The 72,089-nt window shown below is 34.3% G+C and overlaps 6 protein-coding genes, 1 long non-coding RNA gene and 1 pseudogene across 8 annotated transcripts; 5 read left to right on the plus strand and 3 right to left on the minus strand.

The window, feature by feature from the left end:
• Positions 1-1,395: 1,395 nt before the first annotated feature.
• Positions 1,396-4,407, minus strand: LOC144558976 (CBL-interacting protein kinase 5-like). Its single transcript, XM_078307863.1, has 2 exons — positions 2,295-4,407; positions 1,396-2,111 (listed from the first exon to the last, which is right to left on the minus strand). Exon 1 carries the CDS (start codon positions 4,188-4,190, stop codon positions 2,793-2,795), a length of 1,398 nt encoding a protein of 465 aa, XP_078163989.1. The 5' UTR covers positions 4,191-4,407; the 3' UTR covers positions 1,396-2,111; positions 2,295-2,792.
• A 5,355-nt stretch (positions 4,408-9,762) lies between these two features.
• On the minus strand, positions 9,763-16,131 carry LOC144558974 (protein MALE DISCOVERER 2-like). The gene is made up of 13 exons (XM_078307862.1): positions 15,723-16,131; positions 15,105-15,237; positions 14,728-14,799; positions 14,495-14,638; positions 14,030-14,116; positions 13,807-13,886; positions 13,290-13,520; positions 12,815-13,066; positions 12,266-12,459; positions 11,853-11,985; positions 11,281-11,435; positions 10,274-10,462; positions 9,763-10,148 (listed from the first exon to the last, which is right to left on the minus strand). The coding sequence occupies exons 1-13, from the start codon at positions 15,820-15,822 to the stop codon at positions 9,888-9,890; spliced, it is 2,031 nt and encodes a 676-aa protein (XP_078163988.1). The 5' UTR covers positions 15,823-16,131; the 3' UTR covers positions 9,763-9,887.
• Positions 13,303-14,191, plus strand: LOC144558979 (uncharacterized). The gene is made up of 3 exons (XR_013513072.1): positions 13,303-13,433; positions 13,895-13,984; positions 14,055-14,191. It is a non-coding gene; the product is annotated as an uncharacterized LOC144558979 (long non-coding RNA).
• Positions 16,132-19,392: 3,261 nt separating the features above from the next.
• On the plus strand, positions 19,393-22,724 carry LOC144559157 (multiprotein-bridging factor 1b). The gene is made up of 4 exons (XM_078308135.1): positions 19,393-19,697; positions 21,337-21,420; positions 21,963-22,045; positions 22,341-22,724. Exons 1-4 carry the CDS (start codon positions 19,556-19,558, stop codon positions 22,458-22,460), a joined length of 429 nt encoding a protein of 142 aa, XP_078164261.1. The 5' UTR covers positions 19,393-19,555; the 3' UTR covers positions 22,461-22,724.
• Positions 22,725-24,810: 2,086 nt separating this feature from the next.
• Positions 24,811-25,926, minus strand: LOC144559956 (F-box protein At2g26160-like). The gene has a single exon (XM_078309122.1). It carries the CDS (start codon positions 25,924-25,926, stop codon positions 24,811-24,813), a length of 1,116 nt encoding a protein of 371 aa, XP_078165248.1.
• A 4,358-nt stretch (positions 25,927-30,284) lies between these two features.
• LOC144559339 (EP1-like glycoprotein 2) lies at positions 30,285-32,659 on the plus strand. Its single transcript, XM_078308354.1, has 2 exons — positions 30,285-30,662; positions 31,638-32,659. The coding sequence occupies exons 1-2, from the start codon at positions 30,292-30,294 to the stop codon at positions 32,557-32,559; spliced, it is 1,293 nt and encodes a 430-aa protein (XP_078164480.1). The 5' UTR covers positions 30,285-30,291; the 3' UTR covers positions 32,560-32,659.
• Positions 32,660-42,781: 10,122 nt separating this feature from the next.
• On the plus strand, positions 42,782-46,646 carry LOC144559498 (uncharacterized). Its single transcript, XM_078308526.1, has 6 exons — positions 42,782-43,271; positions 44,158-44,234; positions 44,384-44,441; positions 44,751-44,943; positions 45,173-45,443; positions 46,062-46,646. The coding sequence occupies exons 1-6, from the start codon at positions 42,944-42,946 to the stop codon at positions 46,365-46,367; spliced, it is 1,233 nt and encodes a 410-aa protein (XP_078164652.1). The 5' UTR covers positions 42,782-42,943; the 3' UTR covers positions 46,368-46,646.
• A 13,820-nt stretch (positions 46,647-60,466) lies between these two features.
• LOC144559441 (peptide-N4-(N-acetyl-beta-glucosaminyl)asparagine amidase A pseudogene) lies at positions 60,467-62,884 on the plus strand (annotated as a pseudogene). The gene has a single exon (XR_013513140.1). The product of XR_013513140.1 is annotated as a peptide-N4-(N-acetyl-beta-glucosaminyl)asparagine amidase A pseudogene (transcript).
• The last annotated feature ends 9,205 nt before the right edge of the window (positions 62,885-72,089 follow it).

The raw sequence follows: 72,089 nt of genomic DNA on the forward strand, positions 1-72,089 counted from the left end.
CACTGGATTGGTATTGAACGACACCATTAAAATTATTGAGCATGAACTTCTTAATACAGAGTAACTTTAATCTATTTTTTGTTGTTGGCCCCATATAAGTTTAAATAAGTTATATTTAGTCCGTAATTTTGTCTCATTTTATATAATATTTATTATTGAGTGAGTCTATGATACTATGCATATCACGAGTTGGTCCGTAATACAGATAAATATTTTTATTTTCAAAATTCTAACGGTTAATCTGAACTGTTCAACATGATCTCCATATGAATATGTACTTGCAAATCAAATTTTATATTTTTTATAATTTTTTTTACTAACTTTTAAGATATGTAGAAAATCACTTAAAGAATTTTCAGATCAAGTGATTTTCTACCTATCTTAAAAAATAGTAATTTTTTTTTAAAAAAATATATAAAATTTGATTTTCAAATACATATTCATATAAAAATTATATTGAACGGTTCAAATTGACCAATAAAATTTTGAAAACGAAAATATTGATCTGTATTATGGATCATATCGTAATATGCATAGCATAGACTCATTCTTTACTATTACTGCTAATATAAGAGATATTTGGATAAATCGTGAAGGGTTCTAATAAAAGTCCCATAAAATCATTATGGGCTTAGAAGTAATTCAACATATAGCAGAGTTTTATGAGTAGAATTAGGGTATTCTTAAGTTTATCAAACCTCTTAGTGAACTCAAGTCTAAAATCAGTTAAATCGACTTTAAATGATAAATTTGAACCATTGAAACACGCCTACCTTACGAGTGATGCTTCTACATGTGAAAATTTTAAACATTCAAATTAATTTAGTATAAAGTCAAGCGGTCAAAAAATACTCAAAAAATAAATAAATTAAAATTAATTTATTAACCTTTCAATTTTGATCAATTGATTTTATATTTGATGAACTTAAGAATAGCCTAGTTGTACTCGAGTTTTATATTTTCACTTCTTTCCTTCTTTTTGGATTGAACATATAGGTCATAGAAGTAATTATGTTTGATATAAATCCAACCATGTAGAAAGAAGGCCCAGTAGCTATATTCTGAATTTTTAATCGTCTATTCCACACGGCCCACATAGAGGCCTAATCTACCTTAGCCCAAACAAAAAGTTATCTAAGGAGGTTACTAAAATAACCTATTCTGGGCCGTATATGAACAAACCCCTCTGACTCGTCTCTCTCACTTTCATTTTCCGAAAATTACGATCATACGATGGTATCTGACGAAGTTGGAACGAAGCTTGCTCGCATTCTTTACTTCGTTGGCGCTGGAGGTAATTTTGATCAATCCCTTTCTCTTCTTCTTCTCTTCTTTATGCTTCAATTCATTAATTCGAGGATTAACCAGCGGCCTAATTGAATATTTTGTCGCAACAGTTATATGTACTAAGGCGATAAATATGTGGAGGGAATACGAGCACAAGCAAGCAATTGAGGAAGCAGCTGAGAAGCTCAAGGGAAGACCTCAGACAACTACTGGTACTGTTAATGAAGCCCCTGTGAAATCTTGATTTTGTGGTTAGGTTTTTCTGTGAATGTCTAATGAAATACCTTTTTGTTTCTGAAATAAGGAGGAAACATCTGGATTTTGAAACTAAATAGATGGGGGTATCATATAATTTGTTTGGATATGTACTTGAGGAGATTGAATATTTTAAATGAATCCTTTAGTTTTGTATCTCAATTGTTTTCATTTTCTTATTTTGGTTTGTTGAGGAAAATGGTTAATAGATTATTTTAATCAACTGAATTGTGAGAAATGTTGTTGCTCTATTATAATAGTATAAAATTGCAAATCTTAATTTAAATGGGATTTTATGAGACAATTGAGCTTATTTATAAAAAATTTGAAACCTATCCAACCAATTCAGCACGTTTCAGAATTTTCCAACTGATTATTGGTTCCATTACAAACAGAACCATGCCAGCCATAACATTTGTTGCACAAAAGATGTTTCCTGTTTATTTTTTTTCTGTTGACAGTTTAAGTTTCTGTCCGGTACAAGTGTCTTATTAATCTTGGCATCATTATAGTTAATTGAAACGCATGCCTTTTGCCTTATGCTGTACTGAACCATCTAAAATGCATATCTTTCTTGCAGTTTACTTAGTATATTTCTTTTTTATTTTTCTTCAAACTGGTTATAATATCTTGATGGCATAAGTATATGATTTCCGCAGCTTTTCCTTTTAAAGATTGATTACTCAAAGTTTGTATAATGTTTTGTGGTGTGGGGAGGGGGGGCTTACATTTTTGTGCAAGTCCCATCCAACCTTTCCAAGCTAATCACATTGTAACCCTAAGTACGATGAAGGTTTGGTTATTTATCCTCTTATTTGAGATTGGGAAATTCCTTTATTCATGCTTTTGAATAATTGAGTGAAGGCATTATCCTCTTATTTTAGTCAAGTCTGATCCGAATCATTGAAAATTTGTTATCCTCATGTTATTTTAGATTTTAGTCAGGAGTTTTTTTTCATTTGTAATTATCCTTCATTTGTATGATCTTTAACTTGATTCTAACAGAAATAGTTATCTATTCTATACAAAGGGACATTCAGCAAAATTCAAAAACCAATGGTGTTTCTTCAAAAAAAAAAAAAACTCTTAAAAAACCAAAGGTGGACAGGATAGGCAACACCAGGTGATGATACATCAGCCAACTCTATCGAACTTAGGAACAAAAGAGGGGGAAAAAAAAAAGGAAATTAAAATTACCACAACAACAGCATACATAGCTGAACATAAACCTAAAAGAATCGTTATACTTTTCATGACCTTGCTGGCTCTGCTGTTTCATGCAATGGAGGGAGGGCGTCTCCAGATTGCCATGCCCAGCAAACATCCTTGAGAGATGGCTTCAAATCTTTGTTGCAAAACTTCTGGTACTCCAATGTGTCCCCAGCAGATTTCTTCACCTCTACCATGCAAAATGATGGTGTGACTTCAAATATCTCAGCATCTATTGCAAGTTGTCCTTTTCTCCCTTGCCTACATCCCTGCAGTTTTACCATCCCATCTTGTTTCTTCACATTAAACCGCTCTATTTGTGCAATCTCCTCTAATTTAGACACAATTGCTGATGCTGGCTTCTGGGTCATGAATCTGGACTCTGTGCACTGCTGTCTTATATCTCCCTTATCAAATAACCCTGATAGGTCAAACCCGGGAGAGAAGGAGATCAAATCGAATGCATTTAGGGTTGCGGGTTTCATTGTGTTTGTTGATACTTCCTTGTCTTTATCCTTTTGATCGCTAACAGCAGCAGACAATTCCTTGAAAGCAGCTTGCACATCCTTGAGGTTGCTAGTACTGGCAGATTGTGCTAGGGTTTCAGCTGGCTTGTACCCCTTTCTGAACCATATGTAATCCATTAACTTCTCAATTGTTATCCGTGTGGAAGGGTTGGGATCAAGGACTCTACTGAGGAGCCGGCGAACATCAGTGGAGAACCAATGGGGGCATTTGAACTCGCCTTTGCATATTTTGCGGTACATTTCCATTAGATTGGGGTCATGGAATGGCAAGGAACCGGCAATCAACACGAACAAAATCACTCCACATGACCAAATATCGGCCTTGGTCCCATCGTAACCCCGCTTGTTGATAATTTCTGGCGCAACATAAGCTGGTGTGCCACATGTTGTGTGAAGCAACCCGTCTTGCCTATGTGAGTCCTTCAAAGCACTTAGACCGAAGTCTGACACCTTGAGGTTCCCATTTTCATCCAGTAGGAGATTCTCTGGTTTCAGGTCACGGTGGTACACCCCACGGCTGTGGCAGAAATCAACGGCTCCTACCAGCTGTTGGAAATACCTTCTGGCCAAATCCTCCTTCAATCTACCTTTTGACACCTTGTTGAAGAGCTCACCGCCTTTAACATACTCCATGACGAAATATATCTTGGTCTTGCTTGCCATGACTTCGTAGAGTTGCACAACGTTTGGATGGCGAACTAGACGCATCACCGATATCTCGCGCTTGATTTGATTAATCATGCCAACACGTAAAACTTTTTCTTTGTCGATGATTTTTATGGCAACACTCTGGCCAGATGATAGGTTTTTCGCATGGTACACCTTGGCGAAGGTGCCTTGGCCTAGAAGCTTCCCCAATTCATACCGGTTCATAAGGATGATCCCTTTCTTCTCCATGTTTTTTTCTGGCATTTCTTCCTAACAGCTGTGTTCCTTTAAAGGTTGAAGAACAAAATGATCAGATTATGGGCTTAATATGGCATCTCTCTTTGTTTCTCCTCGTGACCAACAACACCATGGTGGTTCCAAAAGAGAAACAGGGAAGAGAGGCAAAGAGAGCTTTAGGAAATCTATAGAATTTGGGGCTTCTTTGATGGAATCCTATGAGGAGACGTGGAAAAGAGGGAGAGGGAGGTTGTAAGGAGAAGTGCAGCTGGAGAAGTAACAATTGGCTAAATATAGGTATTGAAGTAAGAATCTAAACCGTTTATTTTTTACTTTTTACCTTGCTTGAATTGCAATCCGGGTGCTAGCGTCTTCAGGTATAGCCGTATAGGTGGTTTGGACTTGTCGTTTTACTATTTTTAGTATTAATTTTATTGTGCGGACTGCGGTGGGATGGTGATTTTCTTATACGGGATATTCTCATATTCTTGCATTTTTTGAAGCGCGTATGGATGAGACACTATCAGTTTGGAATTTTCATCTTTAATTGCTACTAAAATTAAACCCTTTTTTATTGACAACTTGATCCATTTTATTGGTTTTTATGCCCCTTATATTAAAAGTGCCTCAGTCAAAAATCTCAATTATACCATTTTATTTGTTCTTATTTCCCGGTTAACAACTTGAGTAATATGGGCGAATTATAACCATTCTAACAAATGCCAATCTAATTCCTTCCATTTAAATCGGATGCTCTCTAACAACCAGCTGAAGAATACTAAAAAAAACGAGCAAATTTTTTATTCTGCACCTCAATAATTTAGCAGTCCAAATGCAAAAAAAAATCATTTTAAATAATGATTTTGCTTCAATAAATTTTCTTTACTTTTAATAAATAAAAGTTAATCAACTACTTGAATTGTCTTCTCTCTTTATACATCTCTCCTCCGTGGAACTCTATTAGTCACTCACTCTTTCTCCTTTGAATTTTTTTCTAGTCACATCTTAATTTCTTTATTTTTTTTCACTTCTCCATACCAAACCTGCAAACGAGGAATCAGCATTTAAAAGGCTAGACTAAATGCAAATGTCCAGAAACACCAGCAAAAAAAAAATATATATATATATATAAAAAGAGAGTGAAAATTTATTGACGACAATTTAACTTGACAACAATATTTTTAACTTGATTTAAAAAATATTGTCAAAATTATCAAATTAAATAATTATTAATAAATCTCCAGCCTATATGTATTCCTAAAAAATAAAATACTATAGAACTTAACAATATTCTCTAATTTTGAAGCAATTCAATGACACAACCTGATATGTCCTATCTCCGGAGAGATTAAGTCGCAGTGTGTCTAAGCACGTCCTAACCGAAAGAGATTAGTCTGTGTGAGTTAGTTGTGTATTTATTACGTGTCCAAGTGAAACTGAATACTGATCCGGTAGGTACGTTACTCTATCCTCTATGTACCGTGCATTGCTGGATTTGTGGTCTCCGAGCTCAGTGAATTTTAGAGTATTTATAGGTTGATAGGTCGGTTTGGATCTCGTACGGAAACCCGACTGGACTTAATCTCACAGACCAGCAAACCGGTTCGAGTCTCATACGGACGACTCGAACGGGCTGACGAGTCGATATAATTATCTTTCCTTATCTCTCCTTGGAATTATGATTCAGTAGGAGTTAAGTGGATCTGGTCTCAAGTAAAACCATCTAGCATTGCCATTTGTCATTGTTCTTTGTGGGACAACATGAAGCTCTCCCTTCCGTTCAAGAGACCGAATCCTCCGGGGCAGGAAATTCCTGCCTCCAGAGTCACTGCGGGTGGATCCTCATTTAAAAACAGTAACAGTAGTTAAACCCTTTAACAGTAACCGATCACATCCCGCAGTGACTCTGGGGGCAGAAATTTCCTGCACCCCGGAGGGCAGGAAATCCAGTTCCTCCGTTCAATCATTCTCCCTCGTGAAATAAAAGCTAGAATTAGTTAAATAATAATAACTGTGAATGACGCGGATAGATCAATAATTGAACTGATACTGATACCTTTCTTGTCTCTCTCTCTCTGTTTTTTTTTTTTTTTTTTCGAGTTGTGACTTGGAGAGAAACCGATGAGGCAATACAGAGTTTCCTGATGCCTTGACGGACACAATCTTAATTGTGACAAGTCACTGACATGGTGACCCCACATGACGTGAAATGTTATCTAAAGATTTTATAAAAATTAAACAGCATGCCTTAGTTCGATATAATATGAAAACAATGTCTGAAATATAATCGCATACATTTAATGTGTTGGCTAAACTCATGTTTGGAATTAAGATTGTGTGCGTTGGCTTTTGCTTACTGAATTTTATTTAACCAAATGAGAGGTGTACATTTGTTTGGAATAGGGTTGCCAACGAATCAAACTAAATCAAACTTACTCTACTTTGAATTTGAATTTGAATAAGATTCGAATCGAACTAATTTGATTTGTTTTAGAATGAATTCCAATTAAACGAGTTAATTGTGAATTTTTTTTTCTAATCAAAGTCAATCGAACTATGAGCTTTTTTTGACAGCCCCACCACCCTTAATTATTTTTTTGTAAATTGATAGCTTAAACTAAGCATTGCATTGGATTATTTGTACCTATTTGAAATGAAACCTTGATTTTGCACTAAACCACTGGCGTTGCTCTAATTTGAACTGTACATGTTAATTTGAGATTTGAAACTAAATAGTTTGTGAACCAATTTCGAACGAACTAAACCCAGGTTGAGTTTGAATAAAATTCGAATCGAACTGGTTTAATTTGTTTCAGAACGAACTTCAATCGAATGAGTTAATTGTGAATTTTTTTTTTCGAATCGAAGCCAATCGAATCATGAACTACAAGCTTTTTTTTGACAGCCTAGTGTACACAAAAAATCTAGACGAACAACTCGACCCAATGCGCAGTAAAATTAAGATCCTCTGAAATAACTTAAAAAAGTTAAAGTTAAATTTAAATTTGGACGTCTATTACGAATTAACAAATAAAGTTGTCTCGTAAATTTGAACAGGGATTTTTGTGGGACAGCATGAAGCTCTCCCTTCCGTTCAATCATTCTCTCATAAAATAAAAGCTAAAATTAGTTAAATAATAACTGTGAATGACTCGGATAGATCAATAATTGTACTGGAGTAAAGCTAGGGTGTGATATGCTTACCAAGAGAGTTTGATGAGCACAACTCTAAAAGTATATCAGATCGATTTCAAACACCAAATTCAAACCGTTGAATTTCATGTACGTCATGAGTGATGTATGTACACACAAAATTTTGAAAGGTTCAAGTTTATTTGCTAAAAATGTCAAGCGGTCAAAGAAATGAACATTTTATAAGCTAATTTATAAGTTATTTTATATATTCAATTTTTCTCATTTCTTTGACCGCTTGATCTTGTAGTAAATAAAATTAAAACTTTTAAAATTTTGCATGTACATGCATCACTCATGAAGTACATGGATTTCAACGGTTTAGATTCGGTGTTTGAAGCTGATCCGATATACTTTTGAAGTTATGATCACATCCTATTACTCATTGTACTGATACTGATACTGATACCTTTCTTTTTTTTCGAGTTGTGACTTGAGATACTGATACTGATACTGATACCTTTCTTTTTTTTCGAGTTGTGACTTGAGAGAAACTGATGAGGCAATACAGCCGATTTTAAGTTTCCTGATGCCTTGACGGACACAATCTTAATTGTGATAAGTCACTGACATGGTGACCATGACGCGAAACCTAAATGACAAGTGTACAAGCATCAAAAGAGGAAGAAAAAACATTAACTAAAAAAACACATCATTATGGTAAAAAAATAAATTAAAAGAAAAGAAAAAAAAAATCTAGACGAACAACTCGACCCAATGCGCAGAAAAATTAAGATCCTCTGAAGTAAGTCAAACAGTTAAATTAAATTTGGATCGTCTATTACGAATTAACATATAAAGTTTCTCAGTTTAATCTGATTTTAGATAAATTCAAAATTAAATTATTTTAAAAATCCGACAGAATCACCTGCAACACCGAGAAATATTATTGTGACAAAGAAAATCGCCACAGACGATCTGCCTCACAAATCGCACTACCACGGTACCACCAAGCGAGTAGCGGACTCGCCATATTGAGAGCAGTGCATATTAGATTTACCCATTTCAGCCTGGCCCGGCCTGTTCCGGCCCAATTTTGTCCAACCAGCTCTTGGCGCCATTTGTAATAATCCAATATTACTCTGCGTAGGTGTGTATCAATGATCTTATTAGTTTGCGGAGGTGGTAATATGATTCTAGACTTGAAGTTGAAGATGATGTGGTGAGTCCCTACATTTCTTGAAATTCGATCACTTTTTCGTGTTTGTTTTAATTTTTGTAAATTAAGGGCTTTGGAAATATAGAACATGTGTTCAAATCCAATCGTTTAAAGTATCTCGGTTACTCCTGGTTACTGCATATAACATGTTCGATGAAAAGCCTGATTGAAATTTTTGTAAATTAAGGTCTTTGGAAATATAGAACATGTGTTCAAATCCAATCGTTTAAAGTATCTTGGTTACTCCTGTTTAGTGCATACAACATGTTTGATGAAAAGCCTGAGTGAAATTTTAAATTAAGGGCTTTGGAAATATAGAACATGCGTTCAAATCCAATCGTTTAAAGTATCTCGGTTCCTCCTGTTTAGTGCATACAACAAGTTCGATGAAAAGCCTGAGTGAACTTTTTGGAAATTAAGGGCTTTGGAAATATAGAACATGTGTTCAAATCCAATCGTTTAAAGTATCTCGGTTACTCCTGGTTAGTGCATACAACATATTCGATGAAAAGCCTGAGTGATTTTTTTTGTAAATTAAGGGCTTTGGAAATATAGAACATGCGTTCAAATCCAATCGTTCTGAATCATTTAAAGTATCTCGGTTATTCCTGGTTAGTGCATACAACATGTTTGATGAAAAGCCTGAGTGAAATTTTTGTCAGGCTTATCAGCTCAAAAAGCACCGAGCACGCCAGGAGCAGAATAGGAGTTAAATAAATAACTATTATGTGGGAGATACTTACGATCTGAAATAAATAACTAATTTCTGGTGCAACGTAGGCAACAGTCATATGGTTTATAAGCACGCTCAACACTCTCAACAGACTTTTAACAATAGGCCGAAAGCCAAACGATTAAAAGGTTCATTATAAGTATTTTTCTTATTCTTTTCTAAGGAAAGAATGTTGAAAAATTTGTGCAGATTTAACGAAATTTGATTTTTTTTTTTTTTGGTTATATTTTCCTTTCCCAAAAAAAGAGGACACAGTCTTGCAGGGTCTTATATGCATATCACAGTTCTCCTGAAGTTTCTTTCAAAACTGAGGCTACTATGACAGTATAACCCTAAAGCATTTCTTCTTTTGGATCTGTTGGTTCTTTATAAAAGAATGAAAAATAAGTAATATTAAAGAACATCCCAAAAGAATAATCTATTAAAACTATCTGAAGAAGAAGCAGAGTCAGGGATACATACAAATGCCACACATATATACAGTCAATTCTCTTCAGACGAGGGAAGCATTACACTCATCCAACAACCAAATCTCTCTATAGCATATAAAGGACCAACAAACACAAATATTATTTTGTACCATACAAGCATTTTTAAGTTAATTTAACACTACAGAGGTCTTTTTTACAATTTTATAGTACTAGCCGGCCTCAACAGACAGTATTTCTAGCTCAGCCCACCAAAGAGGGGAGAGGCGAGGGTATGCTGCCTCAGGTGAGATGTCGATCACCTCTCTTAACATCTTTGTAATCTGCCGCATTGATGGCCGCTGCGTTGGATCTGGGTGCACGCACTCTTGAATTACTTGGCATATAACCACCAGTTGTTCTTCCTCGTATTTCTTAAGCGTTGGATCTAGTAATTTTTTTATCTCTCTCTTGTCATCTAGATAGTGATTTGCCTGTGTACAACATATGGCAGGAAAGTAATAGTCATGATTCTAAACCAACTATGCATCTTCTAACCAATTGCACTGTACACACATAATGTGGAGAAACTAACAAAAGGAAACATCACTTCACATACCCAACTTAGGATGGAAGCTCCCTCATCATCACGCTCAGGTTGTCTCCCACTAATAATTTCCAAAAGAACAAGGCCAAAAGTGTAAATATTCATTGCGCAATCAGCTACAGTTGATACCATGAAGTCCATTGCTTCCTTTGACATATTCCTCTTTCTCATGACTTCTGTCCATACACTCATATCTGTGAGCTGTGAGTTACCAAAGTGATAAAATTAGATCATAAGCATTCAACCAAACAGAAAAAAAAAACCGCACAATAAACCTTCTTAGTCTCTGGATTTAGTACTTTATGCCTCACTTATTTAAAAAAGAAAGAAAACAGACCATCTCATTGGTTTTGACTTCGAGTAAGTTTGGATAGAATTGGTAGATGGACCATTGTTGGTAAAAAGCTACCAATTTTGTATACCATTTTTCAGATTTTGGACAGTTTTATCTGATAGGTGCACTGTAACTACGGATGCTCAGGGTGCAACTTAAATTAGCAGTTGGCTACTATAGTGAATAACTTGCGGATAAAAGCATAGTGTGCTCCATCTAGTCAGTTTTTTTTTTTCTCTCTTTTTTTGTCCCGTCATGTGACAGTTGGTCTTCCCTCAGGTTCAGTGACTTTAGAGGACTTGCACCAATGGGAAGACTTTTTAAAAAGAGCTGTATTAATGAGTTGGAGGCAATACGAGTCTCTGATATCTGTAGTTGTTTGGATAAATAAAAGGGAAAATATGCTATGTTTTGAGGGTGTGTGCTGAACCTTTGATGCTCATGGAATGAGAGCCTCTGGTATCAAGGTAGTAATGTTTAGTTATCCTTCTTGTAACTATTGAATGTTAACATGTATTCTTAATTAATGAAGCTGGTTGCTCAGTTATGAGGAGAACTATGACATGTTTATAGTTACTGTGGAAAGTAGTTATAAGGTAGCCGATTTATGTGATTCTGTATTCAAGAACACCACATCTTCTAGGCTATTTTCCACAGTAATTATGAGATGATAATTATGATGTACCTTGGCAGCATAATCATCTGTTAGGAAAACAGTGTTGCTCCGAAGACAAGGGAGGGTGACTGGTGGGTCACTCTGATGCATGTGTTGAAGACAATATGACATTCCCATTATTATCCTCATTCTTGCACCCCACTCCAGCGTTTCAAATTCTTTAACTGTATCAGTAATTCAAGCTTCAATATATTATTAATTTGCTTATTTTGTAGATATTAATCATACTTATTAAATTATACCTTTTCCTTGTGCACCCTGCAAAACCTTTTGGATAATGGAATTGACCCAATAAAACATGAGAAATATCTTATGCATGGTATACCTCCATATAAAACATGAAAAACTATACAAGCATGCCACTTTGTCCCTCATCAAAGTAGAGAGGAAAAAATGTTGCAAGGCAGATATATTTCTAATAAGTTCCAAAGAAACTGGGGAAAGGGAGGGTTATGTACGTGATATTTTTCTATGTTCTGAAAGAAGACAAGTGACATTTGTGGTTTTGCATGGGTACAATTAGAATAATTCCATATATGATATTAGTATTCTGCAGGAATATCAAAACAAATTCGCCTTACTATGAAGATGGTCATGTAAAGTGCCGTTGGGAGCATACTCCAACACCATCATCCTCATGAAGGGCTCATCTTCCTCGCAGTACCCGAGAAGATTCACAAAGTTTTTATGGCTTACTCTTCTAAGCATATCTATCTATACAAATAGAAAAGACATATTAGAAATATTTTAGTAGATGTTAAATTCATATGGTTTTACATTGGTAGCTGGTTTATGTGATTCTTTTCTGGATCTAAGTTAAACATAGTATATATTCTTGAGTTGTGTCAGTTGTTCCATTAGATGACGGTGGCACTGCTGCAATAGTTCATTACATATGGTTTGAACTGAGCATGAAAGATTACTTATTGAGTATGCCCCTTTTAACTGTCACAATGAGTGTAAAATTATAAAAATTAATTGAATATAGAAGCACCTTTCTGCAGAAACAAGTTTCTGCACGAATAGACCAATCCTTGAGGTTTGTGATATTGGTGGAGATAACTGCAATCTCGGTCCCATTTGAAAGAGTTCCTTTGAAAACAGTGTAACAAGGTTCCTGATCATTTATTATGTTGCTGAAGTCCTCACATGCAAGCTCCAGCTCTGCTTTGTCCAATTTTTGCACCCCTGTATGGTTTTTAATTTTAATTACCAAAATTATAGTTTGTTCATCGTTTACAACATCTTATTGTCATGAAAATGTAATTTCAAAGAACAATTGTTTCTGGATTAGTCCAAGATAGGTAATGCCGGTGCTTTCTCAAAGAAGCTATATTACCAGGCTGTTGGAGTCACTAGAATGCTACATTAATAACGGGTAACAGTGGCATAATACCCCTATAGTGCTGTACCATTCCCATACCAGTATAGTGTCCCCAGACAGAAATCTCCTAATTGTGGCATTTTCTGACTGAAATTAATTTTACTCCTGAAGCTATGGAGTATTTTGCCTCAGTTGTTTCAAAGCCAACGAAAATCTTACCTTGTATCACCAATGCCCTTTGAAGTTGTGCACTGAGTCCAGTTTTCCAAGGACTAATAGCTGTCTGAGCTTGCTTGCGGAATAGAACTGCACTTATAAGGAGGCATGCAACGATCAAAATGGAAGCCAAAATTATTACATACTTTGACCAAGACACAGAAGTTCCAGTCGTGCTTGCTTCCTGGTCTGTTGAGTTTGCTGACGACATGCTCAATTGTTGCTGCTCAGAGACACTGTCATCTGGAACCACACCTATAAGATAAAATAAAAATGGAACTTTCAATTGCTTTTTTTGAAACTTTTAGTTTTACAAGGCCATCAGTCTATTTTTTTGTACAGCACTTTTGATAGTTGTTTTCTTGTAACTGCTTATTGGTCCGTTTTCTTTCCTTTTCTTCTTTGACTTCCTTTCTTTATAATGCGATGTGCGTGCATCATTCTTTTCATTTCTCAGCATGGATGGTTAAAAATGCACCTGATGAGTTACTGGTGACTGAAGTGAGGTAGGGAAGAGCTTGTGCAGCTACAGATGCGGAAAATGCTCCACTTGCAGCAGAAAGGATTTGATAATCATACGACGGAGCAATATCAGAGAGGTCTGAGTTTCCCAAAAGGGCTGGTAAGTTGTAGAGTTCTTGGATAAGCATTCTCCGTGACTGCTTTTGAGGCCTCTCTGTATTTTGTACTATGCACAGATCATTTCCCTCTAGTAGAAGAAAATGTCAATAAAAAAAAAGTTAGTTGATAGAAGATCACAAGATCAAGGATCCAATCACTACTGGGTTTAAGAGTACAGTACTATTCAGATATTATACTGTTACAGTGCAAATTATGGTACCGTGCCAGTATTACAGATTTTTTTTTTAGCCAATTATAGGACCAATTACATTAGAGTCTGGTTCAGGTTCAGGGGTGAATTTAGTGTGATTTGGGCCATACTGAATTGTAATGGTACCATTCTCCAAGACTGAAAAGGTGTAGAAAACCATTACTGTCTGAAATTGCAATCCTCCCGTAGCATGATGCCTCCTTTTCTCTCAAGTTATTCACAGCAGTTCGTTTACCTTTTGAACTAGACAGGATTAAAGAAAAAACAAAAACAAACTGTGGTTAAGCAAGCTTAAAGGGATCATTTTGCGAGGCACCATAACATAAATCTGATTTTAGAAGGTTTGTTTCTTAACAATTCTCATTTTACAAATGAACATTATGTACCTGTAATTGATTTTCCTATTCACAGCAAGGCTACTTCCATATTTCTCATCAAGGAGAACATCTTTTATATTGTTGCCAGAAAGTACACTGGAAATAGCATGAAAAAATGTTGGATCAATTTACTGGTCACTTAACTAATCATTATTGGTGAGACAAGAAAAAGGGGGAAATATCATACTGTGTTGTCAGAATACTTGGATCTAGTCAGCTAGTGGATAAACTAGTACATATCAGATAGGTAATTCAGAAATTCAGGTTGCTATGTCATATTTGAGTTCATTTCAGATTTTACGGTTCAGAAGCTTTTATTTGAAGCTGGACCAGAATTAATCAGTTTACAGTGTTTGTATGATTGTATCAGGCATTCAGGCATAATAACATACCTTTTTTCTGGTACCAATTATACTTAATAATTATTATTATTAAGCATTGAATGAAATTGTGATATTAGATTACACATCTTACGTTTTCTTGAGGGATGGAAGATGCAAAACTTCTGATGGAATCTCTCCACTTAATCTATTTAGGCTTACATCAAAAACTTCAAGCAATTTTAAATCACCAATCTCTTTTGGAATTGATCCATAGAAATGATTTCTCGAAAGAATGCTATAGTTAAAAGAAAAAAACAAAGATCATGATATTAGAATGAATTTGCACACATTCATAGGCAGGAGAAATTAATAATTGATGCTTACAGAGATCTCAGTTTAATAAGTCTTCCAAGTTCAGGTGCAAGAGTACCAACCAATTCAAAGCCTGTTAAGTTCCTACAAATTTCAAGCAAGTTAAGGTCTCAGAATATGTTTATTAATACATTTGTTTATTGCCAAAAAAAAAATGTTCTTTGGTTTGCATGTTTTTCTGAGAAAATCTTCATCTTTTCTTCCAATTTACTGTAGAACTTGGGAGTCTGGCTATCAACAATTGTGCTTTGTTTTTCTCCTTCCTCATTTGTTTGATCTATGAAACATAACTTTAGTTGAAGAATAATTTAAACAGTTTGCATGATCATGAAGCAAAGAATTATAACAGTTTAGTAATCTAATTAATGTGAGGACAAATATTGGCTTACAGAGTCTCTACATTAGATCCAATACAGTGAACCCCCTTCCAGCTGCACGGGTCACTGAGGTGCGGGTCCCAGTTATCCAAGGCTCGAAAGGGATCGACCTCCACACTTACTCGGAACGCATATAATGCCCTTCCTAAGTTTTAAACCATATAATTAAACACATTCATTTTTGTTTAAATCAGTAATTAAGCTATACATTAGCATCTGTTCAATGATAATCTTAATATTTCATCAACTTACAAGAAACAGCTTCATTTCTATCGCAACAGAGAAAATTTTGTTGCAATTATAAAAAAATAACTTGATTGTGTGCAAGAAAAAAGAGTTTTAACGTAATTTTCAAATAAAAAGAAAATCAAGTTTTTGTGATATATATAGATATAGAAACAATTTGTAATTTATATATAAAAAAGGCGCTTCTTCCGAATTCAAAGGCCAACAAACTAATTTTTTTTAATTGGAATGGTGGTTTTTATTGATAAAAAATCAATAAAAACCTCTTTTTGCAAAACGAAGATGCCCAAACGAATCCAAATTTCATGAAAATTAACCTGATTGTTCATTAGATAGGAGCGAAAACTTAATAAAAAAAAAAAAATAGGAATTTGGAAAACCAACCTTCTAGATTAATACATGAGCATTGATCGATGAGGAGGCAGAGAAATAAAAGAATGAATATAATGAGCCGGTGAGCCGACGACCACCAGCCCGTGTCCATTTTGCCGGCCTCGACAAGCGGCCGAGAAAATGAACTTTATCCAGCTGGCCTCTCTCTCCCTCCCTCCAAGTCCAAACAGCCAAAAACAAACCAAACAAAATCCAAAATGTACTACGTTAAAACCACCTTATCTTCGGCCCCAACTTAGGAGAGAGAAAAACATGATCATCTCTCCAATTTTCCTGAGAAAAATGGAAACGCGGAAAAGGAAGGATGAGCTGGCCCCATAACCATGTGTCAATTCAAATCTGCTAAGATTGGTATATGGGATAATGGGGCTCCCTTCCCCGTTGTAAGCTGAAAACAAACAGAGATAGGGAAAACTGTTTCTCAATATATACACCTCCCAAATGCTAGCTGCTTCTTTCCTTTCTGTGTGTCAAATAAATTTCAACATTAGGTGCTGTTTTTCTATTCTTCATCCATGCTGCTTCTTGTGTTGCTAGCTAGTACCTAACGATATTGATCACTTGTTGCAGACATAGTGACAAACGAATGGTTTGGGTTCGTTTCGGTGGGTTAAAAATTTGTGATTCGGATATAATTTGAATATAATTTAAAAATGATTCGGTATAATAAAGAATAAGAAAAACCCAAAAAATAAATTCTAAAAAAAAAAGATTTTAAAAAAATTTGCGTTTTGTTTTTTCACTTTTTCCTGCGAATAATTTGTGACTCGCATTTTATTCGCGAATCAAGTGTATTATACTTTTTTGGCATTTTATTCGGAATTCGGTTCGAAAACGTCAAAAAAACAAATAAAACATAAATTATTTACAAATTATTTGCGTATATTGTTACTATGTTATAGACTTTATGCAATATAATGATCAATCCAAAAGTATATATATTATTTGGGCTTTGATTGATATTTTGACCACTTAATCCTAATTCCCTTAATTTATCTTTGATGAGGTGATTTTCTAGTAAAATATTAATTTGTTGCAATTTCCTCCTGTTCTATGTATTGTTCAGTTTGATGTTTACTAATACCTTGGGATATATTTTAAACTCCTTTAGTTTGAATGTAATTTGTTCAAGCTTTTAAATAATTTTGACCATATTTCTGATCTTGAAATCACTAAATTTCACAAAAAAAATCTCTATATATATATTATGTCCTTTATAAGCAAATAATTTTAGCATGCTAAATCAAACATAAATTTCACCTATAATTCATTTACACTGCGTTGATGAGTATTTTGTTCAAGTTTTTAATCAAATTAGGTCACATTTATGAACCTAAATCACAATAACTAGTTGATAATATTCATTACATGTGCATTAAATTTATTTGTTATAAATTAAACAAATACATCAAATATTAGGCGCAAATTTCAGCTTATAACTTATTTACAGTACAATTGTGTGTGTTTGATTATGTTTTTAATAAATTTTGATCCCAATTTTAATTTTAAAATCACTAAAACTAACATATTAATCTTTAACTTATGCCAAAGAGTCAATTAATTTATTTGTGCTAAATCAAATATTATGCACAAATTTTAGCTATAATTCATATACAGCACGTTTGTATGTTTGTTCATTTTTTATTCTATTTTGACCACATTTATGATCTCATATCTCCAACACTAACAAATAATTTCTATCTCATGTCATTCATGTGTATATTTATTTGTTATAAATCAAACCGGTACATCAAAATTTTGCATAAATTTTAAGTATAATTTATTAATTACCATGTATTTGTATATGGAGGAGGGTTCAAATGCCTCCATTTTTTGTGCCTCCATCATGCCTCCATTTTTTAAAACTTTAATAACTTAAGATTTAAAACTTAAAAGTCAAAATAAAACCGTTAGATGTGATCTATGTTATTTTCTCTATGTGCTCATAAAAAATTATCACATTTCAATTTTGTTTTTATGTGAATCAATAAGTTCAAAAATCAACGTCTAGAAATCATCCAAATTAGTGCATTTTTTACAAGCTCTTGATGACAATCAAAATAAAATTGAAATGTCATAATTTTTTACATGTGCATAGATAAAATAATGTAGATCATACCCAACGGTTTTATTTTGATTTTTAAGTTTTAAATTTTGAATTATTAAAGTTTAAAAAAATGGAGGCATGGTGGAGGCACAAAAAATGGAGGCATTTGAACCCTCCTGTTGTATATGTTTGCTCACGTTTTTAATCGATTTTAGCGACAATTATTATTTTATAATCATCAAAACTGACATGTAATTATATAATCTCTATCTTACGTCCTGAGTAAATAAATTTGTTTGTAATAAATTAAATAAATACATTAAATGTTATGTATGAAATTATGCTGAATGTAATTTACAGTTATTGTGAGTGTCTGTTCAAATTATTAAACAATTTGAATTATATTAGCGATCCCAAAATTATCAAAATTTATTACGGATAGCTTACTATATGTCTTTATTTGCTCTAAATCAAATGCTAATGCAATAAATATTTTCCCTTCAAATGCTAATGAAAAGAAAAAAATTTAATATTTTCTTATACCAATAATTTTATGATAACGTAACCCTCCTTTTTGACAAATATTTATTGTTATATTATAATGGGAGATTCTTTTTTCGTTCCTTCTCATTTCATTTTGGTTGTCAGATTAATATTATCTTTTACTTGGTGAAGAAGTAACTGCCGCCTTCAATATCAATATAAACATTGACTTCATCTAATGAGAAAAAATAACTTAGTAAAAGAAGAAAAATAAAGAGGGAATTTTATATATGACCCTCGAAATTCATAATTCTATTTATCTCTCTTAATAAAAACTCACATCTTTACTCAATTTATTATTTTTCTATTAAAACTCATTTTAAAGTTGTAAATTATTCATTTTATTCTTTATTAGAAAAAAAAATGTAGCATGTTTGAGAGAAATTTTAGTAATCTAATAAGCCGGTTATGAGAGCAAGTGATTCATTTTCTAACTTGTGACATATACACAAGCGTATACCTGAATATCAGTGTGTATGCATCACAAATAGATAAATGGACCATTTGTTCTTAGAAACTGACCAATTAAAATATTGAACATTTTTCTTACATACACTACGTACTTTTATTTATTTATAAAGGATAACATGTGAATTTTGTAAATTTATAATGGGTTATAATAAAAAAAATAATAAATTGAGTAAATTCGTAAGTTATAAAAATTTAGAGGGGTTAATATGATATTATGAAACTTAGAGGGGGATACGTAATTTTGATGTTTTTGAGGGTATACATCAAATTCCCCCAAAAGTTAAAGTAGATAAGATGAAATATTCCGACAGTGGGCCCCCATACTTTGATTCTTTGATATCAGTCCAGAATCCAGAGCCCGCATCGTCTGCATTAACTCAAAAGAGCATATTTTGGGTTAATACATCTTGACCGTTCGATTGTAAATAGAGCCCATCCGGTCCGCGCCTAAAACGTATATGACTTTAATATTAGTGCGGATCTAATCTGCACGAATCTTAATGTTTATTGGAAGGTTCAGATATATTAACTCAAAAGATTCCTTTTTTAGTTAAAGCAGAGGATACGAGCTCAAGTCCAAGCCTTTTATCCTTCTCCGAGAAACATCAATCCGGACAGACGATTTCTCTTCCATCTCATCCCAAACCCAAACCCTAATCCTATATCTTTTGTTTTGTTTTTTTTTTCCTTTGTTATCGATCTCCATCTCTGTCCCTCTCTTTAGCAATCTCGCGATCCGATCTTAGAAAGTAGGATTGAAACGATGTCAGGTGTCGGGCCTATCACGCAGGATTGGGAACCGGTGGTGATCAAGAAGAAAGCGCCGAACGCCGCCGCCAGAAAAGACGAGAAAACTGTCAACGCCGCTCGCCGTGCCGGCGCCGAGATCGAGGCCGTCAAGAAATGTATGAATCCCTTTCTCCTTCTGTTTTTTGCCCTCTAATTATTTATTTAAACGTTGTTTTGTCCTGACAAATGTTCGAAATATCGCGTGCTTCTTGCAATTGAGAAGTAATTTGTATCTCCAGATAAACCTAGGGAAAGTTATTGTTTTTCCTTTCTATTTTATTAATATTTGAAAAATTCTGCAAAATATTTTAAAAGAACATCTATGCTGCACGGATCTGGATATGAATATGGTATTTGATAAGGGTAGGGTGATTTGGCAATTTCTAAATATCTGGGATACCATACCTTCTATATTTCTATTTCATTTCTCTATTCTTAAATATAAAATATTGATATATACATCTTTTTCCTGGAAGTAAGATAACACAACCATAAAAGTTAAATATGAGATTTATTATTTTAAAAAAATATGAATACACGATAAGATGATAGCAGAATTGCAAAGGCTTTTAGACCAAATTTTTAAAGTATTTAGGGATGTAATGTAAAAGGATCCATAGACTACTATTTCCTGAGTATGGTCTAAGTAGGATAATAGTCCCACAAGACTGCTTGTTGTAGAGTAGAGTGTGGAAACTCTATACACTACAGAAGACCCAAGTCACATGACATGACCTTCCTGCAATAAAGGGGTGGAGCCCTTTTTTAAGTAGATTGGATTTCCTGTGAAGGGATTTAGTGCTGATATGTTCATCCTGCCAAAATCGGTCGTGCATCTGGCAAGATTGTAATGTAAAAAGTTGGGTGTGCTGTGGCATGCCTGATATGAATTGTATGCATATCCTGCACGTATATTGGATATGTGTCAGATACAGTACCTGATTTAACATAACTGGGTAATATAGAAGCAGTGTTGTAAATAACGGTATGCGCTCGTCGGACAGACAAGGTATCGCCAAGCAATTAATCGGGAATAATCGGTCATAATCGGAATTAATCGGCCGTTTAATCGGAAAAAATCGTCGGTTTGGTTGCCACCAATGACTAATCGGCCAATTAATCGGTCTAAACAGCCGTTTTTTACAACACTGTATAGAAGTATACAACTGAAAAGGGGGTGGGAACTCTATTAGCTCGTCTTTCATAAGAATGGAATGTTGTACTTATAATGTATCTTTTAATAAATATGCTTCAGCCTCTAACAGCCGTAACTTAAAAACTTTCTATATAAAGTTGTAGATACTCAACCTTGTTATAAAGAAAAGGATATGATTTTGCTTGCAGTAGGCTTTTTTTGCTTGGCTTGCCCACCTCCCACATCATGCCACATGTGAACCGTATTCTGGCAATAACAAAATTAAGTATGAACCCTGTACATATTTCCATCCAGTGTAAGTACTGCACTAACTATTACTGTTCTTTGGGTGGTGGTTGAGCCTGGGTGACAATGTCCGGTCAATTGGTAGCAGGTGTATCTTAAGAAAATTTGTCCAAGTCCCTAGATCTGATTTGTTCATATTTTTAAAAACATGCAGCTATTATTTTATTTTTTCATTTTCATGAGCTTATTTTAATTGTTTAACATTTTGATGCAGGTGTATAAACAAGTTTATGTTTCCACTTATAGCCAAATGCTTTTTTTATGGTAGGATAAGAAAGATTCTTGAGTTAACCAATTTTATTTGTTGCTTGTAGACAATGCTGGATCGAATAAAGCAGCATCTAGCAGTACCTCACTTAACACAAAGAAACTTGATGACGAAACTGAGAATCTTGCCCGTGAGTATAACTTTTCTATTGTTATCCCTTTTGATTTTTAATATTATTTTTATTTGCTTCCATACAGAATCCATCATGAGAACTAAATATTTTTAAATAGGCACAATATAACTAATTATTTAGTTGTCTTTATGCACCGATATTTTGTCAACAGTTTAGCAGTCCATTACGTGCTCCCATGTTTCCCTCACTTAGAAGCAAATGGATGTAATCTCCTCTTTATAAGTTCAATTTCACTCCTGATGGCCTCTTATTGTCCGCAGATTATTTTAAACAATTGCAGTCAATACTTTTTTGCTTGCTACTTTCATGCCAAGAACTATTATTGTTAACAATTCTGGAGTAAGTAGTAACTAGATGTAGTCATATAGAACATATTCAACATAGGTTTCGTGAAGTTATTGGACTGCATCTGCATCGTAGGTTAAGTTGTAGCATGTAATACTGAAATTGAGCCATCATATAGTAATTTTGATCAATTGTTTGTGTAAAATGCTCTTAAAACCTTATTGTTGTATTTTTGTTAAAAAAATTTTGGTCAGATGAAAGAGTTCCTTCTGAGCTTAAGAAGGCTATAATGCAAGCTCGGTTGGATAAGAAGCTAACACAGGCCCAACTCGCGCAGGTATCATCTTTTGATGAATAGTTCAAATGAAATTAGTTTTTGTATTTAAATAATTCATAACCAATTCCATAGATCTGAGAAACCAAACAGGAAACAAACTCCACACACACAACTGCATATGTAAATCCCTTTTTCCTAGTTTGAATGGATCCAATATCAAAATTAAAGCATTTACTTCTCATGAAAATTTGCAAGAACTGCAATGTATCTTGATTTGTTACTGATTTTTCCTTCTTTGATTAGTATATTTACTTATTTAGTGTTTCTGACTCCATATTTTACTTTTGTGTCACAGTTGATAAATGAGAAACCACAAGTGATACAAGAGTACGAATCTGGTAAGGCCATACCCAACCAGCAGATCATTGGCAAGCTTGAAAGGGCTCTTGGTGCGAAGCTTCGTGGCAAGAAGTGAGAAGCAATATGATAAATATTTATCTGTGCGCATGTTTGGAACTGTGATGGTATTAATTGAACTAGAAAGTTGGCTTGAACTCTTGTTCAAAACGTCTCTTCGGATGCTGAACTTGATGTATCAATGTAACTTGGGGGAGTCTCTCTAAGATTTGCACCTCTTTGTTTGGTTGAGTAATGTCCGATTGTTGAAGTGTCCTTGCCAGTGTATTACATCATCCCTCAGCTACTATAATAATAAAATAACTCTGATCGTTTGATGTGTGTTTACATGTGTTAATTGTTATACCCCTTAATAATTTAATATATGTGTGGTCTTGATGTCTGATTTTTGTGCGAGTTGCACAATCATGGAGAACCCAAGTTTTATTTGGTAAAATTCAGATTTTGATTCTTATAATTTCTTGGATAGCCGAATTGATTTTTTTAACTATCATTTGTCTCCAGTCAGTTATTAGACTATCCAAAAATTAATGTTATTTTCTCAACTTTCATTTGCCTTGAATTTTCAAAAAAGAAAAACAGAACTCAAATTTTTCCACTTCTATGAGAGCTTGGTTGTTCTTGTTCCTTCTTGACAAGTTTGTTTATTTTTAAATAATAGCTCGGTTAAGCAAACTTTATTAAACTAGTTCTATATATATTTTTTTTGACGGAGCAAAGATAAACACGTCTTCTTTACTAAAAGAAATGAAAAAAAAAAAAATTAAGGAATCCATGCATTGAGAAATAAAATTTCTGAAATTTTGTCTCATAAAATTCTATTTATAAACCAATTATTCACATAAAATTTCAAAATGCTTTCGGGTAGCTAGAGATATGAGATATCACATCTATGCTTTTCTTCAAACAGGAAGGCTTGCAATTACTACTGACATGAGCATCTTTCAGTTGGTACAAGAACAAAACAAATTGAGTGAGTCTATGGTACTATGCATATTACGATTTGGTCTATAATACGGATTAATATTTTCAAAATTCTAACGGTCGATCCGAACCGTTCAACATATTCCCCATATGAATATGTACTTGCAGACCAAATTTTATATTTTTTAGAATTTTTTTACTATTTTTTAAGATACGTAGAAAATCACTGTTTTTGGATGGTCCAGAATTTGCAGATCAAGTGATTTTCTAACTATTTTAAAAAGTAGTAAAAAAAATTCTAAAAAATATAAAATTTGGTTTGCAATATTCATATGAGGAACATGTTAAACGGTTCGAATCGAGTGTTAGAATTTTGAAAATAAAAATATTGATCCGTATTACGGACCAACCCATGATATGCATAGTACCGTAGCCTCACTCAAACAAATTTCAATTTCTACTGGTATGAATCACTTTATGCCTTCTTTACTGAGGTCGGAGTGAGAGAGAGCTCATGGAACCTAGGGTTTTTTCGAAATTAGGTGCAATTGCGAAACAGATTGAAATCCTTGGTTAGAACTAGGCTTGCAAAAGGAGGCACGAAGGAGAGAGCAGCTGCGCAGAGGAGTGACAGCGGCATAAAGGAGAGAGCTAGACTGGGTTGAGATGAGAAAGCGGACATCACTAGAGAAGATATTAATCGAAAAGGATATACCAGAGAAAGTTTCCATCTCCATCCGTACGCACACTCATTAGAGCGATCAAACCCCCACGAATCTTACAGAAGATCTGACGGCATCAGATTTAAGCTCACCAAAGGGTTTGGTAAAACCTAGAAACACCCTAGTTTTACTCAGAAAGGAGTCTCATTTTATACAGTATTCAGAACTGGCAAACATATTCAGTTGCAATATTAAGGAACAAATTATTTGAGAATTATATACGTATTGCATCTAAATTACATACTTAAAACCATGTCAAATATTTTAAACATCAAGATAATGGGGACAAAAATAATAGGCAACTAATATTTATCCTCTTTGGAATCCACAAATCACAACACATGTATATCCACTAAACAATTACAAATCAAACAAAATGATGATTCTTGTTTACATCTTCATTTTTTTTGCATCGAATCAGCCAGTCTGAATCCAAAATATTCGAAGTTTTGGTTTAAAAATACAAACTGGAGGTTACCAATGAGAATTGTTTCCAAATAAACTGGTGTCTGGATGTGTATGTAGTAGTGAAGCAATGATCTGAAATCCTAAAATTTGGCTACTGGCCACCCTCAATCTAGTGACAGGATCATTTTTGTATCATCACATAATAATCAATTAAGAGAAAGCTATAAGAAAAGGCTAAATCATTGTCTTATGTAACATGTACATACATGTTACATATTATATCCGCAGAAATGAGCATACAGTAATAAGGAGTGCCATAATGTTTCAACTAACCAATAATTTAAATGCCGTGTATCATGGACGAGCTACAAGACTACGCATAAACCACATACCACCCGTCACGGAAGGAAAAGGCAGCACTTCTGCGGTACCAGCCTCAATATCGTACCTAGAGAGAACATAGCTGCTACCATAACTAGCTCCAGTGTCTACTTCTTTTAAGAAATAGATGGAATTTCCTTTAAACCCCTCAAAACAACTTGCACTAATAGAGAAACCATTGAATACATTCAAGAACAAAATTTGGTCACCAATATTACTAATCTTAACCCAAGAAGGCTGCTCTTTACCAGTTCCAAAATCCAGTCTATATATATCAAAGCGGCACTGATGAACTGGTAAATACTTGTCGTCATGTTCAAGCACCCGCAAGACCAGGCCATCCGACACGACAATATATACCAGGGCTCCAGGAGGAGAAAAGGGTCCTTCGCCAGGTGGTGGCGGGACCACATCTGGCAAGGTTTTGGCAGCAACATTATAAGCCGCCAAAACTTTGGATACTGATAAAAGGGTTAGGTACATTCCCTCATGGTAACAACTCCTCTGAGAACCATTGTTTATTTTGGTCCATTTCATTTCTCCAGGTCGCCAGAAGGCCGATAACTTCAACCTATTCGGAGTCCCCGGATTTCCAAATATGCCAACTGCGTAGCCATCAGTTCGAACTGGGTCCGGACTAGCCCAGATTAATTCAGGCCTTTTAATCTGTAGAGATGGTAGAGAAATCTTACAATTGGTCACAGGATTGAGAAGAGAGAGGTCGGGGTTCGCCAAATGACGCGTGAACAGAAAGCCATTTGAGGATCCCAATATGGTCTGGTCATGGCATATAGAAGCATCTACAGTGTGGATTTTTTCAGAGGAGAGAGAGTAGAAATGCAGAGTTGTGGTTCCTGGATCGGGTGGTGTAAGAAAACAAGGGATTTGTGGGGGAAGGTGAGAGACTGAAGCGGAGGCGCACCATGTCTTGCACACGCCACGGAAATGGATCAGATCGGAGATTTTGTAGAATTTGTTGGAGATGAGATTAAGAAGCTCTGGAGGAAGACCGCTCCAATCCATGGGATGGGATGCGTCGTCCATCTGAGGCGGCGCCGACCGGAAAAGGGAGGAGGCGATGGAGAACATTGAGCGGCCCGTATGTATAATTTCTCAATTACGGGCCTACGGCCTGTTTTAGGGAGTAGGTCAGAATATATGTCAGCGGCCCGTATATCTTTTTTGTATGTATGATTGCTCAATTACGGGCCTACGGCCTGTTTTAGGGAGTAGGTCAGTGAACATTGCAGAGGCTCGTATGTCTTTTTCGTATGTATGATTGCTCAATTACGGGCCTACAGCCTGTTTTAGGGAGTAGGTCAGTGAACATTGCAGAGGCCCGTATGTCTTTTTCGTATGTATGATTGCTCAATTATGGGCCTACGGCCTGTTTTAGGGACAGATTGAGATGCATGTTATTTATGAATCTAGTGAAGTTTTATCGTTGACTGTACGAGGGACCGAACAGAACCATTATTTATAATTCGGTTAAAAAAAAAACGAACCGAACCATTAAACCAAAAAAATAGTAAACGAAGTTCTTTTATTTAACTTTCTGGTTCATTTTGTATTCGACGAAGCAAGTATGATTCAGAAAAAAAAATACTTTATTAAATAATATACAGTTAGAATAATATTCATTAATTTATTAAGATAAGGACAAGAACTTCTTATACCCGTTATCTTTAGAATAATTCATTTATATAATTTTATGTATTATTTTACTCAATAATTTATAGAATTAATTGCATTTTAAGCAAAAAAAACAAACTAGCTTTAACAGAGGCATATATATAGCTAAATGGTGCATCAGAATATTATATAATGTGTACCTTGAAGTATAGTGACATAGTACGCGAGATATTCACGTTTTATTTGCGTATTAAACGTTTTTTTGATGTTTCTGAACTGAATTCCGAATAAAATGCAAAAAAAAAAACGTATTATTCGTGAATAAAACGTGAGTCACGTATTATTCGCGAAAAAAACACGAAAAAAAACGCCAATTTTTTTTAAATTTCTTTTTCTGGGTTTTTTTGGGATTTTTTATTTTTAGATTCCTTATTGTACAGAATTATTTCTAAATTATAACCGAATCATAAATTTTTATACTGACCGAACCGAATCCGAACTTTTAATGTTGTCACTATGCCTTGGAGCAACTCCCTCCAACTTCTGTTTCATTGTAATTGGAGCATTTCTTTGCAACATTGGGTTTCTTGGCAGTCAACTATAATAAACCATAGTTTAAAAAAAAATAATAATAAATACACAATTGTATAGGTTAGATATCTACAACTAAATGTCACCAATTTGAACTAGAATTCGAATCCTCTCAAGTAACTCAATTTTTAAGTTTGGATCTGGACCATCCAATTTGTATTTGGCACAAATATAAAGGGTCAAGTGCATTCAACCTCAAACCAGATTAGTGTTTACCAAACAGGTCGGGTCCCATTGGTCCGAACCCGTCCGGGCCTCAGTTTCCACGGTCCTCGAGTCTAGCAGGTCCCATTTGGGGGAGTTAGATCAAACCAGTGCTAGATCCTTGGTCCAAAATTAGCTCGGATCGATCCGAATCTGGTGCGGATCGGGTCCGGGTCTCTTTTTTATTTATTTTTAAAAAAACAGTGGACTGTTTCTAGCCAAAACAGGTATGTTTTTGTTTAGTCCGATCCGGTCCAGGTTTGGTCCGGTTCAGGCTTAGGCAGGTATTGGGTTGGTTCGGGTCGAGGCTAGTCGAGCCGGGGATTTGGGCGGGTAGGATTTTCGGGGGTCTAGTTCAAAAAAAGTCCCAAACCCTTGTTAGACCCGACTCTAGGGTTAGTCCTGGCCGGTCCAGGAATCTAGCTAGGGTCGGGCCGGTTCGGCACGATTCAACCGGGTCAGGTCTAACCCAGTCGGGTTTTTTCAATTCACTAGACCAAATTGTCCAGATTTTAATCGGACAACGAGGATGCAAACTCAAAAATTAGGTTACTTTAGGTGTCCATAGACTGTTTACTAGGCTGTAAATAATTAAAAAAATACCCAAAAGAGAATTCAGAGTAGGTCTGATGCCCATCAAACCTAATTTGGTTCGATAGGCTCAATCAACATGCATCTGATTAACATAAATGTGTTTCGTTTTAAAATTTGTGTTTGCTTGCTTCAACTTTTGTATGTACATATCTGATCGGACGGTATTGAAACTCATTGAATTCAAAAGTAGATCCGATGCCCATCGAACCTACTCCGTTTTTCCAAAAAATTGCTGAAATTTCGGGTCGATGACCTCGGCACAAACCTTCGGGGGAGCAACTATGCTATTAGACTATTAACTACAGTTGTGATGGCAAAAGATCGGATCAAGCCATGCTGGCTACGTCACCATTCCTTGTTTTGGTGGTGAGCCTTATTTGAATGGAAAGAAACAGCAGCCTAATCGATCTACAATTTATTTAATAATGGAAGACAATGTGCCTAGAGGTGAGTAAATCGCTCATAACTCGCTCATTAAAAGCTCATCTAAACTCGCTCATTTATCCGCTCATTTAAACTCGCTCATTAACAACTCGCTCATTTACTTAATGAGCGAGCATGAGCATGACCCAACTCGCTCATAACTCGCTCATTAAGCATTTGCCACATCTAATCCTTGCCACATTTAATCTTATGTAATTTTGTGTAACATCAACCTTGCCTCATTAAGATTGATAGATAGTAAGTATAGTTTCATATTTGATCCTGTGTAATATAGTGAGCACAATGTAACATTTAATCGTGTGTAATATACTAATATTCATAGTTTCATATTCATTTTTTTTTGTAAATCGGCAGAACCAAAACCTCTGCCTAAATCCCAAAACAAGTAATAGTCATAACAACTCTCTCATTTAAATGAATTATGACAATTTGTTGGATTTTGTTATGATGACTTTTAACAAATTTTGTTATGCGTGGGCACACTATATAATTTTGATATGAGTCATAACTCGTGAGCCGCTCATAACTCGCTCATTAAAAGCTCGCTCATTTATCCGCTCATTTAAACTCGCTCATTAACAACTCGCTCATTTACTTAATGAGCGAGCATGAGCATACCCTAACTCGCTCATTAATCACCCCTAAATGTGCCAATACTAAGTGGACAATGGTCCCATGCATCCATTGAATGGTACCAGACAATTGATCTCTGAACCTTAAAGTCGTCTCAACTCTATCTCAAGCAATCCTATTTTTACTTCTTTTGTACATGTAGTAATTACTGAATTCAAACAAAATATTTCTGTTTGAATCATGGCCGTCTGATCGGAATTTTAGCCAATCCAGTCCAAAGTGACAAGCACGGGGCCACTTTAATAGTCATGCGAATTCTGATTGGACAGTCCAAATTCAAACAAAAATATTTTGTTAACTCTTTGAACAAATATGCACTAAACAATTTACAAAACATACAAAAGGATGATCCTCATCCTCTTCATTTTTTACATGGAATCAGCCAATCTGTATCCAAATATTCAAAGCTTTGGTTTAAAAAAATACAAACTGGAGGTTACCAATGAGAATTGTAATTGTGAATTTAATTAGCTGGATGTGCAGAGTCAGATCCACATGGTCTCAAGAGTAGCCGCTCCTCTAAATTTTAAGTTTTAGTGATCGGTTCCGATCAACTTTGTCCTCTTCTAAAATATTTTTTACTTCCTTCTAAATGTTTAATTTTTAATTCGGATAAATTTAGTGTTAAAATTAAAATAATTATTTTTTAATTATAATTGATAATTATAATTATAAGTTAAGGATCAGAAATTCATTAGAAAGTATAAGTTAAATTAATCTGGGATGTAATATGGGCAGCGGGGGCTTAGGCACTATGGAGAGAGCGAAATAGAAGGTATTTTCAAATAGGAGAAAAGAGGTATTGCGTTTAATCACCGATACATCATTGGAAATCGAAAGCTAGTTTTGGTAGAAAATCCGACTGGGAGGATTCCATTAAATTTGTAAAAAAAAAATCTTATCAGTATATTTGTTGCAGACACTTTGCCAACAACCAACAAAAAAAAAAGATAAATTAAATATTTTTTTTTATCGGGTATCTAATTAATTAATATGTTTAAATCCGATTAGTTATTTAAACTTAATTCAATATTTTTTTTGCCACCCCCGATGAAAATTCTAAATCCGGCCCATAGATGTACATGTAGCATTGTTCTAGAGAATCAATGGATCTGTACTGTGAAGCAATGATCTGAAAATCTTGACATTCGGCAACTGGCCACACTCAACTGTGAATTTGTCTGTTTCAGACTTAAAAAACACATGGGCTATGAATAAATAAATAAATAACTCTAAATGGATAACGATTGATTGACCAATGCTCTATGCATGAATCACTTACCAGTTACCAATTAAAATATATAAATTGTAGCTTGTATTCCAACAAATTAAACAACACTTGTAATTCCTCTCTCAATGTCTCAATCGCTTCTCCCATTCTCTCTTCTCACATTCTCCCTTCTCCTGCTCTCCTTAGCCACCTCAGCCCTAGCCAAAGTTGACACCTTCACCTATGTAAATCAAGGTGAGTTTGGCCCGTACATCACCGAGTACGATGCCGACTATCGGGTTCTTCCAATTGCCACTTCGCCATTCCAAATGGCATTTTACAACACCACGCCGGGTGCATTCTACCTTGCGCTTCGTATGGGCACCATGCGATCAGAGTCGGTCTTTCGCTGGGTCTGGGAGGCCAACCGCGGCCACCCGGTCGGTGAAAATGCCACCTTCTCCCTCTTACCAGATGGAAATCTTGTTCTTGCTGATGCTGACAAGCGCATTGTCTGGTATATATATACATCAGAAATAGCAATTTTTTTTTTTACATATTTACTTTTCCTTGTTCCATTAAAGTAGACACTAATCACGAAGGTTGTACATTCCATAACAATTTTAATTTATTGACGACCTTATTCGTTTAGCATCGAATGCATAATATTCTTTTACGAATTTTACACAATTCCTTTGCATATTGGGCATTAATTGGTGCATTGACCAGTACATGATCAAAGATGCCCGAATTAGTGTGCACTCAACTACTCAAGTTAAGCGTCTTTTCTAAGCTAAAATGTCATTCCCACTAGTAATGTGCTGGATTTTAGGTAGTTTTTTTTTTTTTTTTTTTGTAGAATAATGTTAAATATATAGTTCTTTGAACTTATCCGGTTCTTATTTTGTTGCGTACTCTATTTCAGAGCATTTATTTTCAAGCGGGTGGGTTGGGCCACGTGCCACTTGCGCATAACCCACTAGTGATGAGCTACAAAAATGGTGGGGAGAACAGTCCAAATTAATATCCCAATTCAAAAACCTCCTTGTGGGAGAAACTAATTAATTAGCTAGAGCACTTGAAGAAAATAAAATGGAATGCAAAGACAAGTTATCCTACACATTATTCACTTTCAACTGGTCCATACCATTTTTTTTTATCAACTTCTATTTACCTTCTGTAATTAATGTTGGGTAATTCTCTCAATTTGTTTCACTTCCTCTCCTTTCATTTCTTTAAACCTCTTTGATATGGAGCACATCCTATATGCTATAAAAAAAAGGGGGTTGAAATCATTCTCATCTGCATTGGCAGAATCAATTACAATTAGCAATATAGATAAATAGATGGATATATATATGGATGTATGAACGACATCTGGACCATTCAATCAATACAATTGAAGTATAGTCTTTAGCTTCATAGATGTTAATCAATCAATTTGATTCAAAATAGTAACTTAATTTGAATGAAATTCTTTGGACATTAATAGGTCCACTGGCACAGCAAACAAAGGCGTTGTAGGCCTCAAGATCCTGCCTACTGGTAACATCCTCCTCTATGACTCGAAAAACCGCACCATATGGCAAAGCTTCGACCATCCAACCGACACACTGTTAGTCGGTCAATCTCTGGATTACGTCAAGGGTCCCAACAAGCTAGTTAGTCGTAGATCCACTACCGATGGATCTTATGGCATCTATAGCCTTGTTTTCCATCCGGGTGGACTAACCCTATTTCTAAATGGCTACCTTGCTTATTACAACTACTCTGATGGTATTTTGGCTTTCTCGGGCAATCCTATACTTTTGAAATCAGAACCGGAGACGGAGGATGCATTCGCATATGAAATACAGTTCGCATCAGCTGATCATGGCACCACAATTCTATCAAGACCAAAATACAATGCTGCACTCTCGTTCTTGCGATTGGACATAGATGGTAACCTGGTTGTGTACACATACTATGATCCAGTGGATTACCGGGCATGGGAAAAAACATTTGCATTATTTTCTGACGATATTGGGAGATTGCCAGGCTGTGCACTGCCTGATAAATGCGGTAATTTCGGGGTTTGTCAGGACGAAATGTGTGTCGCATGTCCATCACCTGCCGGGTTACTTGGTTGGAGCAAAGACTGTGTGTCACCACAATTTAAAGGATCATGTAATAAGGGACAAACTGACAATTACTACAAAATAGCTGGGGTTGAGAATTTTGTTAGTACATATACAAAAGGTGAAGAGAAGGTAAAGGTGGAAGAATGTAGAAGAAAGTGTAGAATGGATTGCAAGTGCTTAGGGTTTTTGTATTGGGAAAGGGAAAGTAAATGCTGGCTTACTAATGTTCTTGGGACATTGAGGAAAGTGGATGATTTATCCCATGTGGTTTATGTAAAATACTTCAAAAACTGAGATCTTGGTTACTGACCATGACTAGCTATATAGGGATAAAGTTTAAAATAATTAATGTTTAAAATAATAAAGTGCTCCAATGGAAAATAAAATAAAAAAATTAATTAATTCACTATCTTTCATGTATATATACTTATGGGTCTTCTTTCCACATAATATATAGTTTGTGTTTCGACATTATATTTCTTTTATTAAAATGAATAATTCTTCATATGTGCAATATATATATATAGAGTAGAACTAGGGTGCTCTTAAGCTCACCGAAGTTTTGATGAGCTTAACTCTAAAACTTATCAAATCGATTTCAAATAACGAATCCAAACCGTTGAAACCTGCTTACCTTACGTGTGATGCATCTACATGTGAAATTTTTAAACATTCGAATTAATTTAGTATAAAGTCAAGTGGTCAAAAAACGTTCAAAAATGAATGCACTAAAATTAATTTATCAACTCCCTACTACTAGGCACATATAACCTACTGGTACCAATTCTCAAATCGGTACCAAACTACAAAATAGAATCAAAGATTTTATAGTATTTCACATAAACCACATGGGATAAATCATCCACCTTCCTCAATGTCCCAAGAACATTGGCAAGCCAGCATTTGCCTTCCTTCTCCCAATACAAAAACCCTCCACACTTGCAATCCATTGTGCACTTTCTTCTACATTCTTCTACCTTTATCCTCTCTTCTCCTTTTGTATATGCACTAACAAAATTCTCAACCCCTACAATCTTGTAATAATCCTCAGTTTGTCCCTTACCCTTCTTATTACATCCTCTAATTCGTGGCGGCTTACATTTTTTACTCCAACCAAGCAGCCCAATAGGTGATGGACATGCGACACACATTTCATCCTGACAAACGCCGAATTTACCACATTTATCAGGTAGTGCACAACCAGGCAAATTCCCCATTTCGTAAGAAAACAATGCATATGTTTTCTCCCAAGGGCGATAATATACTGGATCGTAATACGTGTACACGACTATGTTACCCTTTACATCGAGCCTCAAGAAGGAGAGTGTTGTATTGTACTTAAATTATTACATAAATTATAAACAATATTAATTCAACTTGTGAATTCAAAATAGCCTGTGAGTCTGTGACCAATTAGTGTCATGCAACAAGCAGCAAGCCAACAACTGCATGCAGAAGCTTTTTCAAATTAATCCGAAATCAATTAGCGGCTGTAAGAAAGAAGGCTGTTATTGGGCTTTATGAGCCCTTTAAACCGAGTTTCCTTCTAAAGAGTTTCCCAGTAAGGCCCATTCACAGAACATGGACTTGATAAGGCCCATTATAATACGCTAGGAAGAACATACAAGGTTTCAGGTTCCGGTAAAATGATACTTTTTCTCCGTTTCATTGTTTTAATATAAACAAGTTCTTTTAGCTGGAACTAGCTATATTCGTTTGTTAATTTGCTGATATTTTGCTTCTTCTTTTTTTCTGGAAAGAACAATAATCTAATACTAATAAACAAAATATTGGTTTTATCTTTATTCTTATATTATAAGCACGTAGATGTCCTGATCTGCTAACGGTATTCATTAAAAAATAAAAGTTTGGATTGAATATCAACCCTCCGATTAAATATTCTGATTCTATTATCTTTTTTATGTTTTTTTTTACATGTAGAAGTCTAGATTTATTTAGACACGTACTTGCTACATGCAAATTGTATCATCTTTCTAATTGATCCTAATTTCTTTCTATTTTTTAAATGTTATTTAAGAAATTTTTGAATTGAATGACAATTGATTAGTCATGTCTTCATTTCTTTTTATTTTTTTATATTATTTAAGGAATGCTATTTAGTATTTAATATGTCATTTTGTATGAGATCCTTTTATGAAAATATGTTAAAAAGATTAAAAAAATATATGTCATTTAAAATGTTTTTTAATATGTTATTTAAAAAATATTATTTAAGTGTAAATTTCATTTAATATATGTCATTTAATTTAATTTTTTTATGAAAATATATTATTTTGTATGATATTTCTTTTGTTCTTTAAAATATGTTTCCGTGAATGCACGGATACAATACTAGCACGCATGAATACAATACTAGTACGAGACTAAGGATGACTAAATTGAATCTTTTGAAATTTGAACTAGGGGATCATCAATAGTCACAAGACTATGAGTTAATCTAATCATTATGTTCATTAATATAGAATACACAATAATATAAGAGTGAGTCTATGGTACTATCCATATTACGATTTGGCACCGTGCTACGGCTCTATATTCGAGTTTTCAAATCCTAACGGTCGATCCGAACCGTTCATCTTGTTCTCCATATTAATATGTGTTTGGAGACCAAATTTTACATTTTTTGAAATTTTTTTACTATTTTTTTAGATTTATTGAAAATCACTGTTTTTGGATGGTCCAGAATTTTCAGATCAAGTGATTTTCTAAATATCTAAAAAAAATAGTAAAAAAATTTCAAAAAAATGTAAAATTTGGTCTCCAAACACATATTAATATGTAGAACAAGATGAACAGTTCGGATCGACCGTTAGGATTTGAAAACTCAAATATAGAGCCGTAGCACGGTAACAACCCAAATTAATATCTGAAAAAGGATAATTCTAAGAGGGATGTAAAAAAGGATAATTCTAGCACACATTTAACTTTTATGGTACATCTAATTAATATCTGGAAAATAATACTAAAATTAAAAATTATAGATATGATCTCAATTATTTAGATGTGATACGTATCAAAATTTGAATTAATTATTTGGGGAGCTCCAATTCAATATGCGCTTTCTCTAAGAATGAGACTGCAGATTGAATTGGTGGCCCGGTTATTTTTAGAATCCTTCAGAAAACGTAGTTTTGTGGTTTATTTTTTTTAATATGGTATAAATAAATTTTTTGGATATATATATTCAACATAATAAATAAGGACTTAATGACCAACCAGTGAACTACTGTCGGCCATTTTTGACAAATAATTAGAAGTTAGGCAAAGAAAGATACATGAAGGAATATTTTGAGAAGACCAACCAGATCGTCTTTCTTGTAAAGAAACAAACCACAGAATAACAAAATCAGATAAATACAAACATCCCTATTGGGTTTTCTTGTCACCGACGACCAAGGATGCCATGGGAATGGCTATTTCTGGACAAAAGAAACACAGATCTAGAGAGAGAGAGAGCATGCATGTGATGAAGTAGTTCGGATGTAATGCCTACGTTTGCGGCGGGACTTCAGGTTAGAGAGAGAGGGAGAGAGAAATTAGATCTCTCTCTAACCAAGAAGATAAGAGCTAGATACCCCTTCTAACAGTTTCTAGTGACTGTCCCGGGTTGCATGCAAGGTTAGGTTACTACAGGAAAGAATGTGTACTTTTTCCCAAATGGTTAGAGATGATATCATCCGTGTATATATATTTAACATTAATACAAATTAATTAAAGTACAAACCAATGAAACAAACATCAAAACTCTGTCAAGATTCTCCTACTCCCCATTAATAAATTCTCTATCGTCAACCCTCCAGTACTTGTATTTGTCCTCACGAAACTCTCTGGGCCCTACCTGTTGAAATTTACAGCCAGGGATCTTTTGAAACTTAGTCTTATAATGTAAATTATTATTATTTTAGAAGCACTAATTTTATTTAATTTGTTCATGTTACAATAAATAAGTCTAGGTAGTATGATATTAATATTATTTTAGTTTATATAACACCAACTTCAAAATCTATTAAATTGACTTTATGAAACGGTAAATTCAAACCATTCAAACCAACCTACTTTACATGCAAAATTTATAATTTTACAAATTTATTTAGTATCAAATCAAGTGGTCAAATGTGGAGCTTTTAAGCTAATTTTAATGCATTCATTTTTCAATATTTTTGACCTCTTGACTTGATACTAAAATAACTCAAAAAAATAATTTTTGTATGTAAACACACATATCACTTATAAAGTAAATTGGTTTAAACGGTTTGAATTAACCGTTTGAAGTCTATCTAATAAGTTTAAAAGTTGGTGTCATATGACATCTATGTCATACCAATGTTATAAAAAATGTTCGTTTAGGTTGATTAATCAGCCTATTAGTCGTTGGTGGTGACCAAACTGTCATGGATTTTTTCAACTAATTGGCCAATTATTTTCAATTATATTCAATTATTCCCAATTAATCGCTTGAAGGTACTCTATCCGTCCGACGACATCATACTGTTATTTACAATATTGTGTCATACTAATCGGACTCACAATAAACTTTACATCAATTTATGTCATTTATGTAATTAACGAGTCATTAATTCGTAGGATCCTCTGGTCATATTTTAAGTTCGCTTGAGAATTAAGGTAGACGAGTCATTAATTTTATAAATCCACAATTTTGACAAAATCAATTGCTAACCAATAATTGTATACAAACGGCAAATTATTTGAAATAGCGTTGTACATTTGATCATTAACAGTAATTTAATAAAAAAAAAACCTCTATGAAATTTGAAACAAATTAACTATTAAGTATTAATTTATATGCAAATATGACGAGTTACTGAATTCAAATGACTCAACTTTCTAGAATTTTCTTTATCTAGAGTTTTTTTTTTTTTAATATGAAAGTAAGCTTTGCCTAACCTCACATGATTCCAAATTCAAAATAATGCGAATAATTATGAATCAAATAACTCGATATATTTAACATAATAACAAAATTTGAAATCTTAATTAATTCAATCTGAATAATTCTAAGTTCGAAATTTAGTATCCATACTGACCTGATGAGATAATAAATTTTAAATTCCATTCGATCCGTCCTAAAAATATATACTTGAATGATTCAAACTGTGGACGTACGTCAACTAGAAGTTTTGACAATCTCTTTTGGTGATTTACAATTTTACATAATTCTTTTGATAATCGGCTCAAATGTTTTTAGAGAAAAAAAATAAAAGTTTAGCTTCCAAATTCAACTCATATCTTGCTCTTCAAATATATAATGTAGGCGTCGCCTACTTGAAAATTTAAAAAAATATTGCGATCTAATTAATGACGCAATAAATGGTTTAATCTTTCAGAAATCATTTTTTATTCCGAGATCGAGCACATAATTAAATGTGGATTTTTTTTCTTTTGTTTAATTAAACTATGAGTCCTCACATGTCATTCGTTCGATCATCTTCTTTTTCAATCTAACGGTTCACACAATTTTTGATAGATTATAAAAAGGTGATACTATTAATTAATTCTTCTATGAGTTACTTCTATTATTGTGAGTGACCTACTTAATTTAATGTATGAATTGAATTATTACATTAAGTAATTTTTGTTATTAAAAATTTCTAAAAACATCACTACTAATAATATGTTTTGAATCATAAATTGTTTCATTAATTAACAAAAGAACCTAATGTAAATTTTACAAACATACAAGGATTTCACATAAAAAATTCTGAAAGTGAAAATAATCCCTAGTAAGTTACATCAACATTCTAAATAGTGCACTATAGCATCACTATAGCATTTTTGGATCATAAAAACTATAGCACTTATAATGCTATAGCGCATTATAGCGACGCAATATATATTAACATAGCACTATTTTTTAATTGTCCTTTAGTACTACGTACAGATCATTATCTGGGTCCCAGGTTTTGTATGTTTGTAGTGTCACAGTATTCTTTTTATTGTTTTTTTGTATTTTTGGCAGTTGTCACAGTACACTAGAAGATCATCTTATATTCTATTTCATTAAAAAAAAGTTATTATTTGGACCATTTGAAAAGAGACCGAATAATTGAACCTCTTAATAAAAGCCAAAACCTATATATTATCCCTGTTCTTATTACCCAAATATATATTCCTAATGCTTAGATTTATTTGTTTCCTTTAATTCGTGTCGTTTAGTTTTTTGTTCAAGTTTCTTCTGGTAATTAAGTGAAATATAAGGTGAAGATGCAGCACTGTAATAATGTTTAAATATTTATTTGGTGATATTTCTGAAATCAGTGTCTATATATAACTCCATATTAGTATCAGATATATTAATTATTTATATATAGGTGCTGCGCGCAGATTAACATATATATAGATGCCCATATTCAGAAAAAAAAATGACAAGAACATCAATAAAGTATATATATATTAAAGTATTAAAATAATCCAGATTAGTGGTTCATGTGGGTGATAGATTTAGTGGTGCAAACTAGAGCAATTAAGTCATTTTATTAATAATTTCAAATTTTATTAACCTCCAATTTTTTAGAGTGTCTCTCTATAATAGTATATGTAATATTTATTGTAACAGGAGTTTGGCAAATATATAACAACTGTATGAATTTGTTTGTTTTGTCTTCCCTCTGCTATCTGGAAATAATGGAGATCGATGATTAAATAATACATGTTATAAGACACAAGCATGAATGTCGTTTACGTACCATATACGACGCTAAATGCTGTATTACAAATTTACAATTATATATATATATATATATATATATATATAAGGAGAAAACATCCAAACCAAAGTCAACTAGAGAAGCTAATTAATCACGGACAGCTAGCATTGTCTCAGATCCATGCACGCCTATCTGTCAAAATTTTAAAAAAGTACTGATTAAAAAAAAAAAAAAGGCGAGAAACCAAAAACAGAAACACTTCAAAATGTTCACATGCATGAGCATATATATTAGCGCGACATGATCAAACCTTTCCAACCAAATCTATTTCTTTTTTTTAGTATACTCGTGTGGCTTCAGATTTCAGTCGGTTCCCATTTTGATTTCCGACTAAAGTTCTAACTTTTATGAGTTATATATATATACTACAATAATAGGACAGTAGTATTCGTAAGGATCAAAGTGTTTTTTGTTGACGGTATCGTCGCGAATACTCATGTCAGTAATACCAATACGTTAAAAAATAGCACGTTTATGTCGGTGTACCCTCGGCAATAGTACTTTTTTTTATCTTCACATGCAGATATTGTCATATTCTTGTAGTTATGATTATATATGGTTCAATATATCAATTGTTCATAAAAGCATAAAATTGTATTATTTAGTTCAATTTCTCTCTATCTGTGGACAAGAATATGAATTGATTTTTACAATAACTCGGCCAAAAATCACACATGAGGGGTGAGGGCTACTATAACAATATTTTTCCTTGAAAAATTACCAAAACGTGGTCGTATTGTACAATAATTCAGCCAGAAATCAAACAAAGAAACAAAAGCTCTGCTGACCAAAACAATAGATAATTAATATTACCATATCATATATCACTGGAATTGAACAAATCCTGTGGGCAATTACTACTGTTTCCAATTTTCCTGTCGTATTGGTAGAATTTGAATCATTATTTTGTTGTATCACTTGGGATTTAGGTTCAAATATCTCATGCATATTTCCAACGATAGTAGATGCCGTAGCAAATTTTCATTCTTTAATTGCTTCATATATACGGCGCCCTCTTTCGCGAATTAGAGCGTCCAAGAAGAGGAAAAGAAATATATATAAAAGAAAAGAAAAAGAAAACCGTATTTTGCCTCACCCGTGACAAAACCATATATAGTTGAGATATAATACGACATCCAGCTGCTATAAGATCCGTGCTAGCTAATTAACAACTAACAACCTGCAAGACAAACTGCTACTCCATGGATATTTTTATTTTACATGCAAATTAAAGAAACAGATGTGTGCATTAATTTCTCTGGTTGGTGTGGAATTGATAATAAAATATTGAAACTCAGAACTTCATCTGTATTAAAAATGATGCACAGTCAAATAATTGAAAGATTCAAATATTTGCATTTGAATTACGTGCGTTGCTGACTGCACAATCTCAGCAATAAATATTTATATATATCTTGATTAGGTATATTTTCTTGAGACTTGTTAATATATATTGTTTTTTAGCATTTTCATCTCTATCTCAGCTCACCTACTAATAACTTGTTGTCATGTCATTCTCTTACACTAGCATTCATTGATTGCTAGCGGCTAATTATTACATTCTTTTACATAGTTTACGCTTCATGTAAAACATAGTTCACACTTTTAAAGTAACCAACCGTGGCCATTATTTATAGCTAGTGATAACAAACCTAGATAAATTTTCCCTAACAAGCAAAAATATTTTGTTATTTTTCTTTTTCAGTTTCCTTGAAGAATACGGATAACTTTCTCATTTTCCCCATATTTAGGAGTACCGTTATTGATAAATAAATGAGGTAATTGTAGGGGGTGGCAACGAGCTGGCTCGTCACGAGCTGGACTGAGCTAGCTCGCGAGCTGACAAGCTATCTCGTAGGATCTGGCTGGATCTTGTTTTAAGAAAAAAAAATTTTCACAAACATTTTGGACCAAGCTGGACAGTATAAAATGCATATACATTCATACAAATTCATAAATTGATACCTAGCCAAGCTAGCTCGCGATCTGGCGAGCAAGCTAGGTCCCAGCTTTAACTCGTTAATTCTGAACCGAACTAGCGGCGAGCTGGCTCGTTAACAGCTTGATCTAGTAACGAGCGAGCTGTTAGCAAATGAGTCAGATACGAGTCACAATCGAGCCACGAACTATGATCTTTTTTTAATGTACCATGTATCCTGTGGCTAACGTGCAATAAGTAAAATGATACATGGTGCATTAAAAAAACTATAGGTATAAGTATAACAGTACATGAATTAAGCCTAGCTAGTACAGTAATTGTCTCGTGTAACACGCTGAAATTACCTACTTCTTACTTATAACAGATTTAAAGGGGAATTTAATTAGGATTGTTTGAACCTCTCTTAATTTTCAAACTTGCATGTCATGCACTTTGACAAAACTAGCTATCAAAACAATGAAAACACAACATATATCACAGATGAGATTAATTTTATACATCGAAATTGCAACTTAAAAATGTTGCAACAGAGGCATCCAAAATATTGATATTGTATGATAACTTGCACTTCGTACTTGGCGTCATTAATTGGGTAGTTATTTCTATTATTTTATCTTTACTGGTGCTGATGACTAGACCTCATGTAGGATTTTTGTCAAGAGAAAAATGATAAAATAAATAAGCTGCCAGGTTATCAGGTTTTGACACAACATAAGTACATCGGTAGATCCTTAATTAATTATCCGGCAAGTTAATTATTTCCATTTATATGGTTTAATTAGCATTTTAAACAGTTTTCTAATTATTAGCCCTTTCTAAAAAATGTATACTATTATATTATGTCAAGTACCCTCCAATAAGTAGTTCATATCTGACAAAATGAACCGCATATAATTTTTATTTTATTTTTTAACCAAACAAAAGTTATCAAGAGTGACCATCTAAAGGAAAAACAAATATTAACTTGCTATGGTAGATGTGTATCCAATAATTAATTTAGTTTAATTAGTTGGGTCAAATCGGGATGTGTTATATAATTTTAAGGTAATAATATTTCCTTGCTTCAACTTTGTAAATCGGCAATCATTATATAGTAGGATTCAATTTTCAATATCAGTTAGAATTTTCGACTTATATAAAATGGAAAAAATAATAATAATAAGATATTTGCTAGGAAGAGTGACTTGCTGAGTTAATGAAGTGTTGTATAGGGTTATAGTTATTTTTTTAGATAAAGATGAAGATAATTAAGTATTTTAACTTTAAATATTTATAGTATTCTAACGGTTATTTATATATATAGATTGGCTAGCTAGCTAAGGTCATAGTGGTATAACCAAGGTCTCAATGCTATCAATTCGTATTTGCGATTTTAAAATTTCAATAATCGATCTGAAGTGTTCAAGATATATATTCTCCATATTAAAATGTACTTGGAGACCAAATTTTACAGTTTTTGGAACTTTTTTACTATTTTTTATGGATTTTTAAAAATCACTGTTTCTTTTTTTTTGTGTATACACACAATGCTACATTTTTTTTAGTTCACTAAACATTGAAATATGTAATTCTCTCTTAAATATAAAAATGCTACGTTGCTTTTTGGTTTCCATATAATTCGGATATTAACTTTTTCTACTGTACCGCTTACAGAGTGGATATCCCTCTCTCTCTCTCTCTCTCTCTCTCTCTCTAGACCTCGTTGATACATAAATAAACAAAAGACTGATGATGGGAAACAGTCAATGTAGGGAATACTTGCTCCTCCTCCGTCATGCTTAATTCAATATTTTTTTCATATTGCTTCCAATCCATCTTTGTGCAACCCTTGTTTTCATATATATCATATTTTTTATCTCTTACCTCACTATCTCGTCTCCTTCCTCGTTGCTTCCTCCCTTTCACATTATTCCATCATTCCAAGAAAATTATGTTAACATAGAGAAAAAAAAATCAATAGAGAGGGACAGAGAATAGAGTGACCTAGCTAGAAATGATGGCAGGAACAACCATGGAAGAATTGATAGAGAAAGAGAAAGAGAAAGAGAAAGAAAAAGAGAAAAAAAAGGAGATTATAGAGATACACGAAGATGGTACTCTAGACTTAAATGAGAGTATGATCAGTCTTGAGGAGAGAGCAGCTGGTAGCGATGAAAGTGATAACAAAGCGAGCTCTTGCACAGACGATGATGGCCGAAAGAAAAGCAAGGGGGTCCCATCAGTCAGGCAGTATATCCGATCAAAAATGCCGAGGCTTCGGTGGACCCCTGATCTCCACCTTTCATTTTTAAATGCTGTTGAAAGGCTCGGTGGACAAGAGAGTGAGTGTATATATGTTAGATATTTCTGATTAACATAAATTTTTCATTGTTTACTTCTTTTTATCTCTTATATTGAATTTTGTAAGAGTGTTTTGGTGAAAAGAATTTAAATTTAGGAATTGTACGCAATTAAAATTTAGCGATTGTTTTCCTTGTGATCTTTACTTTGTTAATTGTCATATCTGAAGTTTTATTGAGCTTTCTAGTGAAAGCATTATATCATGATAATTTACCATTACTTTGCCCTTTCCTTTTAGCATTATTTTTGGGTATATATAATTGTTTTTTCTTTCATGAAGAAGATAGTGAAATTAATAACTAGACTTCGATCCTATATATTAATATTTTGAATGGAACTATAAAGCACATATGGTTTATTTGTAAGAACTTTAATTCATTAATAGCACTTTTCTTGAGGATCTATATATATTATCTTTCTTATAGATTTAAATTGAATTTAGCCTTGGACGAGAATGAAACAAATTTGTCCAAGCTTCTACAAATTTTCTAGTCATTAGTTCTACTTTAAATATGGTTGTTTTGAAATTGAGGATTTCAAAAGTCTTGTACTGTAAATACTGAAAATGAAAATTATATATATATACTTGTCTTTCTATTTGGGGTTTCTAAGGTTTTGGAATAAATTAATCAACAAGAAAATTCATCTTTAATTACAATTCGTCCACTTTTGCTGTTTCTCTTAATCTAGCAGGACCAATGATTAAAATTTTGCTTGTGTTTTACTTGCTTGTAGTAGTTTCTTAATTTCATATGAACAGAAACTGAGCTTGAGGGTTTAAAAGTTGTGTTGTAGCTAGAGAGCCATGAAAGTAGAGGATAATATATGTGTTGTTATATATTTTTTCTTTTCTTTGGTAAATTTCAGGAGCAACTCCAAAGCTTGTTCTTCAGATGATGAATCTGAGAGGACTCAGTATCACTCATGTGAAAAGCCACTTACAGGTAAATTTTACTGCATGCAAGAGGCATTTTCATATTTTTCGGATAGAAAGATCAAAGATATGTATCTTCATGAAATTGCCCTGCTTATTTTGTACTTGTGAGGAAAAGCAGTAATTAACTTCTTAATTGTTTTATTGTTGTCTAACCAGATGTATAGAAATAAAAAACTTGATGATTCCGGCCAAGTGAAGCTCCCTTTTTCTTCAGGTTCATCCACCTACATTGTTTCTTAGCTAAATGTTTGTTACTAATTATTATCTAATTATATATTTTTTTTAAATTGAACAAACTAAATATGTTCCACATAAAACTTGCTTTTTGGCATTGTTCTTATTTCCCTAAAGCTCAGAATTTCTTTTCTTTTAACTTGCAAAGGTCAAGAAATAGAACATTAATTTAAGGCATTACCATATTTTCCATTGCAAGAAAAACAACACTATTGAACTTATATTTTTATATAAATAAAGTGCATTATTAAATATGGCTATCTGACCCATCTTCCCCCCTCCCGTGCAGTGTTATCTCCAATGGAATGGCATCCAAGAAGATCTGGAAACCCACATGAGTTGTTTCATCAAAGAACTTCCTACGGCATTCAAAATATGAGACTATTTCCATCAAGATCTCCTTACCAAACAAATCACTTCTCTGGAAGCTTCTATAATTCCTTTGTCGGAAAGCCGTCAGACTCCGGTAGTTTTTCTTTCAGGTAAATATTAGTACTTTGTAGTTAACAATCACTAAATAAGATGCAAATAATGTATTCATTCTTTTAGCATGCAAAATAAGCCTTGTAATAGTCTAGTATGCCTTTTTTTTTTTTAAATTATACATGCATTGTTATAGCTCTTTTGAACATGTATGCACTACTACTCCAAAATTTAGCAGATTTCAACAAACCTAAATGCGTATTTTTGTTCTCCTTTTTTTTTCATCAGTAATCCTGGAGGAATTTTCACTTCAAAAGATCGGGGCCTATGGATGCCTCATCTGTCTGCCACGAGAAATGTGATCGATGAAAGAAACAGAATAGTTTTGGCTGAGACAATTGAAGAAAGAAAGAGAAAAGCAGATTGCTTATATAATGCCAGCTTTGCATGGCCTAGTTCTTGTAGTCAGTATAAGTGCAATCCAAATTCAAGCTCTAATTCTTCGTCTGATCCTGTGGTTATCAATGAAAATCAAGAGTTCGATCAGCATCAAGTTGAGGTAATTTTACACACAACGCCAAAAGGTGCCTTAATTAGATAGAAGCATATGGGTTGAATAATATGTTAAACTTGAAAACTATATATTCCAGCTTCAAGATATTCTAATCTACAGCTCAGGATCAAGAAGAAATACATCCATCAACAATACAACACTAGATTAAACTAGATTAGACTAAAATTTTATTTTCTTTAGTTACTGCTGTTTACTTTTTGTTTTACTTTTCTTCAAGTTCACAACAGTGAACTTAAATTGTATCTTTCGAACTTTAGTTGCAAATCTGCATCTATTTCAATACATCAAACTAATGCTAAGACATTAGTTTTTTCTCAAAAAAAAAAAAAAGATATTCTAATATGAGCTGAGAATGTCCTATGCTCAAAAAACACCTCTCCCATTTTTAATTATTCATTTCGTTTTTGGATATTACATTTAGTTACTTTCATACAATATTTTTTTAAGCAACAAAATGTGCATTTAAAGAAGATATGAAGGAACTTTGTCAATGCCCTTTTCTAAAAGAATGTACCTTACTCGATGCAACTTATTTGAAGAAAAACACTTTATAGTTTTTATATTTTTAACTAACTATTACAATGAATTTAATATATGTTGTAGCTAGAGAAGTCACAGCCACAAAAAAGCACAAGGATGAAGATGACAATGGAGAAAATTAATGGGCCTGTTGACTTGCAATTAAGCTTAAACCCAAGCTTGTTCAAGAATTGTTACAGGACTGAAAGAGAAGAGCATAGCTCTCTTGAACTCTCCCTCTCACCACCTTCTCTAAAAGAACAGGAAGTAAATAATTTGGGTTCTTCTGAAAGAAGTACAGTTGGTAGTGTCAATGTTAGTAATTGTAGCACAGCATCTCTTGGGCTAAGTACTTTAGATCTGACCATGTCAATTAGGGCATTGGAGTGAGATCTTCAAGTACTTTGCTTATTAATGCTGTTTTAGTTTAATTATGTTATGCACAGCTTTTTGTTTGGGTAATATGGCACCATATATAATCCTCAGTATTAGATTCTTATTATCAGAAATTATCTGCATGGCTGTAAAAATGTAATTTGGTAATGTAACTGCATAAGTTAATCTGTTGTCTGGGTGTTTTTTTACTGAGGATTTGAGGAGGTATATATATGGTGCCATTGGAGTCCAGGTTCTGTAGTGAAGAAATAAAATTTTGACTTCTTGACTCAATGTTTCCCTTAAGACAAGGCACTTATATATATAGGTATAGAAATAAATTAAAATAGCGTTGCTTGTGTTCAGTACTTACAGTTATATTTGAGCAATGTATATATATATCTCAAATTCTTAATAACGGTTCAGAATCGTGATGTGAATGAGAAATGTATATATAGATTTGATGTTAAATATTATATTGTAATATTTATTATGTTACTATATGTTTACGAAGTTTAGCTAGGTTGTTTAATTATTACTATATATTGATTCATCGTGTTCTTACAGTGCAACAAGTCAGTATACGCAAGTCTAATATTAATTAGGAATGTATAATTTTGCATGTCTAATATTAATTTGTGCAATTATGCATACTTCAACAAATATTATGAATCTCAAGAAAAAGATCTTAGGAGTTCCTTTAATGAAGATACTTATTAATTTCTGAATCAACAAACGTCATCATTTTTTTTTTTTTTTTATTCTATGAAAGAGGTCTAATCATGTTAATTTGATGATGCATGTTCTAGTGCATGATCAGGTGTTACATTAATCATCACATGCTCAGATAGTTATGACTCATATAGATGAAATATATAGCAGTTGCAGATGCACTCCAGATTATATAACAGAATAAAGTTTCAAATTATTTAGAATCTAGAGGAGACAAGTAGAAAGTTACAAATACCAAGTACATGTTATATTATAATGTACTTTAATTTGAACTCTTATAGATTAGAACTAGGGTGTTCCTAAGTTCACAAAGAGACTACGTACCAAGTCTCTGTGAACTCAATTTTATTTGTGACAACAAGATACCAGCTCGATCAAACTTGGTTGCAGTCATCGGAGCGCATGAAGCGGTTGTTGGACAACGGTGGATGAGCTTATTCAGAGAATCTCCACAAGTTTCGTGGAGAAAGATGGAGAATAAAGCGATTTAGAAAATAAAGAGAATAAAGAGGATAGATATATAGGAATAGAATAATATAGTGGTTTAGAGAAAATGAAAGAGAATAAAAAGAGTGGATCTGGAACAAAAAAAAAGAGAGAATCAATTGATGTGTTGTAAATATTTTTTTATTTTTACTGACATCGTTAGTAGGCATCAAAAGCCACCAACTTTAACAAAAAAAATAACATTTTTGTTGCTAGAAGCAACAAAATAAAAAGAATTAATTCTACACGAATTTCTCATTGTAAATTTCTTCACTTTAGACTACATGTTAATAAGATTGTATAAGTGCTTCATGTTTTTGTTGGGAGCAATCTCTGTCATGAAGTTGACACAGGAGTTCCCATTTGGTCAATTAATTATATTGAACTCTTTGTATGAATGACTTTTCAAATTCTTCTTGTATCATATGGCTATGATAGAGTTAACTTATAATAATTTTTCCAACAAATTAAGAATTAAGCTTATAATGTTTTTCATCACAAACCTAATCAATGGTTGCGTTGCTTAATTAGCCCCAATTTAACTATAAATGGACAAGTACGAAATGTGCAAAAAAAAAAAAATTAATTAAACAAGATATACTGTACAAGATAAATTAAGGTTTTATTTTTGTCTATTTTTTGGATAAAGATAGAATTAAGCCTCTCAATTTTAATTAAATATCTATTTCCTGTCCTTTCTAATTATTAACGGTCAAATAAGACAAAACAGCTTAGCATCAACTATTGAAGAGTACATATGATTCCAAGGGTTACATTTTTTCAATAAAAGTCCATTCCAAAGGTTGACATATATAAATGCCCCCGATTCATTTAATGAAGCAAGCTAATCTATAATTCACCGGTTGTTATTTTAAGTTTTAGTTGTCTCTAATACAATATGATTTCTCTTTAAAATTGATTTTTCTTCTAAGAATCTGTCTTTGATCTAGTGACATGGACAATTAATCCTCTTCTGAGAGAAAACATTTGAAATTCTGATGAAAAATCCTTAGTGGATATTAAAACAGTTACATATATAACTTGACCTCGAAAATTGGCTCTCCTATGCCTTTTTGATGGCTTCCTCACGGAGAGTTGGTTGAACAAATATGAGATTCAAAGTGTGATTAGTAGTGTGAATAAAGTTGGATTTATTTTTATCATGCCAAACAATGGGAAGTGACTAGAGAGCGAGGTATCTTTTATGTGAGCTAGTAGCTAGTGCTGAGGATAAGGAAAGTTCACCATTGTTTCAGAGCCATGTTTAAGAGGAAAAAGAAAGCAATTAATGTATGCTGTAACAAATAAAATTTTCAAGAAGAATGTCTTTTTTTTAAACCTTCGCAGAGACTATAAAATCGTGAGGGAGAATTGAACTCTCGACCTTTGAATAACCAATAGTCCTAGAACTTTTTCCTAACTAACTGTGCTATCTCCCCTTTCTCGTTTCAAAAAAAATGTCATTGACCGATTTTTCTCAGCACTTTAAAGGCTTCTACTTTCACACGCATGGAATCATTCTTTCTTTTCCGAAATATTTCACAAAACAACTATCAAGTATATCAAATAGAAATTAAGTTAATTTAATTTGTAAACCTCTAAACGCATATAATTGTCTTTTAATCGTTTTTAATTAGTGACTACGTCAGCAATTATTATAACATAAGAGAGAGCAACGTGAACAAGAGTCAAGGAATGGGGCGATCTCGGCCTTCCAGATTTGCACAAAAGGAACCTATAGCTTGTGCTAAGATGGTGGTGGAAAGGATATAAACAACCTAGCTAATTCTCTGTGGTCATTGCTGGTCACACAGATTAGAGTACAAGGGGTTTATGTTGGGGTCCCTCTAATTTGGTCTAAAAATGGATCCTTTTTTTGAACGGTGTTGGTCAGCATCAAATACATTTTTGATTGGTCAACGACCTGGACAATTGGGGATGGCAATAGCATATCGGTTTGGTTTGACAACTGGGGCAAGGCTGGGGTCCAGGCAACTCAATTCAAGATTAATTATCTCTAAGACTAAGAGGTGTCATTGATCTAGACATTTTAATTAGATGGGCTAAACATCTTCTCTCTTTTTTTCTGATGAATCGGATGCTCTGCCTTGAAATTGGGGGGCAAATGGTGAATACAGTGCAAAATCTTTCTACTGTACCATCACTGGTGGCGGTAGAATAATTGCATGGGAATTCCGTGATACATGGCAATATCACATATTCACATCATTCCCACCTACTGTCAAAATACATTCTCTGTAAACTTATTCTCACATCATTTCAAATCAAATGATTTCTTAATTCGTAGATTAGCTCTTTCTAAAACTGGTTCAATTCAATCAGTTCGACAACATTAATTTCGTAGTTTGTCAGTACTCTCTGCTGGAAGCACACTGTATAATGGACTGGAAATGCTAATTAATTATACGGATTAATAGATTATAAAAGCTAAAACAAAAATAAAAATTTGTCGAGTTTAGCTCAAATTGTTATCTGAGAGTATCTATTTTAATATGCACTACACTTTCAAAATTCCAGGAAGAAAAAAAATAGGATTATGTCCTTTCCTTGCATACAAGAATACAGCTAATGTAATGTGACGCAGCTGCTTATATTTAAGTTCGTTCTAGAAGAAGGAAAATAGGCCCAGGTGAGTATCCATTTTAAAGGCCCATAAAGAGGGTGTTAGGAAAATGGGCTTGAGAAATATAATTGGTTAATAGGCCCAAGCCCAAAATAACTTGGGTATTATACTTTTATTATTAGTCCCATTCTGTGTGTCTTTTCTGCCAATTGTGCGGTATATATAAAATGAATTTTGCTTCTTATTTGTTTGTACTATTACAGATATAAAATGTTCTCTGACCAAGTATTATTGGATAACTGCATGGCATGTCTGAACTTCTTCCTTGATGTAATTATTAATTACTTGAGAAAAGTATCATTATTCAAATAATCAAATTACACTGTTGTTGCAAACATTAGATTTTCTTTGATTATTTGAAGTTACTAGATTTTCTGGACTAAGAAGAAAGAAAATAAGAAGAGTGGCTCCCACGGGAGCGAGAAGAAGGGGTATTTAGATATTAAATAAAAAGTAAAAAAAAAAAAACTAAAACAATTCCCAGCTAGCCTTACATTCTCATTTGAAAAAAAAAAAAAAAACAACAACAAAAAATATAGCAACCGAGTATGGTATTCAGTGTGATAAAATTGAAAACCGATCCCCATCTTCGGTATAGCTTTTAAATTAAAATGAATTGTGTTATGTGTAATATTGTGTAGCACGTAATACCGAGTATGGTATCCGGTTTTCAAATTTTCAATTGGTGGAGATGTTTTTTGTAAAAAAGTTATAATTATGTTAGTTTTCTTAATTTTCAAGATTTAATGATGCTTTTTATAAAAAATTCCATGTACTGAGTGTAGAAACAAGAAAGAAATACAAAATTTTGTTACAAAGCTTATGGGCTCACATGCCAGCTGTGGAAGCAGCGAGACAATCACTGGGAAACGGATCGTGCACTTGGGCCAACTGGGACCATCATAGGCCTTGTACGGAGGTAGCTAAATTTACAGGATCCGAATCGGCTGAAATCCGAGGTCAGTACTGTTTATCCTAAAATCTATGCAATCTGAATCCAGCCGTGGAACTGTTTCGAAAGACGTGCAAGGAAAAACCAGCTGTTTTGAGATGCGTTCTCAAAAAAAATTTGATGGCTGGATTTCAGATTGCAGGAATTTCAGAGTGAACAGTACCCGATTTCGGAATTTCAGTTGATTTATTTCCTAATTTACAATCTTCATCAAAGCATAATGACTAAACGATTGATTGTAAACAAAGTTGCTGTTCATAATTCAACAACTAATTTGAAAAATTAATAACAAAGTTATAAAGTTAATATTATTAAGCTTTCCTTTGCGTGCACTGCTAAACTTGGGTTCCATTTAGCTGACGCATTGAAAATTTTGAATTAATTTAATAGTTTTATTAAAGAGTTTAACTAGTATGATATCAGTGTCATTTCAGTCTATATAACACTAACTCTAAAACCATCAAATCGATTTCAAACGGTGAATTCAAATAGTTCAAACCGATCTATTTCATTAGTTGTGCGTTTACATGCAAAAAAAAAAAAAAAAATTGGATTTATTTAGTATCAAGTCAAACAGTCAAATGTGTGAGTTTTTAAGTTAATTTTAATGCATTCATTTTTCAAAAATTTTGACCACTTAATTTGATACTAAAATAACTAGAAAATAAAAACTTTTTGTATGTAAATGCATCACTCATAAAATAAATCTGTTTAAAATTTATCCAATCAATTTTATAGTTAGTATCATATGACACTGATGTCGTACTAGTTGGACTCATAAAAACTAGTATTCCATCGCAAACATGTGACATTAAATCAGAAATATTCAGAAAAATCAAAATAATAAATAAATTTGTGGCATTAAATAATAATTATTTTCATTCATAACTCAAACGCTGACATTACGAACATTTGGAACGAGGTGAATTTAATGTCACAAAATTATAAATTACCCACAAAATTGCATTTCAAAAAAAAACTTTGAGCCTGCGTGTCCGATTTTAATTGGTTGATATATTTAAATATATTATGAACCGGACAGTATCTTTATTAATTTGTACCTCGTGTCACGTGTCATGTTCGTGTAGATCTCTGTTGAAATCAATAGATCATTATTTTTATCCTTGATATATGTACATATCAATCAATCTATCATTATTTTATACCATATATGCGGTGCAAAGTTTTCTTCATTAATTTCGATGCGGTCCACTCACATGTTGAAATCAAATTGAACTTTTTTTTTTTTATTTCACATTTATTTGCCTCCACTCACTTGTGATTTTTTTTTTTATTTAGAATTACGTTTATTTAATTCATTCAAACAAGCCTTGTAAGGCTGGATTTTCTGTAACTAGCCTCCACCGATCCCTAGGATCGGTGGAGCAAACAAAATCAATACTACACCGTTCCCTAGGACCGGTGGAGGCCACTTTTCCTCAGAGCAGTTACTCGGCCACAGAAGATCCCAGCAAGCTCTACACCGATCCTAGGGATCGGTGGAGCTTTGTTCTCAAAATCCGCCCCGCAGCTCACCCATTTCTCCTTCTTCTCCCCCGTCCGAGGCTTCTTCTCCAAACGGTAAGTTTTTCTAAATTTTTTTTTTTTTTATTCTTTCAATATACTCAACCATTTCTCCATCCAATTGTTTCAAAATGTTCAGATCGTCGAAGAGAATTAGAAACTCTTCAGATCTACGATTTTGAAAAGTTTCTGTTTTTTATTTTTTTTATTTTAGCCGAATTAAAATAAATAACTAATTTAATTTAGTTTGTTTAGTATTTTTAGATTGTTTTTGTGAAATGTAGTGTGAAATTAGTATTTGGTGTAAATTTAGTGTTAATTTGGAGTATATTTAGTGTAATTTAAGCTAATGTAGTATTAATTTAGCATTTATTTGATTTTAATTTAGTGTAATGTAGTGCTAATGTAGTGTTAATTTATAGTTCATTTGATGTTAATTTAGTGTAATTTAGTATTTATGTAGAATAAATTTGTGTAATAAAGTATTCATGTAGTATAATGTAACTTTTTAGTAATATGTATTATAATTTGTATAAATTTATAAATGTGTAAAATTAGTAATATTCATGAAGTTTAAAATTAGATAAAATTGTAATGTATAAAATTAGTAATATTCATGAAGTTTATTATTAAAATCAAAATTAGATGATATGTTGTTTACATAATTTTTGATTATTGTAGCCATATGCTTGAAAAAAATGTTTGTTTATATAATTATGTGTGATGACTCTCATTAGTTGCAAAAATATTGTTTATCAAATTTTCTAACAGAGTCAATGGATAATGTGAATTATCCGGAGCTGTTGAAATTAGCACCACAGAACCACAGAGCATGGAAAGTTCGTGATATGGTAATTTTGATTATAGCTATTAATTATTTGTTGCAAATAAATATTATATGAAGTATTTGAAGGGTTTATAATGTTTTATTTCTTTTTGGCAGCCTTCCTCTTCATTGAACCAGATAAATTCACATAAGACTCGTATTACTTACAACAGTCGGATGGAAGATGCTATGAAGAGATTAGGGTTGTATCAAATTGCTCGCCTTAATGATTGCAAGATTGATCCGCATTTGATTAGTGCTCTGGTTGAGAGGTGGAGGCCGGAGACCAATACATTTCATCTACCTGTCGGTGAGATGACAGTGACGTTGGAAGATGTTGCATGTCTGTGGGGCTTACCGATTAAGGGTAATTAACTAATTAAAGTTGTTTATCGGTTAATTTAAATAACTAATTTTTTAAGGTGAATTGTTGATTGTATAATTCTTTTAATTTGCAGGTGACCCGATTACTGGCACCAGCGATAGTGATTGGAACCCATACTTAGAGTATGATCTAGGGGCTGATCCGGCTCTTTTTTACGATAACCTCATTGAGACAATGCCATATAAATATAGGATTTATAATCCTAACACATCGAAAGAACGATTGTCCGTCTCTGCTTATTCGATTAGACTGAAATGGGTGCGGGCCAAATTTAGTGAACCCTTACAAGAGTGGGACAGTAATGAGAGACTTGCACAGTACACCCGAGGTTTTTGTATGGATTTATTCGGGTCAGTTATGTTTCCGGATTCTAGTACGGATGGAGTCCCTGCGATGTACTTGCAATTCATTAATGATCTAGAGACTCCACAAGAATACAATTGGGGAGGTGCCGTACTCGCACATCTCTATCGAGAGTTGTCACGTGCTTGCCTTGCAGGAGTAGACACGATAGCGGGTCCGATGTTGTTGTTACAGATTTGGTCATGGACTCGATTTACTATTGGTCGGCCTAATCCCCGGGAAGAGCCACCTCCCTTCGGTGGTGCAGATGAGGATACGAGAAATGCTTTCGGTGTGAAGTGGACCACTCGACATTTGTGGAAACACAACCCTCACTTAGGTATAAAGATTTATAATTCGAGATGAATTCGATAGATTTATAATTGTTTTTTAAAATTTATATTTTTTTTGACAGGTGGTACAGCCACATATAGAGATAGCTTCGACAGACTAGCTGATGAGACAGTTAACTGGCGACCATACGTTGATTACTATGATCAGTTACCTAGACATGTTCGAGGACAAAAAAGGTATTGGATGAGCTGCGGTTACGTAATTCATTTCTGGATGGTGGAGTATCAGCATGCGGATAGGGTCATGCGCCAGTTTGGTAGGTACCAAGAGATCCCGCCTCCTCCTCCTCTACCATTTGATGGGATCAGTTATTTAAGAGAGGCGTGGCATCACGATGGCAACGCAACAATGGATGGTTGTTGGAGGATTACTCATAGTGAGTTCATCGAGAAGCCTGCAATAATAATTAGAGAGCGGAGACCATATGACATGAGGAGGCATCATATGTACATGCATTGGTTCAACGCGCGTGGTATGAGATCGGTGTATCTATCAGATAACAATCCGGAAGCTCTACGACGTCAGCCTCCCCCGCGAACAGAAGATGTTGCAACAATGGCGTACGTTCCTCATGGTCATAGGCATTCTCGTGTGGTTCGTACATTATTTATTTTTTCAATCAAATTTGATTTTTCAATAATAATGTGCAATATGTCACAGTTCAAAATGTGTTATTATACCCCACCGATTGAGTACCTCAGAGCCATTACTTGTCATTATACCCCACCGATTGAGGAATCCATCGTGCACTTGTGCCCACTTATGCAGAGCCAAAGGCTCTGCATCAGAGTTGCGGAGCCGTTTACCAAATTTCATAATGTAATCATGTACAGCTGCATCTCTTTGCTTAATCAAATCCATCCCCTCTTCAAATCTCCAGATTTTTTTTTTCTCAACAAATTTCTTGAATACCTTTTTGATCCACTTTTGAGGGTATCTTTTCCAAATATTTTCACAAATATGCTGTGAACACAGTCGGTGTACAGCTTCACCTTGTTCCTCACACCATCCCAGATTAGGAGCCTCAAACACCCCTCGTATACCAAGATGCTGGTCCGAGATGACACATATTTTTCCTGGTCCGACAACATTGGTACGCAACCAATTCATAAACCAACCCCAATTTTCTATAGACTCTTTTTCACAAATTGCAAATGCAAGTGGCAAGAGTTGTTGCTCTGCATCGTAAGCACAAGCCATAAAAAGTTTACCCTTATACCTTCCGGATAAGAACCCGGCATCAACACTGATAACGGGTCGAAGATGAGGCCATGCCTCAATGCATGGCCCAAATGCCCATGCAACCCGGTTGAAAATATTGATATTAAACTTGGTTGATGGTTCACTTTCTAGTAGGTACTGTGTACCTGGATTAGACGCTTTGATGGCAGCCAAAAACGATGGCAGCACCTCGTAAGACTTCTCCCAACTCCCAAACAAGTCCGCAATTGCAAGTTCTCTACCTCTCCACAACTTATTATACGAGGGCACTACTGTCCCAAATTTAACTTTAACCAGATGCTTGACCATTTTAATGCTTAACTCCAGATCATCTTTCAAAGCCGGTTTAATAATATCAGCAATTACTCTAGAAGTCATTTGATGACTATCCAACCTTTCAGCACTGCCAAAACATGTGTGGATAAACGGGTTGGTGGAAATTGTCCATGCACCTGTTGGTACTACAATTGCATACAATTTCCATTGGCATTTTGAAGATTTACATTTAACTCTATACTTGGTTTTGCTGCTGTTTAGCACGTCTAACTCTGTGTTTTTGTTCAGGTGAAATTCAGCAAGTTCTGATTTTAGTTTGGCTTTGGATTCAAACATTTGACCTTCAGCAAATTTTTCATCTAACCTGGGGGGGTTCGCAAAAAATGCACGATCCGCGTATGGCATTGGCAAATCATCATGGAATGAGGAACATGGATGCTTAGGTCCTCGATTGAGAAATGGGATCGAGTTGTGCCAATCCTTCAATATTTCTCGGTCGTTCATTTCAGCCTCCGCTTCGTCCATATCTGCGTTCCATGCTTCATCCGAATCATCATCATCAAAAGAACTTCTATCAGATTCTGTGTCTTGATCTGATTGCTCACAAAGGTCGTCACCGGCCTGAACCGGATGTGTGTAGGTGGGTACAGGTACACTGCCCGAATTAGGATCAAAGCCGGTCTGAACCGACGATGTGTTACTACCTCCGGGCAAACTATCTGGACACGGATCATAATTGGTTTGGTTTCTAGCCTGGTGCGCCTCAGCTACCAATTCTATAACCTTAAATCCAGCCACTTGAGCTGCAGTTTGTTTAATAACATCCCAAGTTTCCTCATTTTCTATCCGAAATAGTGAGAAATGGTACGATCCGGGCGGTGTTGTGTTCATACGTACCCTGATTGTCAATTTGACTCGACTCGGAAGCAATTCAAGTCCAACGTATATTTGCCGTTTTATAATAGCAAAACTGGTAGAATCAGATACAGTAAAGGTAAATGCAGCCCCTATGTCATAACCAACACCTGTTGAAGTGCTTTGGAGGTTACCACCATAATACACATTGATCAATAGCAGTGACATTTTGCTGAACAAAAATTAAACACTAAATTAATAAACATATGAGAGTAAAAAAAAAATACTAAATAAACATATGAGTAAAAAAAACACACTAAATATATAAACATATAAAAAAACACTACATAATATATGAGTACAGAAAAACAATAAATATAAACATACGAGTAAAAAATAAACTAAATATAAATATATGAGTAAAAAAAACTCAAAATATAAACATATGAGTAAAAAAAAACTAAAATATAAACATATGAGTAAAAAATAAACACTAAATCAAACTCTAAATTAACTCCAAATATTTTTTAATTTTACAACACTAAATATAAACATATGAGTAAAAAAAAACTCACAATAATAATCAGGAGACGATGCTGAATACAATGGTGGTGACGATCTATTCATATGACAACTCCTCTATTCTATTGAAAAAAACGAAATAATGAACAAAAAAAATGAAAGAAGAATGGCGGCAGAGAAGTGAAGAAGGGAGAAGAGGGAAGAAGAGAGGTGCGGGTTGCACCTGAAATATCTGCGTTCTCCACCGATCCACAGGATCGGTGCAGAGATGGTTTTGAGGCTACACCGGTCCCTAGGACCGGTGTAGGGTTGTTTTTTTGTGGCTTTTCGTGCAGCTGCCACAGCAGGGCGAAATGGGCCTCCACCGGTCCTAGGGACCGGTGTAGTTGTGATTTTTTTTGCTCCACCGATCCTAGGGATCGGTGGAGGCTAGTTACAGAAAATCCGGACTTACAAGGCTTGTTTGAATGAATTAAATAAACGTAATTCTAAATAAAAAAAAAAATCCTCACTTGTTGACATTACCACGTGTCAAGTTTAAATAATAAGTTCTTCTTCTTTTTTAATGGAACCTGTGAGTCTGTGACCAGTCAAAGTGAAAATTGGCAACCAATTGAACTTGTGAACACTGGGTCTGCATTCGTGTTAATTTTTTATTTTTTTCGAAAAACAGTGGTAATGTTATAATTTTAAAATTTCAGGGTGGTAACTAATAAAGTTTCAGCTAATGGACAATTATTGGTCGGATAATAAAGACAAAAACGGCAAGCAAAGCATGTGGAAGAATACGTACAGTGGTAAATTAATAGACCAGATTTGATTCGACAGAATTAAAAATTCGTGATTCAAGAATAATTCGAATATATTTCGGATATAATTCGGTACTACAAAAACACTAAAAATATATTTAAAAAAATTGCATTTTATTTTTGTATTTTATTCGCAAATAAAACATATTACACGCTTCTTTTCATTTTATTCGGTATTAGATTTGAAAACGTTGAAAAAACAAAATAAACGTGAATAATTCGCAAATTAATCGCCTATCTAGTTACTATGCTAATACGGATTTATATATTAAGTATGACGGTCAATCGGCTTTTAATTTTTTATTTTAAATAAATGATGTTAATTTTCATTTTATTTTTTAAAATAAAATCCAAAAATAAGACTTAAATTGATCTCCATATTATTTTTAAAAAAATATTATTTGAGATTTTCATTGTTTAAAAATATTAATTACAACTGTGATATAAATGTACAGTTGTATAGTGGACTTGTACTAATATTTTTTTGCCGCTGGTTTTTATTAATGACAAAAATTTAGTTTCAATTTGGTGCGCATGAGTCAAAATAGTGCGCAGATTCAGTTTGTTTTTGTGGCAACTTTTAATTTTTTTTTTAAAGCGATGATAATGTTAAAATTTAAAATTTGAAGATGATAACTAAAAACAATTTCGGATCCATTAGTTATTTGTATGCAGTAGAAATGCCAATATGCGGCATGCCTTCGATATTTTATATGTTCTTGCCAAATACCAAATGTTGCTGATGCCTCGACAAATCAAATGAAATCAATGCAATCATGAGTTTGGCTAATATAACATTAGTATCATTTCAACCTATATAACACTAACTTTAAAATCTATTAAATTGACTTCGAACAACTAATCCAAACCGATTTACACTATGAGTGATGCGTTTACATACAATTTTTTTTACATTTTCGAGTTATTTTAGTATCAAATCAAGCGGTAAAAATATTGAAAAATTAATGTATTAAAATTAATTTAAAAACTCACACATTTGACCGCTTGACTTAATACTAAATAAATTTGAAAAGTTATAAATTTTGCATGTAAACGCACAACTAATGAAGTAGATGGATTTGAACGGTTTGGATTCACCGTTTGAAGTCGATTTGATAGGTTTTAGAGTTGGTGTTATATAGGTTGAAATGACACTGATGTTATACTAGCCAAACTCTGCAATCATACTTGTTATTTGAAAATAAAAATAAAAAAAGGTTTTGAATTACCAAAAATAAAGAAACTGTCCATACAGCATGATGGTTTTGCAAGGGGTATTCACAGTATTTTAAAAGGAATTACACAAACGAATTCGTATCCTCTGCATTAACTCAAAAAGGAATATTTTGAGTTAATGTATCTAGACCATCTGCTCAGCTTTAAGATTCATGCAGATTAAATTCGCACTAATATTAAAAACCCTCTATATTAATTATAGGTAAAATAAGGTATGAAAAACATGAGGTATATATTGGAACCCTTCTCTAATTAGATATACATCTTGAATTAAAAATCTAAATTATATTCGTATTCATATCTATTTAATATCTGATTTGTACTCGTATCCGATTAATATTCAATTTGTATCCGTATCCGAAAATTTTACGAATACGGGTATGATTTTACCACTATCTGATTCGTATTTGATCCGTTTGCACATGTACCTTAGAATATGACTTAATTTATTACTTGTAGTCGTTGAAATTCAAAAATATTATCCTTAAAAGTTTCAATTTGTAACACATTGGTCCTACTATTTTAGCCAGAGCTTACTTGAGCATTAACTAAAGCATTAACTAAGCCTTTGTCTGAAATTCAAGCTTGACCACTTGCCAACTAATAAAAAGATTAGATGACGGTGTACGCTAGAATGTATGTCACAATTATATTCTAAGAAGTGGATTTTATTCACATTTCTTCATTTCTTTGCGTTTAATTTTCATCTCACATATTTGCAGTTTTGCACGGATGCAGGATAGCAGGAGCAGTTACCAGAGTACCAGAAATAGTACCGAAATTTCATTAACAGAAAAAAACATTGAAAGAAAAATCTATAATAGTTAATGAATTTGGCAAATTTTAAAATATAAGAAAACCGTTATGGTTTATTACATCCCATCAGACGTTATAAAACATAAGATCCAGATTAATAAAATTAATTAAACCACTAATTAACAAAAAAAAATGGAAATAATGGGCATCAACATCTTATGTTTTTTTTTTTTTGTTATTAATTAGGAGTTTAATTAAATCTGTTATTTTGGACGTTATGGTTTATAACGTTTATAAACCATCACGGTTTTTTTATATCTCAAATTTTAACAAATTCTTTCCCTATTCTCAAAAAAAAATTCCTATTAATAAAAAAATTGGGAAATAAGATTCTACCAACTTATCACTCAAGGATGCAGGACAAGAAAAAAGTAACGTATTTACCAAACTATCATAAACAAACAAAAATAAAAACCTTGCTAATCATTTCTGTTGCTGTTTGGAAAAGAAAGAAGCAAAGCAAACGGAAATAAGTTCCAAAATAGAATTAAAAAATTCTTTCTCAATCTCCAACCTCCCACTTTTCTAATTATTCATTGCTTCTTCACGATTTAACAAACATCTCCTTCCACCTAGCCATGGCCACCTGTTGCCTCTCTCTTCTTCCTCTCTTCCTCCTCTCTCTCCTTCCCTTCTCATATTCTCACCTCCACAGGTTCAAATTTACTACCTCTCAACTCCTCGCTTCCAAACCCAACAATTCATTCTCACCAACCACTTACTTCGAGGTCACCAAACCCATCCCTCTTCCAAAAACCCAACCTTGTTCTCACCTCTTCCTACAACACGACTTCGGTTTCACCTACACAAAACCCCCTGTCACCTCCTATTACACACCTCCTTCATGCCTCGCACGGATCCCCTCTCGCATTGTCCTCGAATGGCATGCCACGTGTCAGGGTACACAGTTTGATCGGATCTTCGGTGTGTGGCTTGGTGGAGTTGAGTTGCTGCGCAGTTGTACAGCGGAGCCACGCACAAACGGTATTGTATGGACGGTACAAAAGGATGTTACCAAGTACACTTCTTTGTTTTATCAGAATTCTACATTTGCTGTGTACCTTGGGAATTTGGTGGATTCAACCTATACCGGTGTGTACCATGTGAATGTGACAGTACAGTTTTACTTTGACCAGAGCAGTCGGAACCGGCACTATGGGCAACACCACGTGCCAGCATTTAGCTCACCAGCTGATTTGGTGTTGCCAATTTCGAGAAGTTTGCCATTGAATGATGGGTTATGGTTTCTGATTCAGAATTCCACCGATATACAGTCGAAGATGGTAAGCATTCCCTCGAACACCTACCGTGCTGTGGTGGAAGTGTATGTTTCCTACCACTCTAATGATGAATTCTGGTACACAAACCCTCCTAATGATTACATTTCCCAAAACAACATCACTGGTTTGCCTGGTAATGGTGCATTTAGAGAAGTGACTTTGAGATTAGACGGTGATGTGGTTGGTGCGGTATGGCCATTTACTGTGATTTACACGGGTGGGGTTAATCCCCTTCTTTGGAGGCCAATTACTGGAATTGGATCTTTTAACCTACCCTCCTACGACATAGAAATCACCCCATTTTTGGGGAAACTTCTAGATGGAAAGCCGCACAAGTTCGGGTTTGGAGTTACAAATTCATTGGATGTTTGGTTTGTTGATGCAAATTTGCATCTTTGGCTTGATCAAAAGAGTCAAAGTACAAGGGGATCCTTAATTAAATATGATGCACCTGAGTATGTACCCAGTGTTGTCTCCAAGTTCAGAGGTCTCGACGGTGAGTTCAAAATTGAAGCTGATAGAATCATTTCCAGTGCCGGTTGGGTCGAGTCATCTTATGGTAAAATCACCTCCTATTTTGCTCAGGAGTTGCATTTCCAAAATTTAATGCGATTCAAAGACAATGGAACTCAACAATGGGTGAATCAAACAATACATGCTGCATCTAATACGTATGCAAAAGACTTGCATACAGTTGTTTATACAGAACAACTGGAACAGTATTTCCCTCTCAATTTGCACACTGGTACAGCTGACCAAGTAGGCGATTCCTACTCCATTATATCAAAATTGTTACTCGGTTTTAACCAGAAACGGATCATTGGAGAAAAGGGCGGATTGGGGTTCAGGTTTGGGTCTCTGACAAATTTGCAAACTGCACAAGGCAAAATGAAAGTGGAGGGTAATTTGGTCACAAGTGGTGTTGGTAGTACACAAGAGGTGTATAAATATGAAGGTACTGATGGTTGTTACTTCAGGAATGTGAGTAGTACCAAATATACTATATTGGACGACAAATCAGAGGATTCCTGCACAAAAATTGGCAGGTGGGGAGTTTTAAATAAATCAGTTACTGGTAGAACTTTTGCCCTAGAAGATTAGAAAAGAATTCTTGAAATTATGTTTGTTTGTTGTGATGGTTTTTCTTTCTTTTTCTGTTCTGTTTGCTTTGAGGGCAATTGTTGTCTGATTTGTTAGTGGAGATCTCCATTGAAAAATTGTTCATATGTTTCAAAAAAAGAAAAATAGAATGGAAAAGAAATTGTTGTCTGATTTCTTCCCATGGGTTCAGCGTTTTGAACGAATTGTAGATGGTCCTCGACTATAATTGATACCCATGCCTACTAAAAGAAAGATACAAATTTTTTATATGATTAATGGTGAGCTTTTCATTTTTATTATTTGCCAATTTAAAATAGAATAGAAAAGGTAACTGGCACTCTGGGCAGTGCCCGTTTGATAGACCCTAAGCAGGGATATAACCGGTACCACTGGTAACAGCCAGTATAATATTTTTTGGCATTGTATATAGTGTGGGAGGACATTTGTTTAATTAGGACTCTTTGTAAGTAAACTTTTTTTTTATCAATATACTTGTTGGTGGTAAATTGCCACCAACCATCAAAAAAAATTACCAGTAGGTACAAGAAATGCTAACAGGTGCTCAATCAGCAATACTTTATGGTGGAAAGGCTTAGAGATAACGAGGTATTTAACTAAATTCAAAGTGGGTTAACAATATCTGATCCGTACAGTTCAAGTGTCAAATGCAACCTCCCTAGACAATAGAAGATCTCTATGCCTAGGTTTGCATTGTAGAAACTTTGAGGAGACTAATAGAAAAATTAAAACAGGAGAAATAGTTCGAGTTACCGTTTCTCAGGCCGATGCTGGATTCTTCGGTGTTAATCGTGTACAAAACCCCCTCGTAACGAATCTCACTCTTAGATGTGAGGCTTATCAAGCTCCCGATATACGAGTCTGCTGTCGCTGCGCCGCTAGATCTGCTCGACGCAGCCGTCCATTTCTCCAGGGATGCCGTGACGGCGCTGGAACCCTCCGACGACGCCATCGGAGAAGAGAACAGGAGGAGGAGAGGGAAATTTAGTAGCTGTGTATAGAGAGAAAAGGAGAGGTACCAAGGTTTCCTTCAGAGAGAGGTGGAGAGAATTGCGGCTTCGTATTCGTCTCTCGTCTCTCGTCGCGTTTAATGATAATAGAATAGATATTCGGACCAGGGAATGGAAATTGTTGCTTACGTCTGGTCTACATCAAAAGTGTACACCGTTCGGACAAGTGGTCTTTCATTTCGGATCTGTTAAAGTAGCTCAAATTTTGAATTTAGATCTGTACCGTCCGATCTGCTTGTGCACGAATATTAAGGAACCCGTGCATTCCATCTGAGACCGAATTGACACAAATTCTGATCGAACGGTCTGGATCTAAACTCAAAATTTGGGTTACGTTGGTGGATCCGACCCCCTACTCTTGCTTTAAATAGTCATCGCGCTGGAATTTTATTATTTTTCGTTATAAAAAAATTAATTAAAGAAAAAGAGCCCAATTAAAATTAAAATCAAAAAAGTTAGTACCGAATTCGGTACCTCCTGAAGTATACCGAAATTTTGATTTAATACTCTTCTTTTCACGCGAAAACAGACTAAAATAAAAATCTTACCACAGAAAAGATCTGAAAAATGAGTGTACCGAAATTTTAATTCGGTGCATCCCTATAGTACTTAACAGAAAGGAAAGGACTGAAAGATATACTTATTTAAAGTTTTGGTAAAAAAAAAATTTCTATTTATCAAAATTTTGATTCGGTACACTTTTATTTTACTTTTTTTTTAATAATCCAGCACTTTTTTGTTTTGTTTTTAATTACGAAAAATTAAAAAAAAAATCATCACATTGTGTCCCTAACAGTTGTGGTATACGCATATCTTCTGAGGTAATAGAATATTTTTGTTTGGGATCACAGTCGTCCGATCAGGATATGAGCTAATCCAGCTCAAGGTGGAGCGCACGGGACCCACTTTAATAATCGTGTTGATCGTCATTGGTTTTGGCATTGAACGGTTCAGATTCAAACAGAAATCATCACATTGAACCTGTTAAATTGAACATTAATTCTTATTTTTGTTCGTTTCATTTCTGGTAATCATAATCTAACCGTAAATATATAGTTAAACCATCATAAATTTTTAACAAGTAAATTAAAAAATTAAACTGTTTTATTGAAAATATTTGATTCTTTTGAAACCAAACAAAATCAGTTAAATATCCCTACTATGGTGCAATTTGTTTCTCCAATTGACTTCTATATAATCCCATAATTTGCTTATGTAAATTCTGTTAGTTTGTAATAATCTAGAAGTCAATAATACGATAAATTATCATAAAGCTTTGTTCATGAATTAGATGATTAATATCATTTTGTTGCCTTGAGTATTATTGAATTTATGGATCATTTCGAGTTCATGACTGAAATTGTGAAACTCCATAATATAGATAATATATACTCTTAAAAGGTCACTGACCAAGGTAATTAGCAGGAACACTAATTACCGCGATAAGGTTAGTATGTGGATTAAAAGATGGTTAAGTTTTACAAACCACCTGACACGAGATGTCATTTTAATCACATAGATACATGTTCTAGGAACATGGTATTTGACAGACCCCGAATGAAACATTAAATAGAATTGTGTTCGTGTCATTTATGTTTTCATTCAGTGTCACGTTCTACAGTATGAGGTAATTATCGTTCCCACTGAGAAATATGTATGTGTGATTGTTATCCACCGCTGTCCGTAAAAAACAGTCATAACGGTAGTTTTTCCATATGTATAGCTTAGCTGAGGAAGTGATAGTTTACCAAGAATACTATTTGTCCCCCGTATCTCTATACGAGCTATATCATCACTGGGCCCCTTGGTAGAGTTAGATTATCTGCTAGCGGTATAATTACAAGAGTAATTATATTTGATAATCTGCTCAAGATCAAGAAAAGATTCAGTTAGCGAGGATGACACACATCTACCTTGAAACTAATCTGATAGCTATGAGACAGAAGAACAGACATAAGTAAATAGTTTACTGGATCGTGATATTGTACAGTACAGCATCATCTGTGTAATTGGATGGTCATGATGTGTTGCCAGACGCCACCCATGATTATAGAAGTTAAAACAGTTTTAACTCTATTTACCAACATAACACAGATCCTATTGGGTCACACCATATAGGAGTTAATCGGAGAATCTTATTGTGATTGATTATAAATTGGTTATGATCAATAGTAAGATGGTTATAATTAAATTATACGTGTTATAATTAAATTATAAATGTTATGTAAAAATAACAAGCAAAAACATTGGTTAATTTATAAACGTGTGTGACACGTTGTATAAAAGTTAACCGGTTAATTTATAAATGTGCAGGACACGTTGTATAAATTACCAAAACAACAAACCGCAAGAAAAATATATATATAATTGTTCAGAATAATTATACGAATATTATTTGTGTTCGGGCCGAGGACATTCGGGTCTTTTCAAATTCGTCCTTATCCGCATGACATGTCATTGATCCTATCCAGATGACATGTCATCAATCTTATCCACAAGGGCAAAATGGTCATTTCACACCTATGCCACCTTGCATGTGTAGAAACATGGAGAAGAGTGTGGAAGGGTGTGGAAGGGGTATTTTGGTCATTTCACATATAAAAGGATGAGGTGTCAATGGCATACCTTGTAAATAGGCCGAACTTGGAGGGCATTTTGGTCTTTTGCAACCGACCCTAAACACTATAAATAGGGGTGGAGGGGTAGAGAGAAAATTTGCTAATTCACTCGTACCGGTTTCGTGTCGAAACGGATCGGTATTTTCTCTCTTTCTCGGTTTCTCTCCCAAATAGTGTTTCGGTTGAGAAAAGAAAGTTATACGTACTTGACGTATAATCTTGCGGGTTGTTGTGGAGTATATTTACGGGATCGATGAATAGTGTTTTACCGAATTTAGCGGTATGTCAGTTTTGCATATTGATGAAACTGAGCAACCGAAAATTTGTGTTTACGGGTTTTCGTCTTTTCCCTGTGAATAGTGTTTTTGCAGAATTCCGCGGTTTACGGTATTTCTGGCAGAAGAAATAAATCGCTCTCCGGTTAGTCCTGGTGGATAACCGATAGAGGCATTAGACGTCTGATGCTCCGTTCCGAGTCGATTCCTTCCCTGGTGAGGCTCTACTCGCTCGGTCTGCATTCCAACTGTGATTTGAAAACAATGTATAAATATGTTATATTAATCTATTTAATTTGTAAGTAGATTAAAGTTTTAGAAATCAATCATGGAGTAGATCTGTAAAAGGATTAAATTGGGTTTTGATGCCAAAGTAATACTGAAGGTGGACCGCCTTGGAAAGTTTCCTGACATACCCCGTTTAATCCTGAGCTTAAGTTGGCCGTAGAAATTTTTGTTCTACGGTCATTCCGCACCTTGAGCCTAAACGGGTTTTGGTTATACCACCCCGAAACCCCAACAGTGGTATCAGAGCACAAGGCTCTCCCGCTGATTGATTTTCTAAAAGTTATAATTTATGCAAATTAGGTGCATATACCGCATATCAGTTTAATTCTTACATTTGCAGTTTAAGTCCAAAACCGATTAGAAATGAGATTTTCTTGGATCGGTTCTACCGACTAAGAAAGTTAAATTAGATTTAAGCTTTCTTTATGCTTTCTTATGAAATGTAAACTTTTACATTTCTTGGATCGGTTTTCCGACCGAGAAAGATAAAATAGGATTTTATGCTTTCTTTATGTTTTCGTTTTCAAAACTTTCAACTACATTTGAGTATATCTAAGAATGTGATGAAGCAATAAAGTACCCAAGTAAGAACTGCTAATCTCCACCCGTAAACGACAAGGTTAATGACAAGAAAAGTCTCGGCTTTTCGTCTAACCCTCGTTTATCTGTCCTGATAGCTGGCCCAAAGGGGACTTTGTCACGTTACCAAATTACTCTATGCTTTTGAAATGGCAAAATTTAGTGTAAGTTTTTGCCTTTTCGAAAACCTTCGGATAAGTAAAGTTCATCGAAGAATGTGATGAAGCAATAAAGTACCTGAGTAAGAGCTGTCATTTCCACACCAGAAAGAGATGGTTCTGTCTAGGAAAGATTGAGTCTAAGCGGTCCTCGTGACCCCAATCTTTCCTGGGAGCCCCTTTCACGTGTCCTAATGGCTGGCCCAAAAGGAACTTTGTCACGTTACCAAATTGCTTTATGGACCGAAAAGAATATCTGATTTTAAAACATATAAATTGTTTATGTGCTTTAAATGGTATAAATAAGAACTGAGCATAGCTGCAAAATAAAGAATTGGTAACTGATAGATTATATACCCGACTTGGTCCCGTATATAAGTAAATTAGATTTACAGCTTAGAGTAAATTAGATTTACTGCTTTAAAATGAAAATGGGTAAAACTAGATTTACCGTCTTTCCAAGGAACCGTGAAAGAAAATTTTCTTTGAAGAAAAATACGAATGTGGGATCACATTTGGCATTGTTTTCTTTCTGACTTCCTTTCCACGACTGCTTGCTGAAGCATATGAAAGAGGTCTTTTAAGAAAATGGAAATGCGATCATATTCACTATTCTTTCTGTCTGACTTCCTTTCCACGACTGCTTACTGAAGCATATGAAAGAGGTCTCTCAGGAAGATAGAAATTGAATCACAATCGGTATTTTTCTGACAAGCAACTTTCACGTGTCCGTAACGCTGACCAAGGTCAACATTACGAACTGAAAGAAATATACGTGACTCGGTCACATATATAGGTAAATCAGATTTACTGCTATCATATAAAAACGTATAGATTAGATTTACCGTTTTTATAAGAAACCATATAAACTACCTCTACAAGATAGACGGTAGCTAAAGTCAGTTACAAGAACTGACTGCTTAACAAAGCTAAGCGTATCAAAGAGGTACTGATAAGAACAGAAACTAATGGAGATCACATTTCGTATTCAAGACTTCCTTTCCACGACTGCTTAATGAAGCATATGAAAGAGGTCGTTATAAAGATACGAATAGAATCACATTTAGTCATTCTTACATATGCTAAGAAAAGAAAGTAATGGGAATCACATTCGATATTTTAGACTTCCTTTCCACGACTGCTTAATGAAGCATATGAAAGAGGTCGCTATAAAGATACGAATAGAATCACATTAATCGTTCTTTCTGACATAAGATAAGAAAAGAAATGGAGATCACATTCAGTATTCAAGACTTCCTTTCCATAATTGCTTAATGAAGCATATGAAAGAAGTCGCTATAAAGATACGAATAGAATCACATTAGTCGTTCTTTCTCACATACCCCTTTGGAGATTGCTGGCACTGTTAAGCATAAACACCAACCCATTAAATATTAAGTAGTATGCCCTTCCCACTCTATCCTCCTCAAACCATTGTTCATTGGTTGATGGGTAAACTACTCAGTAGACATCGCCTTTTACCTTTGCTGGTCGAGGGTTATGTCCGACATATCAAACCAAATAAAGTGAGGTTACTTACCGATGATTTCCAAAACAGTTTTGGGCTCGGGGCAAGGTCTTCGTTAAATACACGTGATGTTTTAACGAAACCAAGAATCACAAAGAGATGTGATTAGCAAGTCTGCTTACCTAAGATAACTAATAGCCATGATATGCATACACTGCCTTGGTTATTAGTGAAAATATGGATCTTGGTCCTACTGCAAACGGGAATAGAACAAATTTGCAGTGGGAGTTTTATTATTAGAATAAAACATTACATGAACAAAGCTAAAATCTTTACTTTAAACGTTGTAGAAATATGGCTAAAAGAAACGTCTTTCTCTTTACGCTCCCTACTCGAAAAGGTAGACATACGTGAGAAAAAGGAATATATCCTAAATACACCGGTCCCTGCTGAAATAGTAGAGAGCAGCTCTGTCAGTACTCACACGCTTCATATGACAAGCGATGATGAGAAACTGGAGAAGCTTAACTGTCCATGAAGCCACGAGTTGGCCACGGAAGTTATCCTGAACTCATTTCCTCCCAGCTATTCGGGGTTCATTGTGAACTCCCATAAGCAAGAGTTGGATAAGAGCTTGCAGGAGCCCCAAGGGATGCTGACGATCACTGATAAAGACATCGAGAATAGCTCTCATGTCCTCATGATCCAAGAAGGTGGGAAGAAGATCAAGAAAGCAAAAGGAAAAAAAAAACGGCTATTAAGTACAAAGGCAAAGGGAAGTTGGTTCCGGGAACGAACTCTCACAAGATAAATGTTTCTGCTAACTTTGACTGCTATTTTAGCAATAGCAAAGGTCACTGGAAGAGAAACTGCCTGGAGTATCTTGGAGATATGAAGTTTGAGAATGTCTCAAAAGTCTCAGTCTCAAGTATTTATGTTATTGAAATTAATGTTGCGACCTCTCTTAATGATTGGGTACTGGATACCGGATCATGTGCTCATATTTGCACGAATATGCACGCACTAAGAGGAAGTTACGCAATAAGGAAGTACAACTCCGAGTTGGAAACGGAGCACAAGTTGCAGTCGTTACAGTCGGTAGGATAGAATTGTACTTGCCTAGCGGGTTTATTCTGGAACTAGAAAATGTCTATTTTGTTCCTACCATTTCTAGAAATATCATATCAATCTCGTGTTTAGAGATGAATGGTTTCTCGTTTGTTATAAAGGACAATAGATGTTCTATTTATAAAAATGAGACATATTATGGATCATCTTACTTGTTAAATGGTCTTTATATGCTAGAAATGGAAAATCCCGTGTTTAACATCAATAACAAAAGACTCAAAACGTTTCATGAAAGTATTGACTTACATGAGACATAAGTCTGAATCCTTTGACGAGTTCAAGGAATTTAAGACTAAAGTAGAAAATCAACTGAACAAAAGAATTAAGGCATTACGGTAGGACCGTGGAGGCGAATACTTGAGTTATGGTTTTCAAAACGTACTTAAAGGAATGTGAGATAGTCTCACAACTCACACCTCTAGGAACACCGCAATGTTACAGTGTTGCCAAGAAAATGAAACAAACCATGTTGGAAATGATTCGTTCCATGATGAGTGACGCCACCCTTCCAAAATCATTTTGGGGACACGCACTAGATACTGTCGCACTAACGATAAATATGGTTCCATCCAAGTCAGTTGAAAAGACTCCATACGAGTTATGATTTGGGAAATCTCAAATATGTCTTATCTTAAAAATGGGGTTGCGAAGTATTTGTCACACGCTAGACGTCTGACAAACTTGGTCCCAAATCTGACAAGTGCTTCTTCGTAGGGTATCCTAAGGAAACGAAAGGATATTACTTCTATTACCAGTCCGATAACAAATTAGTTGTTGCTCGTCATGGTATACTTTTGGAGAACGAGTTTCTCGCAAAAGGAAGTAGTGGAAGTAATGTAATACTTGAAGAAATTCAAGATACATCACACAATAATACATCTGAACTAGATCAGATATACCCACCACTTGATACTTCGGCTCATGAGCATCTGGAAGAACCAAATCCACAAGTAGCTGTGGAAGAGGTTCTAGTCCCGAGCTCAAGTGCTTCAACGCAAGTTGAAGAAGAACTAAATCCGCACTGTTGTGGATCAAGTTCGACAGCCTGAAGAACAAGTGCTACGTAGGTCAACGAGAACAGTCCATGCACCCGAGAGGTACTTGGGACTGCACGAGGTCTCAGTTTTTGACACTGAAGATCCTCTGACCTATGCGGAAGCAATGGATAGGCCTGACTCTGATAAATGGCTGGAGGCCATGAAATCCGAAATACAGTCCATGTATGACAACACGGTCTGGAACCTAGTTGTACCACTTGATGGGGTGAAACCCATAGCTAACAAGTGGGTTTTCAAAAAGAAAACAGACATGGATGACAATATGACTATTTGCAAAGCGCGGCTAGTAGCGAAAAGGTTTCAAACAAATTCTGGGAATTAATGAAACTTTTTCACCCGTGGCTATGTTTAAGTCAATTCGGATACTCCTAGCAATTGCCGCATTTCATGATGATGAAATATGGCAAATGGATGTCAAAACCGCCTTCTTAAAAGGAAATTTAAGAAGAGGATGTGTATATGACACAGCCTACGGGTTTTGAAGATCCAGAGAAAGCTGGGAAGGTATGCAAGCTTCTTGAATCCATTTATGGATTGAAGCATGCATCACGGAGTTGGAATCTTCGATTTGGCAAAGAAGTCAAAAAGCTTGACTTCGTCAGATGCGTAGAAGAATCTTATGTGTACAGAAAAACTAGTGGAAGTGTCATCGCCTTTCTTAATCTTATATGTAGATGACATACTCTTAATAGGGAACGATATTCCTCTATTGCAATTAGCCAAGTCTTCATTAAAGAAAAGTTTTCTCGATGAAGGACTTGGGCGAGGATGTCTTT

The sequence above is a fragment of the Carex rostrata genome, chromosome 9 (genome assembly GCF_964058835.1).
Source record: "Carex rostrata chromosome 9, lpCarRost1.2, whole genome shotgun sequence".
NCBI classification, from domain to species: domain Eukaryota; kingdom Viridiplantae; phylum Streptophyta; class Magnoliopsida; order Poales; family Cyperaceae; genus Carex; species Carex rostrata.

Coding starts and splice junctions, on each gene's coding strand:
- LOC144558976 (XM_078307863.1), bottom strand. CDS start 4,190: ATGCCAGAAAAAAACATGGAGAAGAAAGGGATCATCCTTATGAACCGG.
- LOC144558974 (XM_078307862.1), bottom strand. CDS start 15,822: ATGGACACGGGCTGGTGGTCGTCGGCTCACCGGCTCATTATATTCATT. Junction 14,800..15,104: donor GGATCTAATGTAGAGACTCT/GTAAGCCAATAT, acceptor TGAAATTTGTAG/GAACTTAACAGGCTTTGAAT. Junction 11,436..11,852: donor TTTACATGACCATCTTCATA/GTAAGGCGAATT, acceptor TTACTGATACAG/TTAAAGAATTTGAAACGCTG.
- LOC144559157 (XM_078308135.1), top strand. CDS start 19,556: ATGTCAGGTGTCGGGCCTATCACGCAGGATTGGGAACCGGTGGTGATC. Junction 21,421..21,962: donor CGAAACTGAGAATCTTGCCC/GTGAGTATAACT, acceptor AATTTTGGTCAG/ATGAAAGAGTTCCTTCTGAG. Junction 22,046..22,340: donor CACAGGCCCAACTCGCGCAG/GTATCATCTTTT, acceptor TTTGTGTCACAG/TTGATAAATGAGAAACCACA.
- LOC144559956 (XM_078309122.1), bottom strand. CDS start 25,926: ATGTTCTCCATCGCCTCCTCCCTTTTCCGGTCGGCGCCGCCTCAGATG.
- LOC144559339 (XM_078308354.1), top strand. CDS start 30,292: ATGTCTCAATCGCTTCTCCCATTCTCTCTTCTCACATTCTCCCTTCTC. Junction 30,663..31,637: donor GCTGACAAGCGCATTGTCTG/GTATATATATAC, acceptor GGACATTAATAG/GTCCACTGGCACAGCAAACA.
- LOC144559498 (XM_078308526.1), top strand. CDS start 42,944: ATGATGGCAGGAACAACCATGGAAGAATTGATAGAGAAAGAGAAAGAG. Junction 43,272..44,157: donor AAGGCTCGGTGGACAAGAGA/GTGAGTGTATAT, acceptor GGTAAATTTCAG/GAGCAACTCCAAAGCTTGTT. Junction 44,944..45,172: donor TCCGGTAGTTTTTCTTTCAG/GTAAATATTAGT, acceptor TTTTTTCATCAG/TAATCCTGGAGGAATTTTCA.